The 60948-nt window shown below is 32.6% G+C and overlaps 3 protein-coding genes and 1 non-coding gene across 4 annotated transcripts in view; 2 read left to right on the top strand and 2 right to left on the bottom strand.

Moving 5' to 3' along the window:
• The first annotated feature begins 19608 nt into the window (after nucleotides 1–19608).
• Nucleotides 19609–22522, top strand: LOC115709159 (UPF0664 stress-induced protein C29B12.11c). Its single transcript, XM_030637200.2, has 5 exons — nucleotides 19609–19873; nucleotides 20696–20807; nucleotides 21681–21752; nucleotides 21837–22060; nucleotides 22135–22522. Exons 1-5 carry the CDS (start codon nucleotides 19764–19766, stop codon nucleotides 22241–22243), a joined length of 627 nt encoding a protein of 208 aa, XP_030493060.2. The 5' UTR covers nucleotides 19609–19763; the 3' UTR covers nucleotides 22244–22522.
• A 6913-nt stretch (nucleotides 22523–29435) lies between these two features.
• LOC133032193 (uncharacterized) lies at nucleotides 29436–29965 on the bottom strand. Its single transcript, XM_061106062.1, has 2 exons — nucleotides 29638–29965; nucleotides 29436–29440 (listed from the first exon to the last, which is right to left on the bottom strand). The coding sequence occupies exons 1-2, from the start codon at nucleotides 29963–29965 to the stop codon at nucleotides 29436–29438; spliced, it is 333 nt and encodes a 110-aa protein (XP_060962045.1).
• Nucleotides 29966–53915: 23950 nt separating this feature from the next.
• Nucleotides 53916–54022, top strand: LOC133032854 (small nucleolar RNA R71). Its single transcript, XR_009685442.1, has one exon. It is a non-coding gene; the product is annotated as a small nucleolar RNA R71 (small nucleolar RNA).
• A 6690-nt stretch (nucleotides 54023–60712) lies between these two features.
• The window catches only part of LOC115709176 (sterol 3-beta-glucosyltransferase UGT80B1), a 7649-nt gene continuing 7413 nt past the window's right edge, over nucleotides 60713–60948 (bottom strand). Inside the window, exon 14 of the mRNA XM_030637224.2 lies at nucleotides 60713–60948. This exon is cut by the window's right edge and continues 280 nt beyond it. The gene's annotated coding sequence lies outside the window, so the exon portion shown is untranslated.

The raw sequence follows: 60948 nt of genomic DNA, 5'->3' as shown, positions 1-60948 counted from the left end.
ACTTACTATTCGCCAGATAGAAGCTATAGATTCCATGTTTATGTTAGCTCTCCCACTCAATTGCACTACCGTGTTCCCAAAATGTACGTATCACCCTGACCTAAAAGTAGGCTTAACTAACAAATCAAAGAACACGAATAGCCTCCTGAGATTGAGCCTAATCATAACAGGATTAAGATCATTTGATCTAGTATCAACTAGGCGATATTGACTTGAATAGATATTACGGTAAGTTTAATAAATCTAAGTCAAAGTTCAATATCGGTCCCTTCCGATGCATACTCCATGCATCCAACCTGAGCTTTACTTTAACCAATGCTCTGGAAAGAACATAATATTTCTCCAAATGCAAGTAAACTCTGTTGTAGATTATCATATCAGTAAAACCCTATGTCTGATAAATCTAGGAATCTTTATTCACATAGTCATGTTTACTTTCCAATGTGTTGACAACACAATAAATACGATCAAGTATGTGAAAAGGGTTTCAGATGAATTTATACATTATGTACATATAATCATGAAATAAATCATGTGAACCATGCAACATTAAATGTTATTTCTGATCTATATTAATGAGTAAATTTGATTATATTGAAATGAGTTTTATTTAGGGCATAAAACCCAACAATGGCATGATTACTTGCGAGTTCGTGTTACACTCGACATCAACGTTCCATTGAAGAGGAGAAAGAAGCTACGTCGTACTGCTGCTGAGGAAGGATTCTGGGCTATTTTCAAGTATGAATATGTTCCTACCTTCTGTTTTATTTGTGGAATATTGGGTCATTCGGATAGGTTCTGCCCTCAATTGTTCGTTGTGCCTGCTGATAAAATTGTCAAGCCTTATGGGGCTGGTATGCGTGCCCAGCCACGAAGACAGAATCACTTGATCGATTCGAAATGGCTCAGAACTGGCGATGAGGAAGACGACTCCTTCACTGGTGGTGCGACTGGTCCAGGTTCATTTCCCTCAATCAACGCTCAAGGACAATCTTCTTCTTTAGGAGGAGTTATGACCACCAATCAAGGAATATCGACAGGTAAATTACCTGTTATTATTTCAAATCAATTTGAAGGAGTGAATATTGGCAAGTCAAATATTCAAGGAATTAATGTTGTTGCTGATCCTATTCACGTGGGGACTAATATGGAAACAAGTGAGGCTTCTCCTTTGCTTGTAATTGATACTAAAAGAAGAAGGACAAATGAGGTGGGTTCTAATGGGCCTGATGGAGTGGGCTTGCAAAATAGTGACAATATGGATATTTTAGTTTGTGATGATGATACTGAAGAGGGCTCAAAAAATGGGCTTTTGGTGGGTACTGGTTCCCAGGCCCACCGCTCATTATGAATATACTAAGCTGGAATTGCCGGGGGCTTGGGAACCCACGGGCTTTTTAATTCATTTCGGATCTTGTTATCCAGAAGCGGCCCAATCTTGTTTTTCTTTGTGAAACGTTATGTCGAAAGAATTTGGTGGAAAAGCTTAGAGTGGCTATCGGTTTTGAGGGCATGGTAGCTAGTGATGCTCGTGGTCATAGTGGTGGTGTTGCGTTGTTGTGGCGGTTTAGTGATGAAGTTGTTTTGTTGGGTTATTCTTTGAATTATATTGATTTAAAGATAACCACGGCTAGAGAAGCTCCTTGGAGGCTTACCTTGGTGCATTATCGGTGATTTGAATAATGTAACATCCCAGGCGGATAAAAAAGGTGGGCATCCGTACCCACAATGGTTACTTGATGGTTTTTGCAAAGTGTTGGAGGATTGTAATCTTAACGACTTGGAGCTCTCAAGTTATCCATTCACTTGGGAAAGGGGTCGTGGTTCTAATAATTGGATTGAGGTTCGCCTTGATCGTGTTCTTGCTTCTCATGATTGGACTCAACGTTTAATAACGACCCAGCTTTTTAATCTTAAAGTGACGATCTCGGATCATTGTCCTATCCTTCTCCGTACTGCTGCGATAAATCTCTACCATTCGGTTGCTCAGTTTCGTTTTGAAAATGCATGGCTTCGTGAGCCATTGTGTCGGCAAGTAATCCTAGACAGCTGGGAAGTTTGCGCGGGGCTGACTTTAACTGACAAAATAAAATATTGTGGTGAGAAATTGATGGTTTGGGGTCAAGACTATACGGGCAATTTTAAGAAGAGGATTGCTAATTGTAAAAAAGAGATCTGAAGGCTTAAATGGTGTACTGATGAGGACTCTATTGCTCAGTATAAACGGTCTGTTGCTGCTCTTGGGGAAGTGTATACTGTTGGGAATTATTTTACCAGGATCTTAGATCTACTCACAAGTATGTTTATTAACATCCTAAATATGAACTTTCTAAAACGATAAATTAAACACATATAAAGTTAAGAAAACCTTACATTGATGCAGCGGAATAAATGTCTCCTTCCACTCAGATCTCTAACCCTTGATTCATTTCTGTAGCAGAGTATAATCAAGATCTGAGCCCGAATGTCCTCCTTCTTCAAGCTTTGATCCTTCACAGTCTTCTAATCTATGATTGAGTTACTGCTTGCTGTGTGTGGGCACTTACTCTTTCACTAGGGTCACGAAAAAGATGAAGGGAAAAGAGAGAGAGGTATTTCGGCCAAGGTAGAAAGTGAGGGAAGGCTCAGTTTTTCTGAAGAGAGAAAATTCTGTCAGAAAGCTAATGAAAGCATGTTTTGTGACTGAGCCATCACTTTCTATTTATAGGCAACTACTAGGTTTAGGTTAGGATTTATTTGGCATTAAAATAATGAAAATATTAATTTGAAAAATCTATTTAAGGGGCCGGCCATATGGTGTTATTGGGCCTCACTTAATTTTGCAATTTTATCAAATTTTATCTCTATTTTCTCAAAAACGCCAATTTTTCAATTCTAACCTTTTAAATGCCAAAACTAATTATTTAATAACTAAAATATATTATTAAATAATATTGTCATTTAATTTAATTATTAATTAGACATATAAAGTCTATTAATAAATAAATAAACCTAGAAAACTCTTTTCCTTACAATTTCACCCCTGTTTAGTGAAAATTCATAAAATTAGATACAGTCTAACTTTAGAATTATAATTGATCAATCACGAATCAATTAATGAGTCTTACAAGTAGAATGTTCTCAACTAGAATGGGGACCATGGATCTATATGCTGAGCTTCCAATAAGTGAACCAAATTTACCAAGTAAATTCCTACTTATTAATTCTTCATTGAATCCACTCTTAGAACTTAGAATTGCACTCTCAGACTTATATAGAGCATATTGTATGTTTCACGATACCAATATACTATCTCATTTAACCATTGTTATAATCTTATTGTGATTTAAAGATCCTCTATATAGATGATCTACATCGAGATGGGATTTCTTTACCGTTCTCACCCCTCAATGTATTTTGCCCCTTAAAACACTTAGCTACCTGTAAATGGTGTTTAGTGATCTAATAATTAGTCAGTTAAACAAGAGCTCATCCATTTACTTCTATTTGCTAAGCTCGAAGGGAATCATCACTTGACTTCTATACACCAGTAGAAGCTATAGATTCCATATTTATGTTCAGCACTCCCACTCAATCATACTATCATGTTCTCGAAATATACGTATCACCCTGACCCGAAAGTAGGCTTAGCTAATAAATCTAAGAACATGAATAACACTCCTGAGTTGAGCCTAAGCATATCAGGATTTAGATTCTTTTAATCTTAAGATCAACTACTGATATTGACTTGGAAAGATATGTATAACGGTAAGTTTGTAATATCTTAACTTAGTTGCAATATCGGTCCAGTCTAATGTATACTCCATACATTCGAAACTAGTATACTTTACTAATGTCCTGGAAAGAACATAACACTTACTCCAAGTGTAAGTACACATCATCGTTGATTATCACATTAGTGTAAATCCAATAACACTGATGAAACAGGGACCAAAACTTTTGATTCATATGATCACAATCACATTCCACTGTGTTGACGATACTGTAATTGTGAATAAACATATGATCTGGATTTAACTGATTTTGTGTGTATGAATGTAATAAACATATTAAACATGTTAAACATATTAAACCATTAGCATGTAAAATTCATGCAAACATCAATCACTTCAAATTTCTTATATTGATAACTAATCAGATTGTAAAGAGTTTTATTTAGGGCATAAAACCCAACAAACTCCCACTTGCACTAATATAAAACAAACTGCGCAAATAGGTCAATCTGATGTCTTGATCTTCAGATCAAGTGTAGTATATTTGAATCCACCCAAACTTCTGGAAACTAGTTCATAAATACACTTATGAAACATCCTTTACTATATGCTTTACTCATCAAGGGATACTGAAATCTTTACTGTTTCAAAAGTACATCTGAATTAACAGAGGACATATCTCTCATATTTTAAAATATGTAATTGAGATAATACAGTGTAGACTTTTCTTCAGTGATATAACTTTCTGGTATTTTTGAATAGACCAAGTTACAATTCTTCTCTGGTAGAGCTTGAATTATTATTCAATAATTCCTCCACCCCCAAAGTAAGCACCATCTCATATAATTCGAAATTAGATGGTGAGATACAAAGACAACTGATACACAGTTCCTTAATATCTGACATATAGATCACTTTTATAAATCCTTCTTGAATATCTTCTAATGTTCCCTATTTGATTACATCTCAGATAGCTCCCACTCAATAGCAGATGTCTGGTTAAATAATACTTTTAACCTCTGATTGTTTAGAGAGTTACCTAGTTGTGACTTTTGTGTTAGTCTGAAACTTTAAGTTTAGACTAAGTCATCAACATAGCAGACTAGTATTTGAAGTGAAAAATACATGCCAGAGATAAAGTAATCAAAATTAAGATACCATCAAATTTTATGAGGATTAAGAATTCTTGGTTCAAGTCATTCGAATGGACTGAACTAGAGTTCTTTATCTTATTCTCATAATTCTGATAAGCTATACCTATCCATGTGAATGGTTAGATTTGCTTTTCAGTAGTGTTCTTAAGTACCTATCACAATTATCAACCTAATGAAGATGGGTATAGAACTTTAAAATTCTCCCACTCAATTAAGGTAGTGTGAAACTTTAACAAAGAACTTTTAAAGGTATCAAACTTTTACTTACAACAGTAAAATCGAAATGGAACATACAATCAAGATCAAGAATTTATGTTGACAATAGCTGACTCATTATATTACTTCCATGTTTAAAGAAGATATGTGTTTCATAGGGAATTGTGGAATGGACTCCACCCCTAAGAATATACATATAGGGTACTTGTGGATAACCTCCACCCCTAAGTATATAGAGATTATGTAATATCCCAGAAAATAAATAATATTTAAATGGACATATTTTATTAAATATGTAATTACTTGGAAAATGAAGTAGGATTATGATCTTACTTAGATGAATTTTTGAGAAATTATTTAAGTAAATATGTTATTTTGGGCCCGGTAATTGTGGAAATTTAGCTATGTGGTTAGCAATGTCACGACATTAAATGAAAGAATTATTTTGAGAATATCCCGGATTAAGTTAGAATTTTATTAGAATGTCGGAATGGGGAGTTAGTAAAATTACCAAAATGCCCCTAGGGTTTTCTTTTAAAAAAAAAAGTGTGAGAGGGGTAAATTAGGAATTCAAGAAAATATTTTTTTGACTTTCCCTCTTTTCTTTGCTGCTGCTCATTTTATTTAAAAAGGAAAGAAATTTTTAAAAAAAAAAAAGAAAAGAAAAGCTTTTTTTAAAAGGAAGAAGGAGTTTCCTTCCAAGTGAAGCAACTTTTTTTTCTCCATCTTCTTCTCCTTTTTCCTTCGAGCAGCTGAACCAGCCTCAAGAGGGATTGGTTTGCTTCAGCCAACACCAATTTTCTGAGCTAAACTCCATCTCCAAGTTGACCTTGCACCCTAGGTAAGTTCACCCTTCAAGTCTTGGTGTTTTCTTAAGTTTTCAAGCTAGGTTTTGTTATTTTTTTGAAAATTTTCAAAGCTGTAGGTTTAGTGAGGGTGTAGGTTTGTTATCCAAGTTAAATATGGTTTGTTAATGCATGTTTGGATTGAATTCATGGCTGTTGGGATTGATTGGAGAGTGAGGAAGCTAAAAGAAACTTGATTTCTTCACTTGAGTATGTGATTTCAAGCTAGAGATTGAACCATTGTGTTTTGCAGCTTAGGTTATGTCATATGTATGTTAATAAACTGTTCTGGAAAGTTTGGATAGGTTTGGAAGGGTTTTGGATCGATTTTTGGTGAAAAGGAACTATTGTTCCTGGTCTGCGAGAAGCCGGTCGGCCGGATGGGTTACGGTATACCGAGAACCGGTCGGCCGGTTACACTGCAGGGGAGAATTTCTTCGGGTTTGTTTTATGCTCAGTTTTGACCCGGGGAGTTTTGTACTATCTGTTTTAAATTAAATATGGGATGCTTGACCTAAATTAGGGTTGTTGGGAGTTAGGTTACGTTTGATTTCTAAATTAGGGTTTTAAATCCGGAATATTATGTTAAGGTATTTATTGTGTTTCTCAATTGTCGTGACATAGGACCGGGATTGCCTAGCTTGTTTTTCCACCCAGGTCGGCCATATTCTTGACTTCTGAATTAAGGTAAGAAAAGTGGTAAGCACCATATGTGGTTAAAAATCAATGAATGAATGGAGGTGATCTTGATTATTATCATGATATTGATTAAAGTTTATTAAGCCTAGGTTATTACCTAGGGTTGGAAACGGTTATTACCGTTATGAGTAATTACTCTTGAAACCTCGGTTAGGTTTCTTACTTATCGTTTGCGCTATCGGGCAACGATAGTGACATATTCAGCTCGTATGTAACGAGTGGTAAAAGTGGTACTTTATTAAGTACCAGGAATGTATGATGTTTAAGAAAATGCCTGTTATTATCGAATAATGAGTAAACATAATGGCATGAGAATAAGTTGTTAATCTTTTTCTTTCAATTATTGTTTTTGTCACTTTCTTGCTGAGTCTTTGTGACTCACTGGTGCTTTATGGTGCAGGTAAAGGAAAAGCTAAAGTCGAACAACCATGAGTTATGGTCACAGCAGCAATGTACATACCAGCCACAGGCAGCCCAGTTTACAGGATGCTCTATTTTGATTGTATTTTGGAAAATATAAAGTTTATGTTGTAAATTACTTTGAAATCAGTTTGTAAATATTTTGGAAACAGGGGGACCCCATAAATCATATTACTTATCTTTTGTTAAATAGTTTTAAAGGATGAGTTTTTAACTATCAAAATTTTAATTACCCACACTTTTAGTATAATTACATCTTATGTAATTATTGGTATTTTAAATAAAGTGCACACACGTGGCGTCCCTGTTGGACAGGGCGTTACAGATTATGATCTAATTCTCTTAGTGTGATAGAGTTTATGTGGAGTTGAATACTATCCAGAGTTCATTAGATATAAAAGATCGTTGAACTGCATAGTTTTCTTAACTTTTCTCCACCCCTATCAGATCATAAGATCCTTTTATTAAACAAATTCTTAATAATTGTTTGAGAATTAACAATTATTGATAAACATAGAAATAATTTCTAGTGTTTATTTAATATAACTCTATGAAGAGTTGTAAATATTATAGAATTTGCATCAATAATAAAAACAATTACACATACAAACATACAAATATAATGTGGTAATAATTGATGAAGATAAATTAAATGAAGCTCAATTTCATAAATTGCAATGGTGATTTCGAAAATAAAACTTTATTAATAAAAAAAAATGTATTGCAACAATATGAGAGAAACAGGGATAAATATCCCTGACTAAAATTTGAAATCCAAATTGTCTTTAAACTAAAACAATTAATTCAAATTGATGAGCTTCATCTTCATCTGGACGATTTCACCCTTTGGTCCAGCTTTCTGATCCAACTCAATTGAGTTCAAGTAGCTTGGCCTATAAGAAGAAGAAAACAAATAAACAAAGTTTAGTCCAGAATCATAAATCCAATTGGATAACAATTCACTAAACTTTTAAAGTTTATTAATGGAAATACCTTGTTTCTTTGCAAGAAGTTTAGGACACTGGGGTTTCCAATGACCTTTCTCATTGCAGTAGAAACACTTTCCTTTAAGTGTAGCATCACCGGAAGGAGCAGCCTTTTTAATGGCTTTTGTTCGCTTCTTGGTGTTGTGCCACTTCCTCTTCAATTTGGGCTTTGAAGCAGATGCAACATTTGCTTCAGGTTTGATCGTCCCATTACCATTCCCAGGATTGTGAGGTTTACTCCCTTTCTTCTTGGGTCCTCCAATCAAATTTTCATAAGTTTGAAGGTCATTGACTAATTCATGAAAGTCAATTTCCTTCTTATTCATGACATAATTTGATGTGTATGGTAGAAATGCTGGAGTCAGGCTATTCAAGATAAGACTAACTTGAGTAGCACTGTCCATTTCAGCACCATGATCCTGGGCTTCTTGGAAATAACTGGACATGAGGAGAACATGATCACGCACGTTTTGATGAGGTTCCATCCGTGCGTTAATATACTTCTTAGTCGCGTCAAAGCGTGACTGAAGTGATGCCTTACCGAATAGCTCATTTAACTTCGTCATAACTTCAGCAGCCTTCTCAGTTTTAGAAAACCGAGTTTTGAGGGTGTCAACCATGCTAGAAAGCATAAAGTATAGAGCTTTGTCATTTGCTTTCTGCCAACGCTCATACTTTTCTTTCACAGCTTTGGATGCATTATCCCCAGGCACTTCAGGTGACGGCTCAGTTAAAACAAACAAGACACTTTCTCCTATGAGAGCAATATTAATGTTCTCATTCCATTTATTAAAGTTAGATCCATTCAGCTTATTTTCAGTCAACAGTGATAACATGGGATTCATTTTGATAATACAAGATACTACAAAATAATAGAAATCAACAAATAGAAATTAAATAATGGTTTAACACACAAAAACAATTCAGAAATTATAAGCACATAGGAAGTAGGAATGATATGAGAAAATACTTAAAAAATTCAATCCTAAATAATTTCCAAGGTTTTCAACAAACTGATATCAGTGTCCCGTTTAGGCGAGAGTCAAAGCTACCATCCATTGAATAGAGTTGTCAGCTCATCTAAAATGTTAAACATTCTAGCAACCTTTTATTCGATCAAGATCAGAATCCAGCGTTGTCCCGTTTAGGCGAGAGTCAAGGCTATTCTATCTCATGAGCTTCTACCATTGTTTCGCAATTTGCAAGTCAAATATGGTCGCCACCATTAGGGTGATCTATACCATATAAAACACTTACAAACCACTTATCATGCGAGATTAAACGGTGCGAAATTGCTAATGAACGTTCCTCCATTAGGGAGGATTACTCACTAAAACAAACGCGGTGTAAAACCCACAATGGAGATCGAATATCTTAATAATAATAAAGCTCATTATTTAAAATGTATTTTCTTTATTATTCTAATAAATAAATCTCATTAAATTCTATTTAAGAATTAAAATTCAAAAATAAGAATTTAATATAATATTTATAAAATTATACTTAGATGGTGATTGAAATAAAATTAATTATTTCCATCTTAGTAGTAATCTTAAATATAAATATTAAGGAAATTAATTTAAGTTGAATTAAATAAATAATTAGCAACTTAAAAATTTCCTTTGAGAATATATTTATTGGGTTCGAAAATTTAAAGTATATAAAAATACAATTTTCGAAAATAATAAAAAATATAAAAGAAATACTTCAAGCAAAAATATCATCTATCTAGATTTTCTTTTGACTAGTTAATTCAATTTCTAATAATATATATATATTTTAAATTCATTTATTTTAAATTAATCAATTAAATGAAAAAATCATTGACTTGAGTTGGTCCAAGAATTAATGAAAATAATTAATTTACAACTCAATCTATTTTTCAAAATAAAAAAATTCGAAAATATTGCATGAATTAAATGCAAATTTCGAAATTGATTAATAAAAATATATATATTTTGAAAATTATTTAAATTTAAGTTGAAAAATTAAATTTCAACCTAAAAAAAAATAATTTTCTATTTAATTAAGTGTCATGAAAGATCAATAAATATTTAAGTATCATGATGAAAATCAACTTAGATATTTAGATTTTTCAACTTAATTAAATGTATTAAATTCAAGAAATAATAATTAAGTGTAGAGAAGGCTTAATTATTAACTTCTATTTAATACTAGGAAAAATATACTTAATAAAATTGTACCAAAATTAATTATTTAAATAATTAATTTCACAAAGTATAATTTTCCTATTTAAATATTAGAAATAATAAGTAGTCTAGAAATTACTATCTAGAAAATATCTTATTTGACTAAGTATCTTTTCAAAACTTTGAAAAATATCTAATTTAAGTTTGATAAAAAAAATCTAAAACTTAAATAATTTCAAATTTAGATTTAATTAAATATCAAAATTAAGTTGTAACCACTTAATTTGAAGATATCTTTTTAAAGTTAATATTTGAAAAGATATTAACCAAAAAATATCTAAAATATTCCATTTTAAGTTAATATTTGAAAAGATATTAACTTAAAAAATATTTTAAGAATCTTTAATAACTAATGTCTAGGATTCCTCAACTTGATTTAAAATTTAAATCAAATATTCAAATTTAAGTTAGATAGAAAAATCAGTTGATACAACTAATTTATAACTTAAATAGGAATATTTAATTAAATAAGCTCCAGAAAGAATCTTAGTTAGTTAAAATTCTATATTTAATTAAATACAAGAAAAATACAAATAGTTTGTCTAGAATAATAACTAAACTAAAAGTGTTTTTCTTAAAAATTAACTTTAAAATATTAAAATGAAAATAAATTTCATATATTTTAAAAGTTAATTATGTTGCTAATTCAATTTTATTAGGTCAAACTAATATAATTAACCTAGTACAGTTATTCAAATCAGGCAAATGGGCCTTCACAATTGGGGTATTTCATGTGAGGGGGTGCTGGGTTCAGTATGTCGTACCCACTTCTATGGCTCCCAACTCTCACACAAGGCCCAAAAGAGAGGAATTTAACCTTAAAATGAATAACTGTTATTAATTGAATAGGTCCAATAACTAAATGGACCTAAATAAAATCTATCATGGTGTGACATTTTATTTAGCAACAACCTATATGCATCTATATTAAAACAAAATAAACATATAGGCTCACACAGACACACTTTGGATGGGTCCTATCATGTTGCTAGGTCATACACAGATGAAAGAAGATTGTAAAATTTACCTGTTACAAATTATTAACTTGACCAAGGGAGCCATCAGATCATTAGATCTGGCAAAAAGTAACCATGGCTATTTGCAATCAAGTAATAATAGGTTTTGAAAAACTTACACACAAGTTTAAACCATATACTCCTGCAACAAGGTTAGCTGGATAGTTGGAAGTAGGATTTATTTAATTTTAAATAAATAATTTCGAAAAATAAATAATTTTAAAAAAAATATTTAATTAATTTCGAAAATAAAGTTTTAAAAAAAAATATTTAATTTCGGAAATAATAATAAAAAAAATTTAAATTTCGAAATTTTTTTTAAAAAAATATTTAAAATTAAACCTACTATTTTGAAAAATTAGGTTTCAACCAACCTAAATATCATTTCAAAAATTTACTAACTACTTTTAAATATTAAATGTTATTTTAAAAATAAAAATTAAATAAAAATTAGAAAAGATAAAAGAAATATCTTTTTAAATTTAATTTGAATAAATAAAATAACAAAATTTAAAAGTTAGTAAAATATCTTATATCTATTTAAAATTACATGATTATAAATATCTTATTTAAATTTAAATAAGGTCAAAATATCTAAAAAGATTTGATTTTAAAAAAAAATCTTAAAAGATAAGATATTATTAAAAAATATCTTAAAAGATAAGATATTTTAAAATATCTTAAAAGATTTTATAAATATCTTATAAAATCTGACCTTAAATTTAAAAAAAAAATAAGATATAATCAAATTTAATAGATTTTTAAGCAAGAAGATAGATACTAATTCTATTCAAATTCAAATTACACTAATATCTTGAATTAAATTAAAAAAAAAATTAAATTAATTCAAAATGATAATTAGAATTGAATTAGGAATAGTAATATTATATATACAAAACCATACAAAAAATTGGAAGTTAATTACATGAAAAAGCATGAAAAATCGAAAAAATTCGAAACTGTACGGACAGATTTGCGATCGCAGGAAAATATCAGCACAGCCCCGATTTTTTCAAATCTTCAAAAAATCATAACTAATTCAAATAAAATCCAAATTGAGTTCTGTAAAAGGCTAACTTGCTTAATTTTTTCCATACTATCCAATAAAAATAATTCCAGAAACGAAATCACAATTATTTTTCACGAAAATTTCACAAACATCAATCAATCATCAAATAACACTCTATACAACATGATACCATCCAAAGAACATACAAACAATCGTTTTAAAGTCCAAATTTCATGTAAGTAAATCAATTACCATGGCTCTGATACCAGTTGTTGGGAATTATTTTACCAGGATCTTAGATCTACTCACAAGTATGTTTATTAACATCCTAAATATGAACTTTCTAAAACGATAAATTAAACACATATAAAGTTAAGAAAACCTTACATTGATGCAGCGGAATAAATGTATCCTTCCACTCAGATCTCTAACCCTTGATTCCTTTCTGTAGCAGAGTATAATCAAGATCTGAGCCCGAATGTCCTCCTTCTTCAAGCTTTGATCCTTCACAGTCTTCCAATCTATGATTGAGTTACTGCTTGCTGTGTGTGGGCACTTACTCTTTCACTAGGGTCACGAAAAAGATAAAGGGAAAACAGAGAGAGGTATTTCGGCCAAGGTAGAAAGTGAGGGAAGGCTCAGTTTTTCTGAAGAGAGAAAATTCTGTCAGAAAGCTAATGAAAGCATGTTTTGTGACTGAGCCATCACTTTCTATTTATAGGCAACTACTAGGTTTAGGTTAGGATTTATTTGGCATTAAAATAATGAAAATATTAATTTGAAAAATCTATTTATGGCCGGCCATATGGTGTTATTGGGCCTCGCTTAATTTTGCAATTTTATCAAATTTTATCTCTATTTTCTCAAAAACGCCAATTTTTCAATTCTAACCTTTTAAATGCCAAAACTAATTATTTAATAGCTAAAATACATTATTAAATAATATTGTCATTTAATTTAATTATTAATTAGACATATAAAGTCTATTAATAAATAAATAAACCTAGAAAACTCTTTTCCTTACAATTTCACCCCTGTTTAGTGAAAATTCATAAAATTAGATACAGTCTAACTTTAGAATTATAATTGATCAATCACGAATCAATTAATGAGTCTTACAAGCAGAATGTTCTCAACTAGAATGGGGACCATGGATCTATATGCTGAGCTTCCAATAAGTGAACCAAATTTACCAAGTAAATTCCTACTTATTAATTCTTCGTTGAATCCACTCTTAGAACTTAGAATTGCACTCTCAGACTTATATAGAGCATATTGTATGTTTCACGATACCAATATACTATCTCATTTAACCATTGTTATAATCTTATTGTGATTTAAAGATCCTCTATATAGATGATCTACATCGAGATGGGATTTCTTTACCGTTCTCACCCCTCAATGTATTTTGCCCCTTAAAACACTTAGCTACCTGTAAATGGTATTTCGTGATCTAATAATTAGTCAGTTAAACAAGAGCTCATCCATTTACTTCTATTTGCTAAGCTCGAAGGGAATCATCACTTGACTTCTATACACCAGTAGAAGCTATAGATTCCATATTTATGTTCAGCACTCCCACTCAATCATACTATCATGTTCTCGAAATATACGTATCACCCTGACCCGAAAGTAGGCTTAACTAATAAATCTAAGAACATGAATAGCACTCCTGAGTTGAGCCTAAGCATATCAGGATTTAGATTCTTTTAATCTTAAGATCAACTACTGATATTGACTTGGAAAGATATGTATAACGGTAAGTTTGTAATATCTTAACTTAGTTGCAATATCGGTCCAGTCCAATGTATACTCCATACATTCGAAACTAGTATACTTTACTAATGTCCTGGAAAGAACATAACACTTACTCTAAGTGTAAGTACACATCATCGCTGATTATCACATTAGTGTAAATCCAATAACACTGATGAAACAGGGACCAAAACTTTTGATTCATATGATCACAATCACATTCCACTGTGTTGACGATACTGTAATTGTGAATAAACATATGATCTGGATTTAACTGATTTTGTGTGTATGAATGTAATAAACATATTAAACGTGTTAAACATATTAAACCATTACCATGTAAAATTCATGCAAACATCAATCACTTCAAATTTCTTATATTGATAACTAATCAGATTGTAAAGAGTTTTATTTAGGGCATAAAACCCAACATATACTCAGCGTGAAGTCTTTTGGCGTCAGCATTCCAAGCAACTTTGGCTTCGTGAGGGCGATCAAAATAGTAAGTTCTTCCATGCAAAGGCAACTGCTCGTAAGAAAAACAACTCCATTAACTCTCTTTTGAATAATTCAGGTGTGTGGGTTGATTGGGAAGGGGGTCTTTCAGATGTTATTGTTGATTATTTCTCTGTTATATTTACTTCCACTAGCTCTAACTTTGATACTGTGGTAAGTGGTATTCGGCCGACTATTACCAGTGTTCAGAATGACTCTCTGTTACAACAAGTTACACCTGAGGAGATTAGAAAAGCTTTGTTCCAAATGCACCCCGATAAATCGCCGGGACCTGATGGGATGACACCTGGGTTTTATCAAAAATATTGGGATGTGGTTGGTGTGGATGTTATATCTCAAGTTGTTGATTTCTTTGAGACTTGCTCTTTTCCTGCTGATTTGAATCAAACCAACATTGCTCTCATTCCTAAGAAAAAACATGTTACCACTATGAGTGATCTAAGGCCTATCTCTTTGTGCAATGTGGCTTACAAAGTTGTTTCTAAAGTGCTCGCGAATCGACTCAAGATAGGTTTGCCTTGTGTTATCTCTGAAAATCAATCTGCTTTCATCTCGGGGCGTCTTATTTCCGATAACATTATGATTGCTTTTGAGGTTATGCATTACCTCAAACGTAAGCGTAAAGGGAAAACGGGATTTATGGCACTGAAGCTGGATTTAAGCAAAGCTTATGATCGCATTGAATGGGGTTTCTTGAAAGCTATGATGCTCCGTATGGGTTTCCACCCTCGGTGGGTTGATCTTATGATGGCAGCAGTGATGCATGTGGAGTATAAGGTAGTCCATGGTGGTAGGAGTATGGGGCCTATTATTCCAAGTCGCGGTATTGGACAAGGTGATCCATTGTCACCCTACTTATTCCTTCTTTGTGCTGAAGGTTTTTCTTCTTTGATCAAGCAGTTCGAAAGAAATGGCGAGTTGAAGGGCTGTAAAGTAGCAAATGGAGCTCCAACTATCTCACATATGCTATTCGCTGATGATAGCTACATTTACTGTCGTGCTACTGAGAAAGAGGCTCAAAATGTCCTTAGATTGCTTAATTTGTTTGAAGCTGCTTCAGGTCAAAGGGTAAACTATGCAAAATCTTCTATCTTTTTTAGTGCTAATACGCCGATGGATTTGTGAGACAGATTGTGTAACCGGTTGGGGATGGTTGCTGTTGATGAAAATAGTTTCTACCTGGGTCTTCCTTGCACTATGAGTCGAAAAAAGACATCCATTCTTGGCTTTCTGAAGGAGAAGATGGAGAAGAGAATTCTGAGTTGGGAGGGTAAGTTCCTTTCTAAAGCTGGCCGTGAAGTCCTTCTAAAAACGGTAGCACAAGCACTCCCAAGCTATGCTATGTTTGTGTTCCTTATTCCACTTGAAACTTGTAGTGCGCTTGAGAAACTTATGGCTAAGTATTGGTGGGGTAATTCAAAGAAAGCTAGAGGCATAAGCTGGATGAGTTGGGATCGTTTAAGCAAACATAAGAGTTCGGGAGGGATTTGTTTTAGGAATTTACATGACTACAACTTATCTCTTCTGGGCAAACAAGCTTGGCGATTACTAACTAATGATCAGTCCCTTGTTGGTCGAATCTATAAGAGCAGATATTTTCCTCATGGTTCTTTTCTTACTGCTGAGATTGGCAACAATCCTAGCTTTATTTGGAGGAGTATCTTTGAGACTCAATCGATTATTGCAGCAGGGGCACGTATTCACATTGGAGCTGGTTCAAATGTGCCTATTCTGAACACTCCTTGGTTACCCGATCAGTCCAACCTGTGTGTGTCGAGTACTCATCCTGCTCTTGTGGGGGCTTCGGTTAATCAACTGATGACAGAAACCAATGATCAATGGGATGTGGAAATACTTGAGGACCTGTTCGAGCAACGTGATCAGGATCTTATCATGCATATCCCCTTGAATTCTGGTGAAATGAATGACATTTGGTTTTAGCAACATGAGAATTCGGGCTTCTATTCAGTCAAGAGCTGCTATCAATGGTTACAAGCTTCGAAAGGGAGATGGTCTGCTGATATGGAATCGAACCTTTGGCGTTCTTTATGGAAAACCAAAGTTCCTCCTAAGGTTATTCATTTTGCTTGGAAAGCAATCACTGGGTGTCTTCCCACTCGTACTCAACTTTATACCAAACATGTGCCTGTGCAACTTGATTGTGTTTGTTGCTCAAGAGAGGAAGAATTGATTTTCCATGTCTTGGTTGGTTGTAATTTTGCTCAATCTTGCTGGAACTTGTCAAGTGTGCCTACTGGTGCTATTATGGGGACTGAATTTGGTGAATGGATAGAGCAGATTTTAAATAACTGCCAGCCTGTGGTGTTTGAAGAAGCTCTTATGGTGGCATGGGCTACTTGGAAAGCAAGGAACGAACTGCTATGGAATAAAAATGCTACTCGAGCGGCTGAGGTAATTACCACTGCAACAACAGTGCTGAATCAATGGAAAACTGCTGCTTCCAACAGGTTTTCCCTCTGCCTGCTGTCGTAAACAACACCAGCAACAACTACATTAACTGGACAACACCTGCTGCTGGTTTTTTGAAGGTAAATGTGGATGGTGCTGTGTTTTCTGCATCCGACTCTTTTGGTGTGGGAGGGCTTGCCCGTGACTCTAATGGCCAGTTTATTGAAGCATTTTGTATGCACAAAGCAGGGTGTTTTCAACCCAGTTTGGTGGAGGCCATTGGTGTGAAAGAAGCTTTAAGTTGGATTAAAAATAAAGGATGGGAACATGTTACTTTGGAAACCGATTCTCTTGTGGTTGTTCAAGCTCTTCAAAGTAATGTGGTCATGCATTCTATGTTTGGCTCTACTATTACATATTGTCTGAATCTTTTAAAGTCTTTGTCTCATGTTAATGTTTGTTTAGTTAAACGATTTGCTAACAACGCTGTACATTGTCTTACTCGTGGCGCTTGTTATTGGTCAGATTGTATTTTTGTTGGTAGCAATGTCCCTGATGATATTAACAATGCTGTAATGGCCGATTTGGCTGTTCTCTCTTAATGAAGTTTTCTATTTTCATTCAAAAAAATTAATAATATAGCGAACTTTGGGTAAAATAAAAAAAACTAAAAGAAAATTTGATTTTCTATACTTACATATACTTAATATTTTTTCTCTAAACTAATACTTTTCTACATTAAAAATATATGACCACTTTTCCAAAACCTCAAAAATACCCATCTCAAAAACTCTTTTTTTTTTTCAATTTTTCTGGGCTTTTAAGGGGTCGGGTCCGATGGGGCCCGATGCCCGTCCGATGGGGCATGTTTTTGGGTTTTTGAAATCGGGTCCAATGGGCCCGATGCCCTGTCCGATGGGCCCATCGGACCCGACCTTAAAAACCCAAAAAAAAAAAATTGAAATTTTTGCGCGGCATCGGACCTTCTTCTTCTTCGGTGGTGTTCGGCCGGCGTGCGTGCGTGTGTTCGGTCGAGATGGCGTGCGTGCGTGCGTGGGTTCGGTCGAATGGGCATGGGTTCGGTTCGTGGATGGTGCTTTGGGTCTCCGTCGGTGCGTGTTTACGGTGTTGTGGATGGTGGTGAAGGGCCGGCATTTTGGGCGGTGGTGAGGGGCTGGCGCTTTGGGCGGTGGTGAGGGGGATTAGGGATTGTGGTTCGGTCGGTTGAGAGAGAGATAGACGAAGAGAGAGATGGGGAAGAGAGAGAGATGGGATTGAGTTATGAGAGAGGTAGTATTGGGTTTTAGACAAAATTACATATTTTCAATTTTCATATGTATTCAATTAAGGAAAAAATTATCCCCTAATTAATACATAGATATTTAAATTTCCCAAACTAAATCACACATAATTTAATTTAAACTAATTAAAATTTTTATTTTTTGAACTTTAACATATATCATCATGCCGTAAACTTTTCAAGTTACTAAAAATTCTTTCGAATTATTGAAATCGTTAAATTTAATCGCTTTTTTTCTAATTCTATACTTATAATTGAGAGACATAATTTTGGTTGGAAAAATAATCCTAATTTAAAAAAAAACACCTATATAATTAGCTTTTTTAGTCCCTGTACTTATGACACTATACTATGATGCCCCTTAATTTATAAGTGTAGTTAAAAATACCCCCTAAAATATATCAGTTGGAATAGTATAATCCTTCTATCTAATTCAGTTGAACAATTATATACCATTAGGAAAATAAATTACAAGTCATAAAAATTACAATCACAGGAAAAAAAAATGAAAAATAACATCCCAAAAAATAGAATATCATTACCTTAATTTTCCAAAAATCCCATGTTCTTTCTAGTGATATCCATCTCTTCAAATACTGTAGAATCCTAATTTTACGCATTTTTCTAATTTGAACGGCTAAAAAACGATTGGAATTATTTTAATAAAATTACTTTTATTAAATTTTTTTTAAAAGGTTATGAAATTATTTTTTAATCATCTTTCATTGTCAGTTATTATGCCACCTCATAGTCAATTTTCCCTCTAAAAAGAGATGAAATTACTACTCTATCCTTTGTTATAATACCACATCATCAATACAAACGGTATTTTTAAACAAAATAAACAGAAGGACTAAATGTATGCATATAAAATTATACAAGGACTATTTGTAACAAGCTGAATAGATTAAGGGGCATAATAGTATAGTGTCATAAGTACAGGGTAAAAAAAGATAAGGGGAGTTATATTTGCACCCCACAAAATTATAAATACACCCCATTATTAAAAAAAATATAAACTTGAATAATTTTTAAAAATTACTCTTAATATATTTTTAAAATTTTTTCCTCACATTATTTTATGTTAATTTCAATACTTACTTTGATTTCATTTTTATAATTTTTTCTAACTCATGTATATATTTTTTTATTTTTTTTTAAGAAAATGTCATATAAAATTTTTTATTTTAATTTTTTAGTCATAATTTTTAAAATATAATTTAATTTTGTTTGATAGGTATATTTTTTAAGAATATAAATTGAAAGAAAAAAGTTAAAAATACTTAGTATAATTAAAGATATAAATTTTATATAAAATAAAAATTATTAAAATGGGGTGTACTTAACAATTTTTGGGGTGTAAATAAAATTTCCCAAAAGATAATTATGAAGAAAGTGAAGGAAGGTCCGGAAGCTTATAGAAGTAATTAAGAGAGATCGGTTTTGATAACAGAAAGAATTTAAATTTGATTCCCCAAACCAAACACAATCATCTTCAATCTTCAATCTTCAATGGCTGTCAACCCTCAATTGTTCCCCAATGGAATGCCAGTTCCTTTCCTCAACGAGATGTTCGTCCTCGCCAGAGATGGCGTCGAATTCGAAATCGACAAGGTCCCTGGGTTAGTTTTCTATTCCCCAAACCCTTCTTTCTTTACTTTCAATCATTTTCACCTATGTTTATTGCAAATCGATTTTTGATGTTTATATCAAATCTCTAGTTCTTTCTGCACGGAGATTCGATTGGGTCCAGTACTTGTTGTAACTGTATGGTTATAGGGTTGATTTTTCTTGTTGTCGTAATTAGAATTTGGATTTAGATGAAATTTTAATGGAAATACCTTTTGATTTTTTTTGTTACTATACGAGAAAAGATTATGCGAATTAGTGAAAAATATGTACTTGATAACTACTAGGAAGTTAGACCAGATTTCCATGTTTTATTCAACATCGATATCTGTTGTTCTCAGGCTCAATTTTAGGATTTCTGTACCTGAAATCGATATTTAGATTAGGATAAAAGAAAAAGAAAAATGAAAAGAAAGAAAGAAAAGGAAATTGGAAACTATTAAACATTTAGCTCTTTAATTACATATGAAGCCAGATTATTTAGTTGAAGTTTTTGATCTAACCAATTTTCTATATGGAATATTTTCAATGTCCTTTTGAAGATTGGCTCTCATGTTTTGATATCAGAATAATAAACCAAAGCATGGATTCAATTTACTGTTTCCATTGAATCTGCCCAAATCAATTTGCCTATTTGTTTTAGTTTTATTCGCTAGTTCTCTTTGTTAGTCTTGAAAACCCAAAGGATCAATCAAATCCATAGATACAGCAATATATAATTTTACTCTACCATCTTTTGTTTTTTTTACTTGAAATATCCACAATTTTTTCATTTATGTGAATTGAATCACTCACTTTTGTATCTCTGTTGTCAGAAATCATGGAGGTCATGTAAAAGCAAAGGGAACAATTTACTTGTCAAATATTAGAATGGTATTCGTCGCAAGTAAACCAGTTGGAGAATTTGTTGCATTTGATATGCCACTGGTATGTAATACTTCTTATCTTCTTTAGTTGCTTGTGTTGGAAAGTTGTCTTTGATATTGCTATATCTTTGTCTCCTTTAGTTGCTATGATGTTGGAAAGTTGCTTTTATATGATAATTACACTTTATCTGCACTATGTGGTTAATATACTTTTAGCTTAAAAGAAAAAAAGAGCATAGCTTATACATTCTATTTTTGTTTAAAGAATTTCGTTGACTATAATTTGAAACTGGGGGAGCTTGTAAAATAGATAGCTTATAATTAAAATAGCCTTGATATTTTAATTACACTTTATCCGCAAGATATGGGTAATATACATTTAGCTTAAAAGAAAGTAGAGCATAGCTTATACATTTTATTTTTGCTTAAAGAATGTTACTGACTATAATTTGAAACTGGGGGAGCCAGTAAAATAGATAGCTCTTAAAACTAACAAAATGCATGACTCAGTGATTTTGTTTTGATTTTGCTGCTGGCCACCAGAAATATTTGCAGCTTTCATTTGATACACCAGAGTCAGGTAACTAAGGAAAACCAGAGAAAAATAAACAAAACAAAGAGTGTTTTAATTGATATTCAAGGAAATTCGAGCCCTGGTTTCTCTCCCAAGAGCCAAGCCTCAATATGGATTAGAATAAACATATCCTAACCGTACACTCTCAACATATTTATTCCTTAAACTCACCAAATAAAACAGAAATAAGAAGAGATCCTGAACAATCAAATTGTTTCTCATATTATCAGAACTTGCCCTAATTCTTGCCCTTATCATATGTTACCAAATGGGAGGTCTTATCACATTTCACTTTAGGGTCCTATTGTAGTGCAACTGTTAATTGGTTTGTGCTTAAATAGACTTTTACTTTCTATGCAGCTTTTCGTCCACGGAGAGAAGTTTAATCAACCAATATTTTTCTGTAACAACATTGCTGGTCAAGTGGAGCCTGTAAGTAATTTGGTTTGGTTACTGATAAAACGCCATGATTCCTTGCTTTACCGATACATAATGCCTTAACATGACTTATTTCAGGTGGTTCCGGAAAATCAACCTGCGGCTTTATTTTCCACTCACTCATTCAAGATTTTGTTCAAGGAAGGAGGCTGTGGAACATTTGTTCCCCTTTTCTTCAACTTGATTTCTTCGGTCAGACAATATAATCGACAACAGCAGCAAGCTAGTTCAATGCCGGAGCCACCACGTACGGATCCTTTACAAGCAGCACAGACTCCCGTTGATGAGATGATAAGACACGCGTAAGTGACCTATGTGCGCTTGTCAAACTAATAAGAACAATTTTATTAATTCTTGTTTTCTCAATGATATGCAGATATGTCGACCCGAACGATCCAACAAGAATCTTCCTGCAGCAGCCAACACCAGAATCTCAACTCAGGCGACGAACTTACCAGCCCCGTCCAGCCGAACACTCTATGTAATGTTTAACAGATGGTAAATAAATTTACTATTGTGTCATGAAACAGATGAAGAATTCGTCACTATGATGTTGGATAGCAAGAGTGCGTACATAAAATATTGCATATATATATAACGCTTGGTAGCTTGTATATTGTATATTGCAAAGTGTGTTATTAAGTTGTATGTTCAATCAGTGTGTCATCTCAATGAACCTGACTTGATCAGATGGTTTTTTTTCTTTAAAAACTTTTGATACAGATAAGTTTTCAATTTCAAAAATTGGCGGTTATAGTCTCTAATGTTATGATTTTTGTAAGTTTGTTAATCTTAAATTTAACTGATTTGTTTGCTTATTCAAAATTGCTATATGTTAAAATAGTATTGGTCCAATTAATAATTTAAATTAAACAAAAAAAATTAAGAAGTTACTTTTTTTAATTTTTTTTTCTTCTTCATCTTCTACGTATAGCCAACCTCGATCTTCACTCCCATACCTATAGTCACCCCTATCCCTCGACCCCACCCTCATCCCCTAACCTCAAATCTCTCTCTCTCTCTCTCTCTCTCTCTCTCTCTCTCTCTCTCTCTCTCTCTCTCTCTCTCTCTCTCTCTCTCTCCTTGACCGTGTCAGGACTGGGATGATATTCTGTTGTCTACCAGAAGTCCCCTCCCTCTCTTATCTTCTTCTCCATGGTTTAAGAGATGACTCGTGGCGGAGCCTCGCTAAAGTCGAGTGCTTGTCGAGTTCAAACATAGACCATAAGCTGTGACAGTCTAGCTCTAAACATAGACGATGAGCTTTGTCTTGGATGTAGGGTTTTTATTAGCATCCGATAGATTTATTAAAAAAAGAGTATTAGAATTACAAAAAAGTGACATTGAGAACTATTACCGCTAATTTTTTAAATTAAAAATTTATCTGCATGAAATATAAGTTTTTGAAAACTTATATCGCAAATTTACCTTTTTTATTTATTTAGTTTAGGGGTGTTCATTGGATCACATCCAATGGATTTGGACCCATCCGATCCAATCCAATTATTTATTCGATATTGGATTTTTCCATCCGATCCAATCCAATTGAATTGTCATCCGATCCGATCCGATCCAATGAATGTATTGGATTGGATCAGTTCTATCCATTGGATGCTTTAACTGGTTTTTTATTGGATTGGATTGGATCCATCCAATGAATCCAATGGATGAATCCAATCCATTTTAGCCACTATTTAGGCTGATTTCATTAAAAAGAAAAAAAAAATATATGAAAAAACATAATTTAAAACCTAATAATCCAACATAGATAATAAAATAATATATAAATATTAAATAAAATAATTAAATATATAAATTTATAAATATTAAATATAATTGGATAGACATTGGATGATATTGGATTGGATCAGTTATCCATTGGATCGAATGTCTTATCCAACATCCGATCCGATCTAATTAGATTTTTAAAATTTGCATCCGATCCGATCCAATTATAATTGAATATCCGATTCCATTGGATCGATTAGGATTGGATCTGATGACTTTCTGCACACCCCTAATTTAGTTCCTTTTTTTTTGTTCTAGAAAAAACAACCAACTGTGAATCTATGATAACCTTCATTTCTAACTTGATATATTTAGAATCCATGATAAACTTCAAACTTTTTTTTATCTTTTAATTTCCAAAATAATCCATATTACAAAATTTTATTCTAGGTTAATTAGTGGTATCATGATAGAATTTATAAGAGTACTAATTATAATTTCTTAGTTAATTTTTACGTCTAAAATTAAATGTTGGAATAGTTACAATGTACACATGACACAATGTGGACACGATGTACACATGATACAATTTTATTAATCCACGTAAGAAATTATTTTAAAAAATAAAAAAATTTAAAATATATATATTTTTTCAAAAAAAAATAACTTTTGTTTTTTTTTTTAAAGTTCTTCACTTTCACATATATCATCACCACCATTGTTACATGAAAAGATTAACAACCATCACCCACCACCCTTCTCCACAACCCACCATCACCCAACATCAGCGCAACAAGCACTACCACTTCACCCTACTGTTTATATCCAAATCACACATATAAAAAAATTAAACAAAACTTAAACTAAATTTAAACAAAATTAAATCAAACAAACACACACTTATATACACAAAAATTTTAGATCTTCAACTTTGAACCAGATCTAAGATCTCTACTTTCATTACAAAGCCCAACCCGGACTATCCACTTACGAGATCTCCACACAAACCCACGAACTCATCCATCCCCATCGAACCAAGAATACCATCCCTGTCATCAAACAATAAACCCACGAACCCAGACCATCCCCGTTGAACCACGAACCCACGAACCTGACCCCACATCCCCTTCGAGCCACGAACCCCATCGCCATCCTCGTCAAACCTGCACAAAAAAAAAGGCACACACACACACACACAGAGAAACAAAAAGAGAGAGGGAAAATAAAAGAGACGAGTTTGGGAGGACCTGAGTTTTGGGGGTCGTAGATCTTGATTTCGTGGTCCAAACACATCGCCAGAGTGCTTCTCCACCACCACCGACGACTTCTCCGTGAGTGCATCTGTTACGAATTTTATGGTTACTACGCAAGTATACGCAATCAAGTAGTATCTCACGCAAGTGAGGTCGAACCACAAGGAATTGGATTAAGTACTACTAAACTATACTTATGATTCTATTTGGTAAAATAATAATTTTGCAATTTAAAAGAAAATAACTCAGAAAATTAAGAAGAATATACGACGATTAATCAAGATTAGAGATTAGGGAGGTGAATCCTGCTGATAAGTTACCAATGTTAATACCTAATTGCTATCCTTATCTTAATGTGACTGACAGATTATGAATTTAACCTAACTCTTTTCAGATCTTTTAGGTTCTAAATCCTATGTTCTCTAATTAACTTCTTAATTAAATCAACATAAAATCAACATTTAGCAATAATCTATTTGTCACTAAGGCTATGTAAATACTTTCATTTCACATCAAAACCTAGACTATCCAATTTTAACATTCTCAATTCTCACTTTTCAGATTTCGAATTGAGATCATTAAACATGTAAAAGGTGATCAAACTTGCACATGGAATTAAACACAAATATAGATAGTATTCACAAACAAGATGAAGGAATGACAATTATTTATTAACTAGGCATAAACTTAAACAACATTCATCATCCTCCCTTAATGGGAAATTTAGCTCATAAAAACTTTAAAAACATCCATGATTAATTCAGAAACAAAACTAAACATAAAAGAAGAAAAGGGTAAAAGAAAGAAACTAGAAGGTGATATCGCTCCGGGTCTTCAAGATAGCTTCCTCTCCACCTTCATCCACTTTTTAGGTCTTTTTCTGCTTAGGTTGACCTTCAGAGTCGTATTCCTTATATAGGGATGAGAGGTGTGCCTCCAATTGAGAGAAAAATCAAAATTAGGTCAAAACTGCGATTTCCGTACCTAGTCGCGACTAGCATTTAAGCTAGTTGCGACTATAGGCAAAACTCAAAAAATCGAGTTTTTGCCAATTCTCGAAGTCGAGACCATGAAAAAGGGTCGCGACCTGGCTCTATGGAGGTCGCGACTACTGACGCGTCTGGAGCCGAATTTTCCAATTTTTTTGCCAGTTTGTCCCATCTTTTCACCATTTGACTGAATTTGAACTTTAACACCCCGGGAACCTGAAACAATGAAAATCAAGTGTAAAACTGCTCCGAAAGACACCATTAGACGAGAAAATGCTAACTTTAAAGACGCGAAACATAGGCTAAATATAACCTAACAAAATTCCCCCAAACTAGATTCTTACTCGCCCCCGAGTAAGGTAAAAAAAACTAACTACGCTATCAGATAATCACTACGCTGCTGACTCATGCTCTGTTTTCTTCCTTGCATAAACTAGAATTTCGATCCTACTAACTCTAACAATTAACTCAGATGCTCAATTCATAGCACTATATACAACTGCAAAAATTTATTCATATGTGAAACATTGTTATAAAAGTTTTACTCTTTCCAACAGTTCCACAGCCCGATAACTCATAAGCTTGCATGCTTACCTTTCTCCACTAATGTTGACAGTATTCTTTGGAATCATTAGGTCTTTTCAAGGCTTAGGCAATATGGCTCAGATATTCAGGGATAGACAAAAGACAATTTTTGGCTCAAGATATCATAAGCACACAAACAGAACCCACAAGCTTCTTACTTTTCTTTTTCTAAAACCCCATAATGTTCCCGAATTTACCAAGATTGATAGAAGATATCTCTATTATTTTTCCAACATCACTGAATTTTTTTCAAACATATTTTTACTTTTTTTTATTGTTTTTTTTTTCATCACATTTCATTCTTTTCTCAGTGACATTGAATTACACATTTTTTTCCTCTTCTCAATCTTACAAGTTCTTCTCCCTCTCACTATTTCCTCACACTAAATGTTTCTCCTCCCCCAAATTAATTATGTAGCTTATGATATCATGGATAACATGGTGAAGAAAAATTAATAGTGTGGTTACAAGTTTTCAAATCAATGGGTGAAAAACATAGCAGGTGTAGGCTCAAAAGGTTAACTAGGGATACACATTATTACGGTAGGCTTGAAAGGCTCAAACTATCCAACAAATGCCTAAGTCATATTCCAATTGAACACTATCAAGGATTTCGTCTTAAAAGAATGAGCATGCAAGTTCTAAGCTATCCTGTAAATCTTACCACAAACCATAGTAAAACAATTATAACAATTTTCACAGATTGAGTATTTGCAGATATACACAGGCTTCTAAGCATCCAACTAATCCAAAGAGTTAACAGAATCAAGCACACAGTTATTTTACAATTTTAGATCACATCACACTAATCAGCAGTATACAACTATCTTCTAGCTTATTGCCATTCCTTAACTAAAACAAAAACTAAAATAGACAATTAAAGTGCAGAATTTAAAATTTTAGGTCTCTCCCCCCAAACTAAATATGACATTGTCCCCAATGTATACAATAACATGCAGAGAGAAGAGACTTACCTGAGACCCTCTCAGAAAGGGTTGGGTGGTGGCGGCTGGTCATATGGGTAGAACCGAGGAGGTTGCGCCAAATAATTCGGGTCATCAATCCCGATGTTCATTCTGTTGATGAGAGAGTTAAGTTGCTGAACTTGTCCCTCATCATGGATACTCCTCTGCACCATGTAGTGTTGCATGTGGTTGTTCTGCTGAATTATATAACTCAGCTGTGCATGAGTGTATTGCGTCGTGGGATCGATAGGCCCAGGCAATTGTAGGGGTTGCTCCTCTTCTTCTTCAACACTAGGCTCTCGTTGCCGCCTACGTCCTTGCGGTGCATCAGGTGGAGGCTGGCCATAGGGATGTGGCTCTTTCAGCCTGTTGACAAATGCAATGTCCATCTTGCGAAGTGGCAACACCGTGTTGTCATACTCCAATTGGGGAACTTCATATGCCCCGCAAAGTTCTGTTATAACTCCCGCCAAACTAAAACCACCTCCCGTGGCTCCTTGTACAATCTGATCAATACTATGCCTGATGACTTGTCCAATGTTTATGTTGTACCCCTTCATAATGGCGTACACATATTTCAGGCGGTCCATTTGGACATCGGAGAAGTGCTTATTTGGCACCAACCGAGCACTTACAAAGTACAGCCATGTTTTCGCCACCGGGTTTAATTCACACCAGTATAGGATGTTTGGCGACCCCTCTGTGTCATCGTTGTCGTGGAACCTCAACCCAGGAAATCCCACTGTCTCAGCCACATCCACCATATCAAACTGCTCTTCCTCCTCAATAATTCGGAGGCGTTGCTCTTCCCTAGAGTAATCTTGGACAGAGAACATCACATTAAAAGCATCAGCAGTAGCGGGAACCTTCTTTCCACGCACCTTTACTTCCCCATTCCGGCGGTCGGGCCAATTTGCAAGAAATTCACAGGCCATAGTTACATTAGCCCGACCCCGAGCATCCACAAAGCTCCCCCACTTCATCCTCTCAATTTGGGCTCGAATTGTCTCAAACTGTGGTTGACGTCTCAAAGGATTTTCAGGGAATTCAATACCCCGGTCCTCAATATAAGCCCTATTTTTCAGCCTCATAAAACGATTCTGGGCCTCCACATTCCCAAACCGAGTTCTATCAAAACCCGTAGTTGGTGGGTTTGATGACGAACCCTCCTCCACATGCCTAGTTCTTTTAGGTGCCATTTTTCTAGCAAAAATAGAATATTTTTTTTTTTCTTTTTCTCTTTTTTTTTTGGATTTTTCTTGTTATTATTTTTTTCTTTTTCTTTTTTCGGATTTTTTTCTAAATAATGCTAAAAAAAAATTGGGCAGCACCTCCCCTTAATTTTTTTACTTCCTAAAAGTTCAAAATCAATCAACTACTATTTCCAAACCACAATACAATATTAACAAACCCAATATCAACAATATTTTTCCAAAACACACAATTATTACCACCCAAAATCTATAACAAGTGAATCAAATTCCTTAAAGATTGAAGGAAGTGATACTTACAAACCCAAAGAAGCTTTACTCCACCTCCATTGTTGAATGTTCTTGAAAGCTTGAGGTTGAAGATGAAGACAATGGTAATTTTCGGATTTGGGGTATTATGGGTGATTTTTGGTATGATTTTTGATGGTATGTGTAGATTGATGAGTGAAATTGGGTTTTTAAATGGATTGGGTTTAAGAAATTGAAGAAAAGATGAAAAGATTGAAGATTTAGGAAGGAAAATTTGAATTTTTGGAATGAAAGGGGCTAGGGTCGGCTGAGAAGAAAGAGTGATTTGAATTTTTGGTGTAGGGTTGAATGGGGGGGAAAATTGGGATATTTATAGAAAAATCATCAGTTGGTCGCGACTTGGCCAAAGGCTGGTCGCGACCAGCTTAAATTCAAAATATTGGGGGTTTCTGGAAAATTGGGTAGTCGCGATTGGGGTCGCGACTTGGAAAAAGGGTCGCGACTTCCAGTTGTGCTAGTCGCGACTACTGAGCATGAAAATTTTTTGAGGTTCTGTAAAAACCTGAGGTTGCGACCAGGGTCGCGACTACCAAAAAGGGTCGCGACCCAGGAACCTAGTGGTCGCGACCACTGGGCGCCTGGTCTGGAAAATTAATTTTTTTTTTCACGATTCAACTGGAAAAAATAATGTCTGGTACTAAGCTAAAAATTGAAAATACTAAAAATACTAAAAATACTAAAGCATAAACTAGAAACATAATCAAAAAGTCTGAAAAATTAAAGAAAACACTTGGGTTACCTCCCAAGAGCGCTTTCTTTATCATCATATAGCCAGACGCTGAGCTGTGTTCTTCATAGTGGCGCCAGAATCATGGCAGACTTGGCTTGGTCAAATTGACCTCCCAAGTAGAGCTTTAAACGCTGTCCATTAACTTTGAAAATTGCTGGACCTTCACCTTTTAACTCCACCGCTCCATAAGGAAACACCTTGACTACTGTGAATGGTCCTGACCACCTTGACTTCAACTTTCCAGGAAACAGCTTCAACCTTGAATTGAATAGTAACACTTGCTGCCCAGGTTGAAACTCCTTCCTTACTAGAGCTTGGTCATGCCACTTCTTAGTTCTCTCCTTGTAGATTTTTGCGTTCTCATAGGCTTCATTTCGAAACTCCTCTAGTTCATTCAATTGTAGTAGCCTTTTCTCTCCTGCAGCTTTTAATTCCATGTTAAGAGTCTTCATGGCCCAAAAAGCTTTATGCTCTAACTCCACCGGCAGATGACAAGCCTTTCCAAACACCAACCGATATGGAGACATGCAAATCAGTGTTTTGAAAGCAGTTCTGTATGCCCACAATGCATCATCTAATCTTCTTGACCAATCTTTTCTTGATCTTTGCACTGTTTGTTGGGTTTTATACCCTAAATTAAACTCATTTCAATATAATAAGATTTACTTATTAATATAGATCAGAAACAACATTTAATGTTGCATGGTTCACATGATTTATTTCATGATTATATGTACATAATGTATGAATTCATCTGAAACCCTTTTCACATACTTAATCCTGTTTATTGTGCTGTCAACACATTGGAAAGTAAACATGACTATGTGAATAAAGTTTCCTAGATTTATCAGACGTAGGGTTTTACTGATATGATAATTTACTACAGAGTTTACTTGCATTTGGAGAAATGCTATGTTCTTTCCAGAGCATTGGTTAAAGTAAAGCTCAGGTTGGATGCATGGAGTATGCATCAGAAGGGACCGATATTGAACTTTGACTTAGATTTATTAAACTTACCGTAATATTTATTCAAGTCAATATCGCCTAGTTGATCCTAGATCAAATGTTCTTAATCCTGTTATGATTAGGCTCAATCTTGAAAGGCTATTCGTGTTCTTTGATTTGTTAGTTAAGCCTACTTTTAGGTCAGGGTGATACGTACATTTTGGGAACACGGTAGTGCAATTGAGTGGGAGCGCTAGCATAAACATGGAATCTATAGCTTCTATCTGGCGAATAGTAAGCAAAGGATGATCTCCTTCGCGCTTGACCAAACGAACATAAATGGTGGAGTACTCATTTCACATAAGCTGAAATATCATTTATACGGGGTTAAGTGTTTTAAGGAATAAATACATTGTAGGGTGTAACGGTAATTTAATCCCTTTACAGTGTAGATCATTCATATAGAGGATCAGTGATCAAATTAGGATTATAACAATAGATAACTAATGATGTGTTTATATGGTGGAACATATAGAGCATTCTATATACTGAGAGTGCAATTCTGAGTTCTATGCGTGGATTCAACGAAGAATTAATAAGTTAGTGAATTTTAGTGCTAAATTCTTGATCTACTTATTGGAAGCTCGGTTATATAGACCCATGGTCCCCGCACTAGTTGAGATAATATTGCTTGTAAGACTCATATAATTGGTTTTGATTAATCAATTATAATTCTCAATTTAGACTATGTCTATTTGTGAATTTTTCACTAAGTAAGGGCGAAATTGTAAAGAATGAGTTTTAGGGGCATATTTGTTAATTATGATACTTTGTATGGTTCAATTAATAAGTATGATAAATGACAATATTATTTAATAATTATTTATAGTTATTAAATAGTTAGAATTGGCATTTAAATGGTTGAATTAGAAAATTAGTGTTTTTGAGAAAATCAGATGCAGAAAAGGTAAAACTGCACAATTGCAAAAAGTGAGGCCCAAATCCACTAGTATAGGGCCGGCCACTTTTGTAGGAAATTTAAACTGATTTTTTCATTATTTTAATGCCAAATAATTCAAACCTAACCCTAGTGGAATGCTATAAATAGATAGTGAAGGCTTCAGGAAATTTACACTTAAATTTTCTAATTTTTCATTCAGAAAAAACTGAGCCTTCTCTCTCCCTATCTTTGGCCGAACCCACTCTCTCTCTCTTCCTCATTGAGATTTCGAAATTCTTAGTGTATGAGTAGTGCCCACACACAGCAAGTGATACCTCAATCATAGTGACGAAGATCGTGAAGAAAGACTTTCAGCAAGAAGGAGGTTTCAGCATCAAAGATTCAGAGAAAGAGATCCAGGTTCAGATATTGATAATGCTCTGCTACAGAAAGGAATCAAGGGCTAGATATCTGAACGGAAGGAGTCATTATGTTTCGCTGCACCCAATGTAAGGTTTCCTAAACTTTATATGTGTTTAATTTCATCGTTTTAGAAAGTTCATATTTAGGGTGTTAATCAACATACTTGTGAGTAGATCTAAGATCCTGGTAAAATAAATTTCCAACAACTGGCCTCAGAGACATGGTAATTGATTTACTTGTAAGAAATTTGGACGTTAAAACGATTGTTTGTTTGTTTTTGGATGGTATCATGTTGTATTGAGTGTTATTTGATGATTTATTGGTGTTTGTGAATTTTTCGTGAAAAATAATTGAATATCTATTTCTGGAATTATTTTTATTGGATAGTATGGAAAAAATTAAGCAAGTTACTTTTTTACAGAACTCAATTTCTATTTAATTTGAATTAGTTATGATTTTTTGAAGATTCGAAAAAATCGGAGTTGTGCTGAAATTTTTCTGCGATCGCGAAAACTGTGCGTACAACTCGCAATTTTTTCGTTTTTCTTCGATTTTTCATGCTTTTTCATGGAATTAACTTCCGATTTTTTGTGTAGTTATGCATTTATACTATTACTATTCCTAATTCAATTCTAATTATCATTATGAATTAATTTAATATTTTTTAAATTTAATTCAAGATATTAGTGTAATTTGAATTTAAAAATAGTTAGTATCTATCTTATTTGCTTAATAATCTATCTTATTTTTAAATTTGATTATATCTTATCTTATTTTTAAATTTAAGGTCAGATTTTAAATATTTTAAATTTATCTTTTTTTTTTTTTAAATAATTTTACCTTATTTAAATTTAAAATAAGATAACTATAATCATGTAATTTTAAAAAGATGTAAGATATTTTGCTAACTTTTAAATTTTGTTATTTTATTTAAATTACATTTAAAATCTGAAAAAGATATTCATTTATCTTTTTTAATTTTTTATTTAATTTTTATTTATAAAATAACATTTAAATTTTAAAAGTAGTTAGCAAATTTTGAAATGATATTTAGGTTGGTTGAAACCTAATTTTTCAAAATTGTAGGTTTAATTTTAAATTTAATTTTTTTTTAAATTTCGAATTTTTGAAAATTATTTTTTTATTTAATTAATTATTTCGAAATTAATAATTTAATTTAAAATTAAATAAATCCTACATCCAACTATCCAGCTAACCTTGGTGCAGGAGTATGTGTTTTAGCTTGTGTGTAAGTTTTCAAAACCTATTATTACTTGATTGCAAATAGCCATGGTTACCTTTTGCCAGATCTATTGATCTGATGGCCCTCTTGGTCAAGTAAATAATTTGTAACAGGTATATTTACAATCTTCTTTCATCTGTGTATGACCTAGCAACATGATAGGACCCATCCAAAGTGTGCCTGTATGAGCCTATGTGTTTAATTTCATTATAGATGCATATAGGTTGTTGTTGCTAAATAAAATGTCATAGTCATTGATAGATTTTTTTTAGGCCCATTTAGTTTTTGGGCTTAGTCAATTAATAACAGTTGTTCATTTTAAGGTTAAATTCCTCTCTTTTGGGCCTTGTGTCAGAGTTGGGAGCCATAGAAGTGGGGTACAACATACTGAACCCAGCACCCCCTCACATGAACCACCCCAATTGTGAAGGCTCATTTGCCTGATTTGAATAACTGTACTAGGTTAATTAAACTAGTTTAACCTAATAAAATTGATTAGCAACATAATTAATTTCATTTATTTTGAAATTAATTTAAGAAAAATTATACATTAAAGAATTTTTATTCTAAGCTAAACTATATGTATTTTCTTGTATTTAATTAAATATAGAATTATAACCATCTAGATTCTTTCTGAAGCTTAATTTAAAATTTTCATTAAATATTCCTATTTAAGTTGATATTTAGTTATTTACAACTAACCAACTTAAATCTGAATATCTTTTGGATTTAAAATTTCAAAATTAAGTTGAGGAATTTTAGGCATTGGTTATTAAGATTCTTTAGATATTTTTTAAGTTAATATCTTTTCGAATATTAACTTAAAATGGAATATTTTAGATATTTTTAGGTTAATATCTTTTCGAATATTAACTTAAAATGGAATATTTTTGAATTAAGTGGTTACAACTTAATTTCTGATATTTAATTAAATTTAAATTTGAAAATATTTAAGTTCTAGATTTTTTCTAATACAACTTAAATTAGATATTTTTTTTCAAATTTTGTAGAAAAGATACTTAGTCAAATAAGATATTTTCTAGATAGTTATTTCTAGGCTACTTATTATTTTTAATACTAAATAGGAAAATATTATACATTGTGAAATTAATTATTTAAATAATTAATTTTGGTACAATTTATTTTAAGTATATTTTTTCCTAGTATTAAACTAGAGATTAATAATTAAGCCTTCTCTACACTTAATTATTTATTTCTTGAATTTAATACATTTAATTAATTTGAAAATTAAATATCTAAGTTGATTTTCATCATGATACTTAAATATTTCTTTTTCATGACACTTAATTAAATAGAAAATTATTTTTAGTTGAAATTTATTTTTTCAACTAAATTTAAATAATTTTCAAAATATATTTTTTCTTTACTTTATTAATCAAATTTCGAAATTGCATTTCTTAAATGCTGGAATTTCAAATTTTATTTGAAAAATAGATTAAAGTTGTAAGTTATTTATTTTAATTTTGGACCAACTTAAATCAATGATTTTTTCATTTATTGATTAATTTAAAATAAATTGAATTAAAGTATATTATTAGAAATTGAATTAATTAGTCAAAGGAAAATCTAGATAGATGATATTTTTGCTTGAAGTATTTTTCTAGTGTATTTAATTAAATAGAAAATTAATGTTTAAGTTGATTTTCATCATCATACTTAAATATTTGAAATTTTTCTTATATATTTGATTAAATAGGAAAATTATATTTTTTTGTTGTAAATTAATTTTATTAATTAATTTTGGGCCAACATTAAATTAGAATAATTTTTTCAGGATTAATTTTTTTTATTTTAACATGCATTTTCGAAAATTGTGTCCTTGAATACTTTAATTTTTCGAAATGCAATATATATTTATAGAAAATTAAATTTGAGTTGTAAATTAATTTAAATTAATTTTGTAACAACTTAAATTGAATATTTTTCTAAATATTTATTGGAAATTATTACTAAGATGGAAGAAATTCATGTTATTTTCATATCCATCTAAGTAAAATTTATAAATATTAAATTAAAATTTATATTTAGAATTTTTCATTCTAAATTGGAAATTTTAAATAAATATATATTTAAAATAAATAGATTAAATAAAGAGAATCAAAGAAAATACAACTCTCTTTAAATAATGAGCTTTATTATTAAGATATTCGATCTCCATTGTAGGTTTTACACCGCGTTTGTTTTAGTGAGTAATCCTCCCTAATGGAGGAACGTTCATTAGAAATTTCGCACCGTTTAATCTCGAATGATAAGTAGTTTGTAAGTGTTTTGTATGGTATGGATCACCCTAATGGTGGCGACCATACTTGACTTGCAAATTATGAAACAATGGTGGAAGCTCATAAGATAGAATTGCCTTGACTCTCGCCTAAACGGGACAACGCTGAATTCCAATCTTAATCGAATAAAAGGTTGCTAGAATGTTTAACATTTTAGATGAGCTGACAACTCTATTCAATGAATGGTAGCTTTGACTCTCGCCTAAACGGGACACTGATATCAGTTTGTTGAAAACCTTGGAAATTATTTAGGATTGTATGTTTTAGTATTTTCACTTGTCATTCCTACTTGCTATATGCTTATAATTTCTGAATTGTGTATGAATTTATATTGAACCATGTTATTTTCTGTTATTAAGTTGTAGTTTAATTTCAAATCTTCATTGTTCGTCTAACTTGGCTTGTTTATCTAATGAGATAAATCCCTAGTGGATTTTCACCATTAGACATACATAATAGTGTTAGATCTTGAAAGATAAATATTGTACATGCGACATCTAGCTGTTCATCAATTGATGACACCTTAGACTAGTATTTTTACGATATGAAACAAGAAGATTGTATAAATAAGATTACTTTGACATTCGCTAATCGAAGCATCGTTGGATTCTTATTTATAAACAAAATTATCCTAATTCCTCTTAGCTTATTCATTTCGAATTAGCTTCAAAACATATCATTGGATGAATGGTCTATAAATCATTTCATGTCATGCTATATTTTCTCTTAAGAAATTAAATGACGCATATGATTATAATCCTGAAATTCTATTCCCAATTGATATAAATCCTCAATCTTAAAAATCTCCTACTTGTATGGGAAAATCAGACTTAGAGTTATATTAGTAGTGGTGGTCCAAGATAGAATTACTCATTATATTTGGTTGAATTTAAGTCTTTGACTTTAATTTTAGAATCCAAACAGAAATTTTCTTATATTTCTATTTCCAGGAAGCAATACAGTTACACTTTCCAAGTGTTCAATATCCATCTTCTATTAATGGATTCAAACTATATGGAATATGAGTTTGGTATTCTGTGACCAGGATCCACTTGCACTATTCTAAGAACTCTTTGATGTAACTATACCTAAATCATCAAAAGACTCAACCACATTTTTCATCAATCTATGGTATTTGTATCTTGTTCATAGTGGATTTGACAAGATCAATCTCTGCAAAGAGTTAATATGCCTATATCCACTGAAAGTAGTTCATCTCATTCGTAGAAGGATGTACATTTAGGGGTGGATATGAGTTTTTCGTTGTATTCTTAAAACGATAACTCTAGATTATACCTTTTAGCAATAAATTTGAAATGTTTGAAAAATTTCATTAATTTCTAGCAATGGTTAAAACCATTAAGGTAAGTGGTTAAAGATCTTGCGAACTGATAGGGGTGGAGATATAATTAGTAGATATGCAGTTCAAAGATCATTAATTTGATTTTTGAATTATATCCAAACTTACCACCCCAGAAATTTCGAGTTGCATGTTGATGATTAGTTACTAGTTGTTGCCTAATTCCTTCTATGGTAATACAATTTCAGAATGATGTAATGGTTGTATACTTAATGTAAATCATTACTACATTCATGGATGACCTAATCAAAATCTTAAGAAAAGCTAGAACTGTTAACCATGGTTTGTTAGCTGTTCTAAGTGATTAGGGGTGGACCATCCCATTGTCAGTAGATAAGAAAGTGTTTGTTCAAACAAATACTACTTTTCTAAGATAATGACTAAGTCTGAAAACAAGTAGCAAATAAAGGAGATATTTTTCTTGATTCCAAAAGTGTTCTATCATCTTATATAACATATGATGATCCCACTGCCTCTGTTGTCTTGTCACAACCGAAGAGATCAATACCATTTAGTTTTCTTAGACATAATTCACGGTACCTTGTCGTAGTGGGAGAGTTTCTAGGAACTCACCTTCTTATGACTTGGAGACACTAGTGATTAAAATCCATTTTGAGTTTAAACAAGTAATAAATTGTCAAGATAAGAAACTAAGAAGAAAATCCAATAGAACTATGGTTTAATCCATTCACATGGAATAACCTAAAGTTTTCTTTTACAAGGACATAAAAGGAAATTTTAGTTAATAAGTCTATTCTATGGACTTAACAAACTTCCTGTTCCTAGTATTATAGGTTTTAGTTTATCTAAACCTATGGCTTGTGGTATACCTGGTAATTACTTACTCTAATGCAAGCAACTTACTTTAGTAAGATGCTGAAGCATTTTCTTTCTAATTGCAATCTATAGAAGCTTCACAACTTCTTAGACATAGATTTTATTTATCTAAGGAAAAGTCTCAACTATTCCAGAAAAGATAAAGCCATGAAAGAATTTCTTATATCAACAGTGAGAGGTCTTAGATATGCTTTTGTATGCCTTAGACCAGACACCTGCTGTTGAGTGGGAGTAATGAGTAGGTATCAGATTAATCCAGGAGAAGAACATTGGAAGACAATCAAGTAAATCTTAAGATTAAGAAGAGGAACTATATGTTAGTCTATAAAGGTGTGTTTAAAACTCTTAGACTACACCATATCAGATTTCGAAATTTGCCTTTGTGCTAGTAAATCTTTCTGATAAGATGGTGATTACTTTGGGCGTGGAATAGTGATTTTGGAGAAGTGTAAAAACCTATCTGAAGTCTCTAGGTCTACCAGAGAGAGACTGAATGTTAAAGTTGCAGGAAAGGTACTTATTCAGTCTAAGGAAAGTTCTATACATCTTTGGCACCATTCCAAATTGCCTTAAACTACTAGTGTTAATTTCCTGATTAACCAAAAGTAGTTGCCAAAGGTATAGAATCCAGTATCCCAAGAGAGTAGACATATAGAGAGGAATTTCACATTATCAATGATTTTGTGATTAAAGGAAGAGTAATGGTGGAGAAAAGGTTGTGGTTAATTCAACCTTTCAGATCCTATTACGAGGAGTTTACTACTACTACACTTGATTTGTATATCAAGGTGTTGAGATTATTTGAAACACACTTTTTTGTTTTATATTAGTGCAAGTGGGAGTTTGTTGGGTTTAATGCCCTAAATAAAACTCTTTTCAATATAATCAGATTTACTTATTAATATAGATCAGAAACAACATTTAATGTTGCATGGTTCACATGATTTCTTTCATGATTATATGTACATAATGTATGAATTCATCTGAAACCCTTTTCACATACTTAATCCTGTTTATTGTGTTGTCAACACATTGGAAAGTAAACATGACTATGTGAATAAAGTTTCCTAGATTTATCAGACATAGGGTTTTACTGATATGATAATCTACAACATCGTTTACTTGCATTTGGAGAAATGCTATGTTCTTTCCAGAGCATTGGTTAAAGTAAAGCTCAGGTTGGATGCATGGAGTATGCATCGGAAGGGACCGATATTGAACTTTGACTTAGATTTATTAAACTTACCGTAATATCTATTCAAGTCAATATCGCCTAGTTGATCCTAGATCAAATGTTCTTAATCCTGTTATGATTAGGCTCAATCTTGAAAGGCTATTCGTGTTCTTTGATTTGTTAGTTAAGCCTACTTTTAGGTCAGGGTGATACGTACATTTTGGGAACACGGTAGTGCAATTGAGTGGGAGCGCTAGCATAAACATGGAATCTATAGCTTCTATCTGGCGAATAGTAAGCAAAGGATGATCTCCTTCGAGCTTGACCAAACGAACATAAATGGTGGAGTACTCATTTCACATAAGCTGAAATATCATTTATACGGGGTCAAGTGTTTTAAGGAATAAATACATTGTAGGGTGTAACGGTAATTTAATCCCTTTACAGTGTAGATCATTCATATAGAGGATCAGTGATCAAATTAGGATTATAACAATGGATAACTAATGATGTGTCTATATGGTGGAACATATAGAGCATTCTATATACTGAGAGTGCAATTCTGAGTTCTATGCGTGGATTCAACGAAGAATTAATAAGTTAGTGAATTTTAGTGCTAAATTCTTGATCTACTTATTGGAAGCTCGGTTATATAGACCCATGGTCCCCGCACTAGTTGAGATAATATTGCTTGTAAGACTCATATAATTGGTTTTGATTAATCAATTATAATTCTCAATTTAGACTATGTCTATTTGTGAATTTTTCACTAAGTAAGGGCGAAATTGTAAAGAAAGAGTTTTAGGGGCATATTTGTTAATTATGATACTTTGTATGGTTCAATTAATAAGTATGATAAATGACAATATTATTTAATAATTATTTATAGTTATTAAATAGTTAGAATTGGCATTTAAATGGTTGAATTAGAAAATTGGCGTTTTTGAGAAAATCAGATGCAGAAAAGGTAAAACTGCAAAATTGCAAAAAGTGAGGCCCAAATCCACTAGTATAGGGCCGGCCACTTTTGTAGGAAATTTAAACTGATTTTTTCATTATTTTAATGCCAAATAATTCAAACCTAGCCCTAGTGGAATGCTATAAATAGATAGTGAAGGCTTCAGGAAATTTACACTTAAATTTTCTACTTTTTCATTCAGAAAAAACGGAGCCTTCTCTCTCCCTATCTTTAGCCGAACCCACTCTCTCTCTCTTCCTCATTGAGATTTCAAAATTCTTAGTGTATGAGTAGTGCCCACACACAGCAAGTGATACCTCAATCATAGTGAGGAAGATCGTGAAGAAAGACTTTCAGCAAGAAGGAGGTTTCAGCATCAAAGATTCAGAGAAAGAGATCCAGGTTCAGATATTGATAATGCTCTGCTACAGAAAGGAATCAAGGGCTAGATATCTGAACGGAAGGAGTCATTATGTTCCGCTGCACCCAATGTAAGGTTTCCTAAACTTTATATGTGTTTAATTTCATCGTTTTAGAAAGTTCATATTTAGGGTGTCAATCAACATACTTGTGAGTAGATCTAAGATCCTGGTAAAATAAATTTCCAACACTGTTTTCTCTAGAAGCATCTTTATTTCCCGATTAGAAATTTCAGCTTGGCCATTACTTTGGGGATGATATGGTAAAACAGTTCGATGTCGGATACCATATCTTGAAAGGAGTGCTTCAAACTGTTTATTGCAGAAGTGACTCCCTCCATCGCTTACAATTGCTCGAGGAGTACCAAACCGAGTAAAGATGTTCTTTTGTAGGAAGCGGAGAACTGTTTTACCATCATTTTGTGGTGTAACTGCAGCTTCAACCCATTTAGACACATAGTCGACAACCAATAGGATGTATTGATTGCTAAAAGATGAAGGAAAATGACCCATGAAGTCTATCCCCCACACATCAAACAATTACACGTCTAAGATTCCTGTTAAAGGCATCTCGTTTCTTCTTGAGATATTACCTATCCGTTGACAACGATCACATGCCTTCACAAAGGTAGTAGCATCCTTGAATAGCGTTGGCCAAAAGAATCCGCTCTGCAACACCTTAGCAGCAGTTCTGGTCCCACTAAAATGTCCTCCACATGGTAAAGCATGACAATGATTTAGGATAGAATAGATCTCCTCTGCAGGCACACATCTTCTAATTATCTGATCAGCGCAGTGCTTGTAGAGGATTGGCTCTTCCCAATAATAATGTTTCACCTCAAAAAAAAAACTTCTTCAATTGTTTACGTGAAAGCTCAGGAGGGGTTATTTTTGTAGCCAAGAAATTGACATAATCAGCATACCATGGTACCATCAGGTTTTCCCTCACACTAAAGAGTTGTTCATTAGGAAATTGCTCATTTATCTGTACCTCTTTCGTATTCTGACTCTCTTCCAACTCTAGTCTTGACAGGTGATCTGCTACCAGATTTTCAGTGCCTTCTTATCTTTTATCTCTAAGTCAAATTCTTGAAGTAGAAGTACCCACTGAATCAGACTCGGCTTTGCATCCTTCTTGGTCATAAGGTATTTGATCGCTAAATGATCTGTATAGGCAATAACCTTATTCCCAATCAGGTAGGGTCGGAACTTATCACAAGCAAACACAATTGTCAACATTTATTTTTCTGTAGTGGCATAATTTAATTGAGCATCATTCAGGGCTCTACTAGCATAGTAGATTGTGTGAAACACCCTGTCAACTCTTTGACCCAAGACCGCTCCAATCGCATAATCACTTGCGTCGCACATTAACTCGAAGGGCAACTCCCAATTTGGTGAAGTGACTATTGGTGCTGAAATCAATTTTTCCTTTAGAACTTTGAACGCCTTTAAGCAATCTTCTCCAAACTTAAATGGAACGCCATTGACAAGTAAACTGCACAGAGGTTTGGAGATCTTTGAGAAGTCCTTAATAAATATTCGGTAGAAGCCAGCATGTCCTAAGAAACTCCTTACTCCTTTTACAGAAACTGGAGGTGGCAAATTCTCTATCGTTGAAACTTTAGCCTTATCCACCTCAATTCCTGCTTTTGAAATTTTGTGGCCAAGAACAATTCCTTCTGTTACCATAAAGTGGCACTTCTCCTAGTTTAGCACCAAGTTAGACTTCTCGCACCTAGTTAGCACCTTTTCTAAATTTTCTAAACAATGATCGAAGGAGGAGCCAAAGACCGAGAAGTCATCCATAAAGATCTCAACACAAGATTCAATCAAGTCTGAAAAGATAGCCATCATACACCTTTGAAAAGTAGCAGGGGCGTTACACAAACCGAATGGCATTCTTCTGAAAGCAAAGGTACCGTAGGGACGTGTGAAAGTAGTCTTTTCCTGATCTTCAGGTGCTATAGCTATTTGGTGGTATCTGTTGGGTTTTATGCCCTAAATAAACCCTTTTCAATATAATCAGATTTACTTATTAATATAGAGCAGAAATAACATTTAATGTTGCATGGTTCACATGATTTATTTCATGATTATATGAACATAATGTATGAATTCATCTGAAACCCTTTTCACATACTTGATCCTGTTTATTGTGTTGTCAACACTTTGGAAAGTAAACATGACTATGTGAATAAAGTTTCCTAGATTTATCAGACACAGGGTTTTACTGATATGATAATCTACAACAGAGTTTACTTGCATTTCCAGAAATACTATGTTCTTTCCAGAGCATTGGTTAAAGTAAAGCTCAGGTTGGATGCATGGAGTATGCATCAGAAGGGACTGATATTGAACTTTGACTTAGATTTATTAAACTTACCGTCATATCTATTCAAGTCAATATCGCCTAGTTGATCCTAGATCAAATGATCTTAATCCTGTTATGATTAGGCTCAATCTCAAGAGGCTATTCGTGTTCTTTGATTTGTTAGTTAAGCCTACTTTTGGGTCAGGGTGATACGTACATTTTGGGAACACGGTAGTGCAATTGAGTGGGAGCGCTAACATAAACATGGAATCTATAGCTTCTATCTGGCGAATAGTAAGCAAAGGATGATCTCCTTCGAGCTTGACCAAACGAAAATAAATGGTGGAGTACTCATTTCACATAAGCTGAAATATCATTTATACGGAATTAAGTGTTTTAAGGATAAAATACATTGTAGGGTGTAACGGTAATCTAATCCCTTTACAGTGTAGATCATTCATATAGAGGATCATTGATAAAATTAGGATTGTAACAATGGATAACTAATGATGTGTCTATATGGTGGAACATATAGAGCATTCTATATACTGAGATTACAATTCTAAGTTCTATGCGTGGATTCAACGAAGAATTAATAAGTCAGTGAATTTAGGTTATAAATTCTTGATCTGCTTATTGGAAGCTCGGTTATATAGACCCATGGTCCCCCCACTAGTTGAGATAATATTGCTTGTAAGACTCATATAATTGGTTTTGATTAATCAATTATAATTCTCAATTTAGACTATGTCTATTTGTGAATTTTTCACTAAGTAAGGGCGAAATTGTAAAGAAAGAGTTTTAGGGGCATATTTGTTAATTATGATACTTTGTATGGTTCAATTAATAAATATGATAAATGAAAATATTATTTAATAATTATTTATAGTTATTAAATAGTTAGAATTGGCATTTAAATGGTTGAATTTGAAAATTGGCGTTTTTGAGAAAATGAGATGCAGAAATGATAAAACTGCAAAAATGCAAAAAGTGAGGCCCAAATCCATACTGTATAGGGTCGGCCACTTTGATAGGTTCTTTCATCTGATATTTTCATTATTTTAATGCCAAATAATTCAAACCTAACCCTAGTGGAATGCTATAAATAGATAGTGAAGGCTTCAGGAAATTTACACTTAACTTTCTACTTTTTCCTTCAGAGAAAAACCTGAGCCTTCTCTCTCTATACCTAGCCGCCACCTTCTTCTCTCTCTTCTTCCTTGAAATTTCGAAATCACTTAGTGATAGAGTAGTGCCCACACACAACAAGTTACCTTTTTACAGAACTCAATTTCGATTTAATTTGAATTAGTTATGATTTTTTGAAGTTTCGAAAAATATCGGGATGGTGTCACTGCAGCGCGCGCGGAAATCATGCAGCACCCTTGCTGCGCCGTGTTTCCTCGCCCAAGCACTCCCATTTGCGCCCATGGACAGTATGCAATGCATATTGTCCGTACAGCTCGCAATTTTTTCATTTTTCTTCGATTTTTCATGCTATTTCATGGATTTAAATTCCAATTTTTTGTGTAGTTTTGTATTTAGACATTTACTATTCCTAATTCAATTCTAAATATCATAATTAAATTAATTAATTTTTTTTAAATTAATTCATAATATTAGTGTAATTTGAATTTGAAAATAGTAAATATCTATCTTTTTGCTTAATTATCTATCTTTTTTTAAATTTGATTATATCTTATCTTATTTTTTAAATTTAAGGTCAGATATTAATTTTTTTTAAAAATTAAATATTTTTTTTTTTTAAATTTGACCTTATTTAAATTTAAAATAAGATAACTATAATCATGATATTTTAAATAGATGTAAGATATTTGGCTAACTTTTAAATTTTGTTATTTTATTTATTTAAATTAAATCATAAAATCTGAAAAAGATATTTATTTATCTTTTTAAATTTTTATTTACAAAATAACATTAAATTCTTAAAAGTAGTTAGCAAATTTTTGAAATGATATTTAGGTTAGTTGAAACCTAATTTTTCAAAATTGTAGGTTTAATTTTAAATATATTTTTTAATTAATTTCGAAAATATATATATTTTATTATATTATTATTTTATTTTTTCGAAAATAAATATTTTTTTTATTTAATTATTTTTCGAAATTTAATTATTTAAAATTAAATAAATCCAACATCTAACTATCCAGCTAACCTTGTTGCAGAAGTATGTGTTTTAGCTTGTTTGTAAGTTTTTTTAAAACCTATTATTGCTTGATTGCAAATAGCCATGGTTAATTTGTTGATAGATCCAATGATCTGATTTTAACTGATGACTCCCTTGGTCAAATAAATAATTTGTAACAGGTAATTTTCACAATCTTCTTTCATCTGTGTATGACCTAGCAACATGATAGGATCCATCCAAATTGTGTGCCTGTGTGAGCCTATATGTTTAATTTTGTTATAGATGCATATAGGTTGTTGTTGCTAAATAAAATATCATAGTTTTTGATAGATTTTATTTAGGCCCATTTAGTTTTGAGTCTATTCAATTAATAACAGTTGTTCATTTTAAGGTTAAATTCCTCTCTTTTGGGCCTTGTGTGAGAGTTGGGAGCCATAGAAGTGGGTACGACATACTGAACCCAGCACCCCCTCACATGAACCACCCCAATTGTGAAGGCCCATTTGCCTGATTTGAATAACTGTACTAGGTTAATTAAATTAGTTTAACATAATAAAATTGATTAGCAACATAATTAATTTTATTTATTTTGAAATTAATTTAAGAAAACCATAGTTTAAAGAATTTTATTCTAAGCTAAACTATATGTATTTTCTTGTATTTAATTAAATATAGAATTATAACCATCTAGATTCTTTCTGAAGCTTAATTTAAATTTTTCATTAAATATTCCTATTTAAGTTGATATCTAGTTATCTCTAACTAATCAACTTAAATCTGAATATCTTTTGGATTTAAAATTTCAAAATTAAGTTGAGGAATTTTAAGAATTGGTTATTAAGATTCTTTAGATATATTTTTTTAAGTTAATATTTTTTCGAATATTAACTTAAAATGGAATATTTTCAAATTAAGTGGTTACAACTTAATTTTGATATTTAGTTAAATTTAAATTTTAAAATATTTAAGTTCTAGATTTTTTCTAATACAACTTAAATTAGATATTTTTTCAATTTTTGTGGAAAAGATACTTAGTCAAATAAGATATTTTCTAGATAGTTATTTCTAGACTACTTATTATTTCTAATATTAAATAGGAAAATATTATACATTGTGAAATTAATTATTTAAATAATTAATTTTGGTACAATTTATTTTAAGTATATCTTTTCCTAGTATGAAACTAGAGATTAATAATTAAGCCTTCTCTACACTTAATTATTTATTTCTTGAATTTAATACATTTAATTAAATTGAAAATTAAATATCTAAGTTGATTTTCATCGTGATACTTAAATATTTCTTTTTCATGACACTTAATTAAATAGAAAATTATTTTTAGTTGAAATTTATTTTTTCAACTAAATTTAAATAATTTTCAATATATATATTTTTTTCTTTATTTTATTAATCAATTTTCGAAATTGCATTTCATAATGCAAGATGATTTTGAATTTATCTTGAAAAATAGATTAAGTTGTAAATTAATTATTTATTTTAATTAATTTTTGGACCAACTTAAATCAATGATTTTTTCATTTATTGATTAATTTAAAATAAACGAATTAAAGTATATTATTAGAAATTGAATTAATTAGTCAAATGAAAATCTAGATAGGTGATATTTTTTCTTGAAGTATTTTTCTAAGTAATTATTATTTAAGTATTTCGAAAATATAAAGTTTTTATACTTTCTTTTTCAAAATACAATAAATATATTCTCATGAAAATTTATTTTAAGTTGCAAATTAATTTAAATTAATACAACTTAAATAATTTTCTTAATATTTATATATCAAAATTACTACTGAGATGGAAATTGTTCAACTTATTTCAATCACCATCTAAGTATAATTTTATAAATATTAAATTAAATTCTAATTTAGAATTTTAATTCTAAATTCGATATTTAATGAATATATTTTATTATAAATAATGATGAAAATACATTTTAAAGAATGAGCTTTATTATTAAGATATTCGATCTCCATTGTTGGTTTTACATAGCGTTTGTTTTAGTGAGTAATCTTCCCTAATGGAGGAACGTTCATTAGCAAGTTCGCACCGTTTAATCTCGAAAGATAAGTAGTTTGTAAGTGTTTCATATGGTATGGATCACCCGAATGGTGGCGACCATATTTGACTTACAAGATTATGAAACAATGCTAGAAGCTCATAAGATAGAATTGCCTTGACTCTCGCCTAAATGGGACAACGCTGAATTCCAATCTTAATCGAATAAAAGGTTGCTAGAATGTTTAACATTTTAGATGAGCTGGCAACTCTATTCAATGGATGGTAGCTTTGACTCTCGCCTAAACGGGACACTGATATCAGTTTGTTAAAAACCTTGGAAATTATTTAGGATTGTATGTTTTAGTATTTTCACTTGTCATTCCTACTTGCTATATGCTTAATAATTTCTGAATTGTTTATGAATTTATATTGAACCATGTTATTTTCTGTTATTAAGTTGTAGTTTAATTTTGAATCTTCATTGTTGGTCTAACTTGGCTTGTTTATCTAATGAGATAAATCCCTAGTGGATTTTCACCATTAGACATACATAATAGTGTTAGATCTTGAAAGATAAATATTGTACATGCGACATCTAGCTGTTCATCAATTGATGACACCTTAGACTAGTATTTTTACAATATGAAACAAGAAGATTGTATAAATAAGATTACTTTGACTCTCGCTAATCGAAGCATCGTTGGATTCTTATTTATAAACGAAATTATCCTAATTACTCTTAGCTTCTTCATTTCGAATTAGCTCAATAACATATCATTGGATGAATGGTCTATAAATCATTTAATGTCATTCTATTAAACGACACTTTTAATTATATTGCCGAAATTCTATCCCAAAATGATATAAATCCTCAATCTTAGAAATCTCCTACTTGTATGGCAAATCAGACTTAGAATTAAATTAGTAGTGGTGGTCCAAGAAAGAATTACTCATTATTTTTGGTATAAATTTAAGTCTTTGACTTTAAATTTTAGATTCCAAATAATTTTTTTTAATACAGTTTCACTTTCACAAGTGTTTAATAACCATTTTCTGTCAATGGATTCAAACTGTATAATATGAGTTTAGTATTCTGTGACCAGGATCCACTTGCACTATTCTAAGTCTCTTTGATGTAAGTAAATCTAAGTCATCAAAAAGACACAACCAACCATTTTTTAATCTATGGCTTTTGTATCTTGTTCATAGTGGTTTTGACAAGATCAATCTCTACAAAGAGTTAATATGCCTATATCCACTGAAAGTTGTTCATCTCATTCGTAGATGGATGTACATTCAGGGGTGGATATGAGTTTTTCGTTGTATTCTTAAAACGATAACTCTAGACTATACCTTATGCAAAGAAATTTGAAATGTTTGAAAAATTTTATAAATTTCTAGCAATGGTTAAAACCATTAAGGTAAGTGGTTAAAGATCTTGCGAACTGATAGGGGTGGAGAAATAGTTAGTAGATATGCAGTTCAAAGATCATTAAATTGATTTTTTTGAATTATATCCAAACTTACCTCCCCAGAAATTTCGATTTGCATATTGATGATTAGTTACTAGTTGTTGCCTAAGACCTTCTATGGTAATACAATTTCAGAATGATGTAATGGTTGTATACTTAATGTAAATCATTACTAGATTCATGGATGACCTAATCAAAATCTTAAGAAAAGCTAGAACTGTTAACTATGGTTTGCATGTTTATTAGCTATTCTAAGTGATTAGGGGTGGACCATCCCATAGTCAATAGATAAGAAAGTGTTTGTTTAAACAAATACTACTTTTCTAAGAAAATGACTAAGTCTGAAAATAAAGTAGCAAATAAAGGAGATATTTATTTCTTCATTCCAAAAGTGTTCTATCATCTTATTTGACATATGATGATCCCACTGCCTCTGTTGTCTTGTCACAACCGAAGAGATCAATACCATTTAGTTTTCTTAGACATAATTCTCGGTACCTTGTCGTAGTGGGAGAGTTTCTAAGAACTCACCTTCTTATGACTTGGAAGACGCTAGTGATTAAAATCCATTGTGAGTTTAAACAAGTAATGGATTGTCAAGATAAGAAACTAAGAAGAAGAGCCAAGAGAACTATGGTTTAATCCATTCACATGGAATAACCTAAAGTTTTCTATTACAAGGACATAAAAGGAAGTTTCGTGTATAAGTCTATTCAATGGACTTAACAAGACTTCCTGTTCCTAGTATTATAGGTTTGAGTTTATATAAACCTATGGCTTATGGTATACCTGGTAATTACTTACTCTAATGCAAGCAACTTACTTTAGTAAGATGCTGAAGCATTTTCTTTCTAATGGCAATCTATAGAAGCTTCACAACTTCCTAGGCATAGATTTTATTTATCTAAGAAAAAGTCGCAACTATTCCAGAAAAGATAAATCCATGAAAGAATTTCTTATATCAACAGTGAGAGGTCTCAAATATGCTTTAGTATGCCTTAGAGCAGACACCTGCTGTTTAGTGGGAGTAATGAGTAGGTATCAGATTAGTCTAGGAGAAGAACATTAGAAGACAATAAAGTAAATCTTAAGATTAAGAAGAGGAACTATATGTTAGTCAATAAGGGTGTATTTAAAACTCTTAGACTACACCACATCAGATTTCGAGATTTGCCTTTGTGCTAGAAAATCTTTCTGATAAGATGGTGATTACTCTGGGGGTGGAATAGTGATTTTGGAGAAGTGTAAAAACCTATCTGAAGTCTCTAGGTCTACCAGAAAGGGACTGAATGTTAAAGTTGCAGGAAAGGTACTTATTCAGTCTAAGGAAAGTTCTATACATTTTTGGCACCATTCCAAATTGCCTTAACTACTAGTGTTATTTCCTGGTTAACCAAAAGTAGTTGCCAAAGGTATAGAATCCAGTATCCCAAAAAGAGTAGACATATAGAGAGGAATTTCACATTATCAATGATTTTGTGATTAAGGAAGAGTAATGGTGGAGAAAAGGTTGTGTTTAATTCAACCTTTCAGATCCTATTACGAGGAGTTTACTACTACTACACTTGATTTGTATATCAAGGTGTTGAGATTATTTGAAATGAACTTTTTGTTTTATATTAGTGCAAGTGGGAGTTTGTTGGGTTTTATGCCCTAAATAAAACTCATTTCAATATAATTAGATTTACTTATTAATATAGATCAGAAATAACATTTAATGTTGCATGGTTCACATGATTTATTTCATGATTATATGTACATAATGTATGAATTCATCTGAAACCCTTTTCACATACTTGATCCTGTTTATTGTGTTGTCAACACTTTGGAAAGTAAACATGACTATGTGAATAAAGTTTCCTAGATTTATCAGACACAGGGTTTTACTGATATGATAATCTACAACAGAGTTTACTTACATTTGCAGAAATACTATGTTCTTTCCAGAGCATTGGTTAAAGTAAAGCTCAGGTTGGATGCATGGAGTATGCATCGGAAGGGACCGATATTGAACTTTGACTTAGATTTATTAAACTTACCGTAATATCTATTCAAGTCAATATCGCCTAGTTGATCCTAGATCAAATGATCTTAATCCTGTCATGATTAGGCTCAATCTCAAGAGGCTATTCGTGTTCTTTGATTTGTTAGTTAAGACTACTTTTGGGTCATGGTGATACGTACATTTTGGGAATACGGTAGTGCAATTGAGTGGGAGCGCTAACATAAACATGGAATCTATAGCTTCTATCTGGCAAATAGTAAGCAAAGGATGATCTCCTTCGAGCTTGACCAAACGAAAATAAATGGTGGAGTACTCATTTCACATAAGCTGAAATATCATTTATACGGGGTTAAGTGTTTTAAGGATAAAATACATTGTAGGGTGTAAATTGTAATCTAATCCCTTTACAGTGTAGATCATTCATATAGAGGATCATTGATAAAATTAGGATTATAACAATGGATAACTAATGATGTGTCTATATGGTGGAACATATAGAGCATTCTATATACTGAGAGTACAATTCTAAGTTCTATGCGTGGATTCAACGAAGAATTAATAAGTCAGTGAATTTAGGTTATAAATTCTTGATCTGCTTATTGGAAGCTCGGTTATATAGACCCATGGTCCCCCCACTAGTTGAGATAATATTGCTTGTAAGACTCATATAATTGGTTTTGATTAATCAATTATTATTCTCAATTTAGACTATGTCTATTTGTGAATTTTTCACTAAGTAAGGGCGAAATTGTAAAGAAAGAGTTTTAGGGGCATATTTGTTAATTATGATACTTTGTATGGTTCAATTAATAAATATGATAAATGATAATATTATTTAATAATTATTTATAGTTATTAAATAGTTAGAATTGGCATTTAAATGGTTGAATTTGAAAATTGGCGTTTTTGAGAAAATGAGATGCAGAAATGATAAAACTGTAAAATTGCAAAAAGTGAGGCCCAAATCCATACTGTATAGGGCTGGCCACTTTTATAGGTTTTTTCATCTGATATTTTCATTATTTTAATGCCAAATAATTCAAACCTAACCCTAATGGAATGCTATAAATAGATAGTGAAGGCTTCAGGAAATTTACACTTAACTTTCTACTTTTTCCTTCAGAGGAAAACCTGAGGCTTCTCTCTCTATACCTAGCCGCCACCTTCTTCTCTCTCTTCTTTCTTGAAATTTCGAAATCACTTAGTGATAGAGTAGTGCCCACACACAGCAAGTGATACCTCAATCATAGTGAGGAAGATTGTGAAGAAAGACTTTCAACAAGAAGGAGTTTCAACACTTAAGAAGGAGAGAAAGAGATCCAGGTTCAGATCTTGATAATACTCTGCGACAGAAAGGATACAAGGGTTAGAGATCTGAACGGAAGGAGTCATATTATTCCGCTGCACCCAATGTAAGGTTTCCTAAACTTTATATGTGTTTAATTCGTAATCGTTTTAGAAGTTCATATTTAGGGTGTTAATCAACATACTTGTGAGTAGATCTAAGATCCTGGTAAAATAATTTCCAACAGTATCCAGAGTAGCCATCAAGAAAACAGTAATATTCTTGCCCCGCCAATCTGTCTAGCATTTGATCAATGAAGGGCAAAGGAAAGTGATCTTTTCGGGTTGCTTTGTTGAGTTTCCTATAATCGATGCAAATCCTCCAACCAGTGACTGTTCTTGTGGGAATCAACTCATTCTTTTCATTCTTGATCACGGTCATTCCACCTTTCTTTGGAACCACTTGCACCGGGCTAACCCACTTACTATCTGAGATGGGATAGGCCACTCCAGCATCCAACCACTTGACTACTTCTTTTCTGACAACTTCCTTCATGGGTGGATTGAGTATACGTTGTGCGTCGATTGTCGGTTTGGCATTGTCTTCCATTAGAATTCGGTGCATCACCGTTGAAGGACTGATTCCTTTAACATCACCTAGTGTCCAAGCGATGGCCTTGTTGTGAGCTCGGAGTACCCTCAGCAGTCTATCAGTTTCCACATCAGAAAGAGAGGCTGACACAATAACTGGCAGCTTTTTATCTTCACCCAAAAACTCATACCTCAAGTGACTAGGAAGCACCTTCAATTCAAGTTCTGGAGGCTTTTCAGTAGATGGCATCAACTCTTTTGGAACTGCTCCCAATTCCTCATAATACCTTCTGTTCAAGGGCCCATAAGAATCAAGCCACTTCACATAACCCATGACATCTTGTCCCTCTTGCTCCGTCAATTCATCTTCAGTTAAGCTCAGTTCGAGAGGATCATCTAACAGCTTTTTTTCACTCACAATTGTATCAATCAAATCAATGAAAAAACAGTTATCACTTGCCTTTGGGTATGTCATAGCCTTTAGCACATTAAAGACCACTTCTTCTCCTTGGACTCTCAGCTTTAATTCACCCTTCTGAACATCGATCAAGGCTTGGCCAGTTGCCAAGAATGGTCTCCCAAGAATGATTGGGACATTGCTATCTTCTTCCATATCCAGAACAATGAAGTCAGCTGGAAAGATGAACTTGTCAACTTTAACTAACACATCCTCAATGACTCCTCTAGGATGAGCTAGTGATCGATCCGCCAATTGGAGAGTTACTGTGGTTGGCTTTGCTTCTCCCAACTGCAATCTTTTAAACACTAACAGAGGCATCAAGTTAATGCTGGCTCCCAAGTCACATAGTGCATTTATTCCTTCAATTCTCCCAATAGTACAAGGAATAGTAAAACTCCCTGGATCTCTGAGTTTAGGAGGGAGTTTCTTCTGTAGAATGGCGCTGCACTCTTCAGTTAGGGCCACTGTCTCATAATCCTCCATCTTTCTCTTCTTTGACAGAATCTCCTTCATGAACTTCACATAACTTGGCATCTGCTCTAAAGCTTCAGCAAAGGGAATGTTAATGTGTAGTCTTTTGAAAACCTCTAGGAATTTGGTGAACTGCTTGTCTAGACTTGTCTTTCTGAGTCTCTGAGGATAGGGTATTTTCACATGGTGATCAATGCTAATTGGTGGAGACTGTTGTGGTTGTGCTGGGCTATCAGTAGCCTTCTCTACTGTTGGTGTTGGGGTTGGCACTGGTTGAGCTTTAATCTCCTTATCTCCATCAGCTGGTTGTGGCAATTCAGGACCATCATATTTCTTACCGCTTCTCAGGGTAATTGCTTTGCAGTTTTCTTTGGGATTGACTTCAGTTGTGCTAGGCAAATTCCCTTGAGGACGGGTTGCTACCTGAGTTGCTAGTTGGCCCATCTGAGTCTGCAGGTCTTTAATTGAAGATCTAGTTTCAGTCATGAATTGTAGCAGTAAATCTGTTTGCAAATAGAATTTCCACTAGAGGCTTGTTGCTGATTAAACTGTTGGTTCTGTGTCTGGTTCTGATTTCGTTGCTGATAGAACCCACTGTTTCTTCGGTTACCACCCTGGTTGAACCCATAATTGTTGTTGTTATTCTGCGAAAAATTTCCAATGGCTTTTGCTTCATCCATTGGCAAATCATCCACATCTGCTTGACATTCTGAAAAGTGATGATTTCCTCCACATATCTCACAAACAACTTGGGCTTGTTTAGCTTGCCCTGCAATTAGCTTTGTCAATGCCTCAACCTGAGCTGTCAACTTTGTGATGGCATCAACCTCTAACACACCAGCTACTTTCTTAGTTTGACTCCTTTCAGTTGGCCACTGTTGATTGTTTAGAGCCATCTCCTCCAATAGATCGTAAGCCTCATTAGCACTCTTTCTCATAAAGGCTCCACCAGCTGCTGCATCTATCAAAGTTCTAGTGTTACCAACCAACCCGTTGTAGAAATTGTGGACCAGCATCCACTTCTCTATACCATGATGAGGGCACTTTCTGATCAGATCTTTAAACCTCTCCCAAGACTCATGGAGAGATTCATTATCTTGTTGGCAGAAGTTGTTGATTTCTCCTCGCAGCTTGGCAGACTTTGCTGGAGGAAAGAACTTTGACAAGAATTTTGTTGCCAGATCATTCCAGGTGGCAATAGAGTTGGGTGGCAAGGAGTTTAACCAACTCTTGGCTCGTTCTCTGAGCGAGAATGGGAACAGTCTCAGTCGAATGGAATCATCACTAACTCCATTAACTTTAAAAGTTTCACAAAGTTCCATGAAGTTAGAGAGATGTAGATTAAGATCTTCAGAAGGGAGGCCACCAAACTGAACAGAAGACTGCACCATTTGAAGTATGGCAGGTTTGATCTCAAAGTTATTCGCATCCACTGCCGGTGGCCTGATACATGACTGCACTCCCGTTAGAGTTGGGAGAATGTAATCTCTCAAGCTACGACCATTAGCTTGATCTTCCACGGTACCACCATTATTACCGTTATTTACAGCATTCGCATTCACATTAGCAGCCATGATTTCTGTTGTTTCAGCAGTTGCTGAAACTCCTCCTTGCCTATTGTTCCTTCGGTTTCTCCTACAAGTTTTCTCAATTTCAGGGTCAATGGGTAATATAACTGCTTGCCCTTGGCGGCGCATGCACTCAAAATACCTGAAATAGATAAGAACAGTTTTGCAAAAGAAAGGTTAGAAATTCAGCAAGAGAAAATATACCAAAGTAGAAGTTAGTATAATTTTGTGTAATATTAATCTTTAAACAATTCCCCGGCAACGGCGCCAAAAACTTGTTACGAATTTTATGGTTACTACGCAAGTATACGCAATCAAGTAGTATCTCACGCAAGTGAGGTCGAACCACAGGGAATTGGATTAAGTACTACTAAACTATACTTATGATTCTATTTGGTAAAACAATAATTTTGCAATTTAAAAGAAAATAACTCAGAAAATTAAAAAGAATATACGACGATTAATCAAGATGAGAGATTAGGGAGGTGAATCCTACTGATAAGTTACCAATGTTAATACCTAATTGCTATCCTTATCTTAATGTGACTGAAAGATTATGAATTTAACCTAACTCTTTTCAGATCTTTTAGGTTCTAAATCCTATGTTCTCTAATTAACTTCTTAATTAAATCAACATAAAATCAGCATTAAGCAATAATCTATTTGTCACTAAGGCTATGTAAATACTTTCATTTCACATCAAAACCTAGACTATCCAATTTTAGCATTCTCAATTCTCACTTTTCAGATTTCGAATTGAGATCATTAAACATGTAAAAGGTGATCAAACTTGCACATGGAATTAAACACAAATATAGATAGTATTCACAAACAAGATGAAGGAATGGCAATTATTTATTAACTAGGCATAAACTTAAACAACATTCATCATCCTCCCTTAATGGGAAATTTAGCTCATAAAAACTTTAAAAACATCCATGATTAATTCAGAAACAAAACTAAACATAAAAGAAGAAATTAAGGGTAAAAGAAAGAAACTAGAAGGTGATATCGCTCCGGGTCTTCAAGATAGCTTCCTCTCCACCTTCATCCACTTTTTAGGTCTTTTTCTGCTTAGGTTGACCTTCAGAGTCGTATTCCTTATATAGGGATGAGAGGTGTGCCTCCAATTGAGAGAAAAATCAAAATTAGGTCAAAACTGCGATTTCCGTACCTAGTCGCGACTAGCATTTAAGCTGGTCGCGACTATAGGCAAAACTCGAAAAACCGAGTTTCTGCCAAATCTCGAAGTCGCGACCAGAGTCGCGACCATGAAAAAGGGTCGCGACCTGGCTCTATGGAGGTCGCGACTACTGACGCGTCTGGAGCCGAATTTTCCAATTTTTTTGCCAGTTTGTCCCATCTTTTCACCATTTGACTGAATTTGAACTTTAACACCCCGGGAACCTGAAACAATGAAAATCAAGCGTAAAACTGCTCTAAAAGACACCAATAGACGAGAAAATGCTAACTTTAAAGACCCGAAATATAGGCTAAATATAACCTAACAGCATCTCCAACAGAAAAAGAGAGAGGGACGAAGATTTCAATTTTGTATAGTTTGTTTCAACAATAGTTGGTTGGAGTTTTGGGTTTGCTCTGGGCAAATCCCATTGGCATAGAGAGAGAGAGGTGAAATGGTTCAGGATTGAGGTAAATGGTTGAAGAAGAAGAAGGTTGAGGAAAAAGAAAAAGAAAAACAAAAGAACAAAAATATTTGTTTTTCAATTTTTTTTTTATTTTTTTAAATGAAAAAAGGTGAAACAATTTTTTTTTTAATTTATTTATAATTTTTTAAATTTCAAATTATTTTTTTTAATTTTTTTTTATTTTTTAAAATAATTTCTTACATGGACTAATAAAATTGTGTCATGTGTACATCATGTCCACATAGATGTACACATGGACAGTCCGACATAAAACTTAAGATTTAAAATAGATGGAAACTATAAATTGCTAACGGTTTCCTACTTTTGGGGGTTTTACCGCTAAAATTTGAATTTTGGGGGTTAAGTGCAAGTAAAGTGAAAGTATTGGAGGTTATGCCGCAAATAACCCTATTTTAAAAATATAGTTTTTTAGTTTAATAATTAAAAACTAAAATAGTAAAAAAAAAAACCTCCAGAAAATATAATAAATCTAGTAGGAATAATTATAATGTAGGTACAATTTTTATTTATTTTTTTTATAATAAATAAGCTAATATGAGTTTAATAGTAGCACTCCTCTACAATGTAAATACCTCGAGAAATTCACATACAACCGATGTGAAATTCATGTGTGTTTCCATCACTATTTTGAAACACTAAAATTGACTAAAAGATTATAATATGAGTTTGACAATATCACTATTAAATACCTCAAAAAAATTCACACACAATCGATATGGGGTTCGTGTAACAAATACACACAAGATATATAGGTCCCATCAAAAGCTCTTTTCAGTACAAAAAATTTCATTATTGGAGACTGTGAATTCTCTTATTTCTATATTTTAGAAGGCTAATTAGGATTTTTGTCTCCTAAACTTTGACATTACTAAATTATGCCCCTTGAATTTTTTTGGCCGTTAAAAATTCTCCCTGAACTATTGAAATTGTTGGATTTAAGGACTGTTGTCCAATTTCAGTCAATTTTATTAATTCAGTGATTGTCCATGTACTAAATTATGCTCCCCGAACTTTGATATCTATCAAAATTGACATGTGTCAAATCATGTCCCCTGAACTTTCATCCAAGTTAGACTTTTCTTACTAAAATTAGACAGAAGTCCTTATATTCAACAATCTCAATAATTCAAGGAAAATTTTTAGCGGTCTTCAAAGTTCAGGAGCATGATTTAGTACATGTCAAAGTTCGAGGGGCAAAACCTAATTAGCCATTCTAGAACATACACTATGGGTTTATTTAATATTATATTTTGTTGAATAGTTAACAATTTTCTCTCATAAATTTTCGACAATACTGATTCTCTCCTAAAATATACGGCTTGTTAAAAATTTCCCATAAACTTTTACATTTGTAGAAATTTAGTCCTTCAGTTAAGTTTCGTCTATATTCCGTTTAAATGTTGACATGTCATTGTAAATTAGCAACTTTATCCTATAAATTTTGATAACTATTAAATCGTACCCAAAATAAAAATGAGAAAAATTAACATTTTTTTTAGTAAATCTTAAAAAAATTAATTCAGATCTTAAAAAAAATTATTTTAAATGATTCAGAAAAGTAAAAAGGAAATTAAAATGTTAAAACTAATTAAGCGATTCAAAAAATTATTTATTCTTTTATTAAAATATCCATGTAGATATAGAAAAATATATTAAAATTCAATTTTTGTAAGAACTAAATTTTACAAGTACAAGTTTAAGTCTATCACTATATAATATATATTTAGTTTGCGAGATAGATTTTTTTTCTTTTAAACTGAGTTATTTTTATGTTATTAACAATAATATATATACACGTTATACATAAATTTTATGTAGATGATGTGCATAAATAACATAACGAACAAAGATAAATAACATAATAAATATATACAGATATTTATTTTAATTAATAAAAAATGCAATAAAATTATAGATTTACTAATTAATAAATATATTTTTTTTACAAATAATTAATTTATTTTTATAAATACTTAACATTAAATAGATATAATAAAAAATATTTTTTTTATTATAATTTTATAAAATAATATATAAGATTCTTGTGGTCAATCAAACAATATAATTCAATTAATGAGAATATGAAAAGGGAAATTTGATTTTCTATACTTAGAAAATCAAAAAATTTGATTTCTAAACCAATAATTTAAACCCTAAAAAAACTATACCTTTTTTTTCAAAACCCCAAAAATACCCCCAAACTCTCACAGCATCTCTCTTTCTCTCTCTATCTCGGTCGGTCCCAAGAATCCCACACCCCAGGTCCGATGGTTGGACCATGGGGTCCGATGGGTCCGACCAATCGGACCCCATCGAACCTCTCTCTTCCCCTCTCTCTCTCAAATCGCAGGAAAAAAAAAAAATTTAAAAGACGGTCGAACCTTGGGGTCCGATTGGTCGGACCCATCGGACCCCAAGGTCCGACCATCGGACCTCTTTCTTCCTCTCTCTCTCAAATCGCAGAAAAAAAAAAAATTTAAAAGACGGTCGGACCTTGGGGTCCGATGGGTCCGATTGGTCGGACCCATCGGACCCCAAGGTCCGATCATCGGACCTCTGTCTTCTTCCCTCTCTCAAATCGCAGGAAAAAAAAAAAAGTTTCAGAGACGGTCGGACGGGTTGTGGTCGGACTGGGGTTGCTCTTTCGGGTTGGGGTTGGGGTCGGAGGGGTTGGGGTCGTGGTCGACAGGGGTGAGGGTGGTGATCGGCGTTGGGGTTGACGTGGGTGGGTGAGGGTGGTTCGGGTGAGGGTGGGCGGTTGGGGTGAGATAGAGGGAGAGAGAGATGATGCAGAGAGAGAGAGAGAGAATATTGTGAGGGGGTATTTTTGGGGTTTTGAAAAAAAAGGAATAGTTTTTTTAGGTTTTAAATTTTTGGTTTAGGGAAATTTTTTTTTGATTTTCTAAGTATAGAAATCAAATTTCCCTATGAAAATTTCTTATCCTACATAAGTAAACACAATTTACATATTTTTCTACAATTATATTCTTCTTCATAATATTCATTATAATTAAATTATTTTGAACACTTAAAATAAAAAAGACAACCGATTCAATATTATATATATCACTATTTTGATCGTATGTGTCGTGCTCACAAACTCGTATGTGTTTAGAAAATTCTTATATATATATTTTTAAAAAAGTTGTCTTTTATCTTATAAGAATTTAATTTAGGTCTAACTTTCGAATGTTAAATTGCTTTCATGTTCTTTTAACGTCAATTCCCAAACTTAAAATAAGCTACAAATAATTATATATATAGCTAGAGTAAAGGATTACTAGTGTTGTTAATTATATATATATAGCTACAGTGAGCAATATATATATATATTTTGCAATTTAGTTGATGATCCTACTGATAGGTTCTCTCTTATTTCGAATTAGCATATCCTTTCTCTCACTTTTTTAGAGCACTGCTATTAAATACAACATTTTGTAAAGGATTAGTAATTTTCCGCAATGGTTATGAACCTAAAATATGTGGGACCTTGGTAGAAGAAAAAAATGTGGGACTCAATACCTATTTGCATTAACAATAGTGTGAAATATCGTAGTGATGTTGGGCACTAAGATTATAGTAGGATATCACTTTTGTTTCTATCAATAAAAATGTTTATGTTTTTATGTTTTTGGTATTTCAAGAAATTATAATTTAATTTTTTTATATGAAGATCTATTTACATTATGATTATAGTAGGCACTAGGCATCTCATTTATTTTTGAAAAATTCAAATAATTTGTGATATTAAAAACAGAGTTTAAAGATTCAATAGCACGAGTACAGTTGAATGTTTGAACTTTATTTCTAATACACTATAAATTATTATAAATTTTTAAAAATAGGTGAAATATATACTATAACTATAATATACATAATCATATAAGAACATTTTAGTTATAATACTTTTAAGCACTAAAATAGAGACATCCCTACCATCATGATGGGTGTAAAGGGATTTTGAAGGGTATGAGGGAGCTACCACTTCGCAACTAAAGAGTATGATGGCAACAAAAAATACTACAAGTAGTAGCTACCGATCTATACGGCAGGTGGTTTCGAGTCAACATAATCCACAACGTTGACAAAGGCAAGATCACTATCTTTATCGACGGTGCCAACAAGTTCATCGTCAATGGCCAGGGTCAGCCTGTCAGAGCGACATCTACTTCAAATTTGGTGTCTATGCTACCTCTGATTCAAGTGGTTACATGGAATCTAAGTTGAAAGATGTGAAGCTTTACAAAAAGCTGATTAGTTTGAAAATGTTTCTTTGTAATGTTATTACTAATATTTGTATTTTGTTTGGTTATTATAGTATATGATTTGTACATGTTTTCTAAACAATAAATTAATAGAAAAATATAATAAAATAAATAGAAAAAAAATCATATTCAAGTAATATATTATTTAGTAAAAGTATTTCGAAGTACAATCATAATGATTTAAACAAGTTTTCTCATACCCTATTTTAGTAAATAATAGAATAGAAATTATTACCATACCCATGTTTTACTTGAAAACATACTAATATAACCCTTTGATTATATGGTGCTATAGAAAAGAAAAATTGAGCAAAAAAAGAAGCCATAAATCATTACAAAGAAAATGTAATGATAATTATTAATCCAAATATTTATTTGAAACAATTCACTATGTTTTCTTCAATAAAAAAATGCACTATAGTTCTATGCAACCTAATTCATTTATTTTTTGAGTAAAAAGAGAAAAATGTAAATGCTAAAAAAAAACCTACCAACCACAAACATGAAAGGCCCCCTAATAGAATGAATGAAATACGAGATCAAAATGATAATAAAT

The sequence above is a fragment of the Cannabis sativa genome, chromosome X (assembly GCF_029168945.1).
Source record: "Cannabis sativa cultivar Pink pepper isolate KNU-18-1 chromosome X, ASM2916894v1, whole genome shotgun sequence".
Taxonomy (NCBI): domain Eukaryota; kingdom Viridiplantae; phylum Streptophyta; class Magnoliopsida; order Rosales; family Cannabaceae; genus Cannabis; species Cannabis sativa.
The sequence above is the reverse complement of the archived record's forward strand: the minus strand, read 5'-3'. Positions and strand labels throughout refer to the sequence as shown.

Excerpts from the sequence above, each read along its gene's own strand:
- LOC115709159 (XM_030637200.2), top strand. The coding sequence starts at position 19,764 with ATGGCTGTCAACCCTCAATTGTTCCCCAATGGAATGCCAGTTCCTTTC. Across the intron at positions 21,753-21,836 it reads TTGCTGGTCAAGTGGAGCCT|GTGGTTCCGGAAAATCAACC; the intron begins GTAAGTAATTTG and ends GACTTATTTCAG. Across the intron at positions 22,061-22,134 it reads GATGAGATGATAAGACACGC|ATATGTCGACCCGAACGATC; the intron begins GTAAGTGACCTA and ends AATGATATGCAG.
- LOC133032193 (XM_061106062.1), bottom strand. The coding sequence starts at position 29,965 with ATGGAATTAAAAGCTGCAGGAGAGAAAAGGCTACTACAATTGAATGAA.